This window comes from Mustelus asterias, chromosome 12, assembly GCF_964213995.1.
Source record: "Mustelus asterias chromosome 12, sMusAst1.hap1.1, whole genome shotgun sequence".
In the NCBI taxonomy this organism is placed as follows: Eukaryota; Metazoa; Chordata; class Chondrichthyes; order Carcharhiniformes; family Triakidae; genus Mustelus; species Mustelus asterias.
In genome coordinates this window covers 53060721-53132809 of record NC_135812.1, presented here as the reverse complement: position 1 = coordinate 53132809, position 72089 = coordinate 53060721, and the positions used below count along the sequence as shown (strand labels likewise).

General features: G+C 47.4%; 1 protein-coding gene across 1 annotated transcript; it reads right to left on the bottom strand.

The window, feature by feature from the left end:
- Positions 1 to 33567: 33567 nt before the first annotated feature.
- LOC144501455 (myosin regulatory light chain 2B, cardiac muscle isoform-like) lies at positions 33568 to 61308 on the bottom strand. The gene is made up of 7 exons (XM_078225228.1): positions 61223 to 61308; positions 60959 to 61045; positions 60367 to 60442; positions 59940 to 60041; positions 41603 to 41681; positions 37265 to 37313; positions 33568 to 33922 (listed from the first exon to the last, which is right to left on the bottom strand). The coding sequence occupies exons 1-7, from the start codon at positions 61223 to 61225 to the stop codon at positions 33824 to 33826; spliced, it is 495 nt and encodes a 164-aa protein (XP_078081354.1). The 5' UTR covers positions 61226 to 61308; the 3' UTR covers positions 33568 to 33823.
- Positions 61309 to 72089: the final 10781 nt, after the last annotated feature.

The window sequence follows — 72089 nt, the reverse complement described above, 5'->3', positions numbered from 1 at the left end:
GATCCATTTTGGCAGATCCAATGGGAGGAAGCAGCAGTATAATATGAAGGGTACCATTCTTAGCAGTGTAGAGGATCAGAAGGACCTTGGGGTCCGGGTCCATAGGACTCTTAAATCGGCCTTGCAGGTGGAGGATGCGGTCAAGAAGGCGTACGGCGTACTGGCCTTCATTAATCGAGGGATTGAGTTTAGGAGTCGGGAGATAATGCTGCAGCTTTATAGGACCCTGGTTAGACCCCACTTGGAGTACTGCGCGCAGTTCTGGTCACCTCATTACAGGAAAGATGTTGAAGCCATTGAAAGGGTGCAGAGGAGATTTACAAGGATGTTGCCTGGATTGGGGGGCATGCCTTATGAGGATAGGTTGAGGGAGCTTGGTCTCTTCTCCCTGGAGAGACGAAGGATGAGAGGTGACCTGATAGAGGTTTACAAGATGTTGAGAGGTCTGGATAGGGTAGACTCTCAGAGGCTATTTCCAAGGGCTGAAATGGTTGCTACGAGAGGACACAGGTTTAAGGTGCTGGGGGGTAGGTACAGAGGAGATGTCAGGGGTAAGTTTTTCACTCAGAGGGTGGTGGGTGAGTGGAATCGGCTGACGTCGGTGGTGGTGGAGGCAAACTCGTTGGGGTCTTTTAAGAGACTTCTGGATGAGTACATGGGATTTAATGGGATTGAGGGCTATAGATAGGCCTAGAGGTGGGGATGTGATCGGCGCAACTTGTGGGCCGAAGGGCCTGTTTGTGCTGTGGCTTTCTATGTTCTATGTTCTATGTTCTAAGATGTTGGAATGCTCCTCTTGCAGGATGTGGGAGATCAGGGAGACCTCCGGTATCCCTGACGACAGCACCTGCAAAAGATGCATTCAGCTGCAGCTGCTAGCAAAGCATGTTAGGGAACTGGAGAAGGTGCTTGAAGACCTCCATCTAATTCGGGAGAATAAGAAGTATATAGACAGTAGCTTTAGGGAGATAGTTACACCTAAGCAGCAGAGCACAGGAAATTGGGTTACTGTAAGGAGAGGAAATGGCAGTGTGAAAGGACAGGCAGAGCAGGGTTCATACCCCTCCACAACAGGTATACTGAATTGGATACTGTTGTGGGAGATGCTTTACCTGGGACAAGCTGCAACAGCCGGAGCTCTGATACTGCGTCTGGTTCTACAGCGCAAAAGGGTGGGATGAAGAAGAGGAGAGCAGTAGTGATAGGGGACTCGATGGTCAGAGGTACAGACCGGAGGTTCTGTGGTCGGGACAGAGACTCCCGCATGGTTTGTTGCCTCCCAGGTGCCAAGGTCAGCGATGTCTCTGATCGCGTGCACAGCATTCTAAAGTGGGAAGGTGATCAGCCAGATGTCGTGGTACACATCGGTACCAATGACGTGGGAAGGAAGAGTGAGGAGGTCCTAAAGAGTGAGTACAAAGAGCTTGGAAGGAAGTTAAAAAGCAGGACCCCGAGGGTAATAATCCCAGGATTGCTACCTGAGCCACATGCCAGTGAGGGCAGGAGTAGGATGCTTGGGCGGATAAACACATGGCTGAGGAACTGGTGCAGGGGGCAGGGTTTCCAATTCTTGGATCATTGGGACCTCTTTTGGGGCAGGTGGGACCTGTACAAGAGAGACGGGTTACACCTAAACGACAAGGGGACCAATATACTTGCAGGGAGATTTGCTAGTGTTATTGGGGAGCGTTTAAACTAGATTTGCAGGGGGGTGGGAACCAGAGTGCCAGAGCAGATAGTGGAGCAGGGGTAAAAAGACAGGTTAGTTCAAGCAAAATCACAAATGGAAGGGTAGAGTGTGGTGGAAATAATTTTTTGAGGTGTGTCTATTTCAATGCCAGGAGTATTGTGGGGAAGGCAGATGAGCTGAAGGCGTGGATAGACACGTGGAAATATGACATTATAGCCATTAGTGAAACTTGGCTACAGGAGGGGCAGGACTGGCAGCTCAATGTTCCAGGGTTCCAATGTTTCAGGCGGGATAGAGGCAGAGGGATAAAAGGTGGGGGGGGGGGAGGGGGGGGGGGGGTGGCATTGTTGGTCAGGGAAAATGTTACAGCGGTACTCAGGCAGGATAGATTAGGGAGCTTGTCTACAGAGGCCCTATGGGTGGAGCTGAGAAACAGGAAAGGTATGACCACATTAATGGGCTTGTATTATAGACCACCCAATAGTCAGCGAGAATTGGAGGAGCAAATCAGCGGAGAGATAGCTGACAACTGCAAGAAACACAAAGTTGTGATAGTAGGCGATTTTAATTTTCCACACATAGATTGGGACTCGCATACTGGTATACTCGCATACTCGCATACCTGGCGGCATGGTAGCACAGTAGTTAGCACTGCTGCTTCACAGCTCCAGGGACCTGGGTTCGATTCCCGGCTTGGGTCACTGTCTGTGTGGAGTTTTCACATTCTCCTCGTGTCTGCGTGGGTTTCCTCCGGGTGCTCCGGTTTCCTCCCACAGTCCAAAGATGTATGGGTTAGGTTGATTGGCCATGCTAAAATTGCCCCTTAGTGACCTGGGATGCGTAGGTTAGAGGGATTAGCGGGTAACATATGTAGGGATATGGGGGTAGGGCCTGGGTGGGATTGTGGTCGGTGCAGACTCGATGGGCCCAATGGCCTCTTTCTGTACTGTAGGGTTTCTATGATCTATTTCTATTGTTAAAGGTTTAGACGGGGTAGAGTTTGTAAAATGTGTTCAGGAGAATTTTCTACATCAGTATATAGAGGTGCCAACTAGAGAGGATGCGATATTGGATCTCCTATTGAGAAATGAGTTAGGGCAGGTGATGGACGTGAGTGTGAGGGAACACTTTGGATCCAGTGATCATAATGCCATTAGTTTCAACCTGATCGTGGATAAGGATAGATCTGGTCCTCGGGTTGAAGTTCTGAACTGGAAAAAGGCCAAATTTGATGAAATGAGAAGGGATCTGGGAAGTGTGGATTGGCACAGGCTGTTCTCTGGTAAGGATGTAAATGGAAAGTGGGAGGCCTTCAAAGGAGAAATTTTAAGAGTGCAGAGTTTGTATGTTCCTGTCAGGATTAAAGGCAAAGTAAATAGGAATAAGGAACCTTGGTTCTCGAGGGAGATTGTAACACTGATTAAGAGGAAGAGAGAGTTGTATGAAATGTACAGGCAGCAAGGAAAAAGTTTTGGTCACCTAGTTACAGGAAGGATGTAAATAAGATTGAAAGAGTTGCCGGGACTTGAGAAGCTGAGTTACAGAGAGAGATTGAATAGGTTGGGACTTTATTCCCTGGAGCGTAGAAGAATGAGGGGAGATTTGATAGAGGTGGATAAGATTTTGATGGGTATAGATAGAGAGAATGCAAGCAGGCTTTTTCCGCTGAGGCTAGGGGAGAAAAAAACCAGAGGGCATGGGTTAAGGGTGAAAGGAGAAAAGTTTAAAGGGAATATTAGGAGGGGCTTCTTCACGCAGAGAGTGTTGGGAGTGTGGAATGAGCTGCCGGATAAAGTGGTAAATGCTTTTAACATTTAAGAAAAACTTGGACGGGTTCATGGATGAGAGGGGTGTGGAGGGATATGGTCCAAGTGCAGGTCAGTGGGACTCGGCATAAAATGGTTCGGCACAGACAAGAAGGGCCAAAAGGCCTGTTTCTGAGCTGTAATTTTCTATGGTTCTATGGTTCTAAGATCCTGAGGAACAAGATTTATGAGCATTTAGAGAGGTTTAGTATGCTCAAGAATACTCAGCATGACTTTGTCAAAGGCAGATCGTGGCTTACGAGCCTGGTGGAGTTCTTCGAAAATGTGACTAAACACATTGACAAAGGGAAAACGGTAGATGTGGTTTATATGGACTTCAGCAAGGCGTTCGATAAGGTCCCCCATGCAAGGCTTCTAGAAGAAGTGAGAGTGCATGGGATCCAAGGGGCTGCTGCCCTGTGGATCCAGAACTGGCTTGCCCAAAGGAGGCAGAGTGTGTAGAGATGGGTCTTTTTCTAAATGGAGGTCGGTCACCAGTGGTGTGCCCCCAGGGATCTGTTCTGGGACCCTTGCTGTTTGTCATTTTCATAAATGACCTGGATGAGGAAGTGGAGGGATGGGTTGGTAAGTTTGCCGACGACACAAAGGTTGGTGGGGTTGTGGATAGTCTGGAGGGATGTCAGAAGTTACAGGGGGACATAGATAGGATGCAAGACTGGGCGGAGAAGTGGCAGATGGACTTCAACCCAGATAAATGCGTAGTGGTCCATTTTGGCAGGTCAAATGGGATGAAGGAGTACAATATAATAGGTTTTCGGTGCTGGAGGCTACAGTTGAGGAGGAATCAACTGAGCATAGAGAGCAGATCTCTGGGGGTGAGCCGAGTGAGAAAGCTCAGGTGGTTAGGGGCTGTAAAAGACTGGGCCTTGTGATTGGGGACTCCACAATTAAGGGGACAGATAGGAGGGTCGGAACTAAAGGTAGGGACTCAGGGTTGGTGTGTTGCCTACCAGGGGCTGGGGTCCGGGATGTGTCTGACAGGGTATTCAGGACTCTTAGGGGGGAGGGAGATAAACCACAAGTTATTGTACATGTGGGGACACACGACATAGGGAGGATAGGGGAAGGGGATATTAGGCAGGGATTTATGGAGTTGGGGTGGAAACTAAAGGCCAAGACTGACAGAGTGGTTATCTCTGGACTCTTGCCTGTACCACGGGATAGTTTAGAGAGGAATAGGGAGAGGGAAGGTTTGAATTCATGGCTGAGGGGATGGTGCAGGAGGGAGGGGTTCAGGTACTTAAGCAATTGGGGCTCGTACTGGGGAAGGTGTGACCTCTATGAGAAGGATGGTCTACACCTTAATCAGAAGGGGACCAATATCCTGGGGGGTAAATTTGCTAAGGCCATGCAGGGAGGTTTAAACTGATTCGGTGGGGGGGAGGGATCCTGAGTAGTGGGGCTGTAAGTGAGGGATGCATGGATGGGGACTGCAATGCACGGCATTGCAGAGGTGGGGTGGAGCAGGGTTTGAAATGTGTATACTTCAATGCCAGGAGTATTCGCAATAAAGTGGGTGAACTTGCAGCGTGGATCAGTACCTGGGACTTCGATGTTGTGGCTATTTCAGAGACATGGATAGAGCAGGGGCAGGAATGGATGCTGCAGGTCCCGGGGTTCAAATGTTTTAGTCGAAGTAGGGAAGGAGGTAGAAGAGGGGGAGGGGTAGCATTATTGGTCAGAGATTGTATCACAGTGTCAGAGAGGAGGTTTGATGAGGACTTATCTGTTGAGGTAGTATGGGCGGAGATTAGAAATAGGAGAGGAGAGGTCACCCTGTTGGGAGTCTTTTATAGACCTCCTAAAAGTTCTAGAGAGGTTGAGGAAAGGATTGCGGAGTCAATCCTGCTTAGGAGTGAAAGTAATAGGGCAATTGTTATGGGGGATTTTAACTTGACTAATATTGACTGGAATTGTTATAGCTCTAGCTCGTTAGAGGGGTCAGTTTTTGTTCAAAGCGTGCAGGAAGGTTTTTTGACTCAGTATGTAGACAGGCCAACTAGAGGTGAGGCTATATTGGATCTGGTGCTGGGAAATGAGCCAGACCAGGTGCTAGACTTGGAAGTTGGTGTGCATTTTGGTGATAGTGACCACAATTCGGTTACGTTCACCTTAGTGATGGAAAGGGATAGGCATGAACCTCGGGCCAGTGGTTTTAGCTGGGGGAAGGGTAATTATGAGGCTACTAGGAGAGAATTAGGAAACATAGGTTGGACTAGGAGATTACAGGGACTGGGAACGTCCGACATGTGGAGTTTTTTCAAGGAGCAGCTACTGCGAGTCTGTGATAGGTATGTCCCTGTCAGGCAAGGAGGAATTGGTAGGGCTAGGGAACCGTGGTGCACCAAAAAAGTTTCTTTGTTGGTTAAAAAGAAAAAGGAGGCTTATGTTCGGATGAGACGTGAGCACTCGGGTAGTGCACTAGAAAGCTTTAGATTGGCTAAGAGGGAGTTGAAGAGCGAGCTTAGAAGGGCTAAAAGGGGACATGAGAAGACTTTGGCGGATAGGGTTAAAGAGAATCCTAAGGCGTTCTATAGGTATGTCAAGAACAGAAGGTTGGTTAGGGCAAGTTTAGGGCCAGTTATAGATGGCAGAGGGAAGTTATGTGTGGAACCGGAGGAGATTGGTGAAGCATTGAACCAATATTTCTCTTCGGTGTTCACGCAAGGGGACATGAATATAGCTGAGGAGGACACTGGGTTGCAAGGGAGTAGAATAGACAGTATTACAGTTGATAAGGAGGATGTGCAGGATATTCTGGAGGGTCTGAAAATAGATAAATCCCCTGGTCCGGATGGGATTTATCCAAGGATTCTCTGGGAGGCAAGAGAAGTGATTGCAGAGCCTCTGGCTCTGATCTTCAGGTCGTCGTTGGCCTCTGGTATAGTACCAGAAGATTGGAGGTTAGCGAATGTTGTCCCATTGTTTAAGAAGGGGAACAGAGACTTCCCCGGGAATTATAGACCGGTGAGTCTCACTTCTGTTGTCGGCAAGATGTTGGAAAAAATTATAAGGGATAGGATTTATAGTTATTTGGAGAGTAATGAATTGATAGGTGATAGTCAGCATGGTTTTGTGGCAGGTAGGTCGTGCCTTACTAACCTTATTGAGTTTTTTGAGAAAGTGACCAAGGAGGTGGATGGGGGCAAGGCAGTGGACGTGGTATATATGGATTTTAGTAAGGCGTTTGATAAGGTTCACCATGGTAGGCTTCTGCAGAAAATGCAGATGTATGGGATTGGGGGTGATCTAGGAAATTGGATCAGGAATTGGCTAGCGGATAGGAAACAGAGGGTGGTGGTTGATAGTAAATATTCATCATGGAGTGCGGTTACAAGTGGTGTACCTCAGGGATCTGTTTTGGGGCCACTGCTGTTTGTAATATTTATTAATGATCTGGATGAGGGTATAGTTGGGTGGATTAGCAAATTTGCTGATGACACCAAAGTCGGTGGTGTGGTAGACAGTGAGGAAGGGTGTCGTAGTTTGCAGGAAGACTTAGACAGGTTGCAAAGTTGGGCCGAGAGGTGGCGGATGGAGTTTAATGCGGAGAAGTGTGAGGTAATTCACTTTGGTAGGAATAACAGATGTGTTGGCTAACGGGAGGACTTTGAATAGTGTGGAGGAGCAGAGGGATCTAGGTGTATGTGTGCATAGATCCCTGAAAGTTGGGAATCAAGTAGATAAGGTTGTTAAGAAGGCATATGGTGTCTTGGCGTTTATTGGTAGGGGGATTGAATTTAGGAGTCGTAGCGTTATGTTGCAACTGTACACAACTCTGGTGCGGCCGCACTTGGAGTACTGTGTGCAGTTCTGGTCCCCACATTACAGGAAGGATGTGGAGGCTTTGGAGAGGGTGCAGAGGAGGTTTACCAGGATGTTGCCTGGTATGGAGGGGAGATCCTATGAGGAGAGGCTGAGGGATTTGGGATTGTTTTCGCTGGAAAGGCGGCGGCTAAGAGGGGATCTTATTGAAACATATAAGATGATTAGAGGTTTAGATAGGGTGGATAGTGATAGCCTTTTTCCTCTGATGGAGAAATCCAGCACGAGGGGGCATGGCTTTAAATTGAGGGGGGGTAGTTATAGAACCGATGTCAGGGGTAGGTTCTTTACCCAGAGGGTGGTGAGGGATTGGAATGCCCTGCCAGCATCAGTAGTAAATGCGCCTAGTTTGGGGGCGTTTAAGAGATCCGTAGATAGGTTCATGGACGAAAAGAAATTGGTTTAGGTTGGAGGGTCACAGTTTTTTTTTTTTTAACTGGTCGGTGCAACATCGTGGGCCGAAGGGCCTGTTCTGCGCTGTAATGTTCTATGTTCTATGTTCTATAAAGGGAAAGACTCTTAGTACCGTAGAGGATCAGAAGGACCTTGGTGTCCGGGTCCATAGGACTCTAAAATCGGCCTTGCAGTTGGAGGAGGTGGTTAAGAAGGCGTATGGTGTGCTGGCCTTTATCAATCGAGGGATTGAGTTTCGGAGTCCGGGGATAATGATGCAGCTATATAAGACCCTCGTCAGACCTCACTTGGAGTACTGTGCTCAGTTCTGGTCGCCTCATTACAGGAAGGATGTGCAAAAGATTGAAAGGGTGCAGAGGCGATTTATAAGGATGTTGCCTGGATTGAGTGGCATGCCTTCTGAGGATAAGCTGAGGGAGCTCCTTGGAGAGATGTTGGATGAGAAGAGACCTAATAGAGATATATAAGATGTTGAGAGGCATAGATCGGGTAGACTCTCAGAGGCTTTTTCCCAGGGTGGAAATGGCTGCTATGAGAGGACACAGGTTTAAGGTGCTGGGGGAAGGTACAGGGGAGATGTTAGGGGAAGTTTTTCACACATAGGGTGGTGGGCGAGTGGAATCGGCTGCCGTCAGTGGTGGTGGAGGCAAACTCAATAGGGTCTTTTAAGAGACTCCTGGATGAGTACATGGGACTTAATAGGATGGAGGGTTATAGGTAGGCCTAAAAGGTAGGGATATGTTCGGCACAACTTGTGGGGCCGAAGGGCCTGTTTTGTGCTGTAGATTTCTATGTTTCTATGTTTCTATATGTAACCCCCTGCTGACCACTATATGGGGGCTACTATTTAAATATTCAATCAACAGGATCCCGAATTCCTGACGGTTGATGTTGATTTGGCTAATTCCCTGTTTACCCATAAATGTCAGTACTGTAAGTCGGAATATCAAAAGTAAATTTAATAACACATATCATTAACAGACATAAGACAGTGAGCTCTGATCTTCAACCGTTGGTGCACACATGGGGAAACTCATCCTCCGTAACACATTCGTAGACACTGATCCAGTTGGACTGTATAGTCCCCACCAGTTACTCACGACACCCACTCACAGTCCAGGAGAGACACACGTGTGGAAGATGATGCCGCAGGAGGCAGAGGTGCCGCGAGCTATCCATGCAGCAACGTAGGTCGAGTGCGCTGAATGCTGTCCTCCTCGGCAGTAATGAAAAGAACAGGCAGGGGAACGCCTGGCTGCCTCTCACTCCAAACCGAATTCTCCCTACCTGGAAAATGCTCTCTCTCTGCCTCTCCATTAGATTGCAGCTTCTGGAGGAGCGTGTAAAGGAGATGGAGGGGGAGTTAGAGGAACTCCGCATAATTCGGGAGGCGGAGGTGGAAGTTGATAGGAGTTATAGAGAAATAGTAACTCCTAGAAATGAGGCTTGGGTCAATGCCAGGAGGAGGGGTAAGAAGCAATCGGGAAGACAATCCCCTGGGGCGGTTCCCCTCCATAATAGGTTTTCGGTGCTGGAGGCTACAGTTGAGGAGGAATCAACTGAGCATAGAGAGCAGATCTCTGGGGGTGAGCCGAGTGAGAAAGCTCAGGTGGTTAGGGGCTGTAAAAGACTGGGCCTTGTGATTGGGGACTCCACAATTAAGGGGACAGATAGGAGGGTCGGAACTAAAGGTAGGGACTCAGGGTTGGTGTGTTGCCTACCAGGGGCTGGGGTCCGGGATGTGTCTGACAGGGTATTCAGGACTCTTAGGGGGGAGGGAGATAAACCACAAGTTATTGTACATGTGGGGACACACGACATAGGGAGGATAGGGGAAGGGGATATTAGGCAGGGATTTATGGAGTTGGGGTGGAAACTAAAGGCCAAGACTGACAGAGTGGTTATCTCTGGACTCTTGCCTGTACCACGGGATAGTTTAGTGAGGAATAGGGAGAGGGAAGGTTTGAATTCATGGCTGAGGGGATGGTGCAGGAGGGAGGGGTTCAGGTACTTAAGCAATTGGGGCTCGTACTGGGGAAGGTGTGACCTCTATGAGAAGGATGGTCTACACCTTAATCAGAAGGGGACCAATATCCTGGGGGGTAAATTTGCTAAGGCCATGCAGGGAGGTTTAAACTGATTCGGAGGGGGGGAGGGATCCTGAGTAGTGGGGCTGAAAGTGAGGGATGCATGGATGGGGACTGCAATGCACGGCATTGCAGAGGTGGGGTGGAGCAGGGTTTGAAATGTGTATACTTCAATGCCAGGAGTATTCGCAATAAAGTGGGTGAACTTGCAGCGTGGATCAGTACCTGGGACTTCGATGTTGTGGCTATTTCAGAGACATGGATAGAGCAGGGGCAGGAATGGATGCTGCAGGTCCCGGGGTTCAAATGTTTTAGTCGAAGTAGGGAAGGAGGTAGAAGAGGGGGAGGGGTAGCATTATTGGTCAGAGATTGTATCACAGTGTCAGAGAGGAGGTTTGATGAGGACCTATCTGTTGAGGTAGTATGGGCGGAGATTAGAAATAGGAGAGGAGAGGTCACCCTGTTGGGAGTCTTTTATAGACCTCCTAAAAGTTCTAGAGAGGTTGAGGAAAGGATTGCGGAGTCAATCCTGCTTAGGAGTGAAAGTAATAGGGCAATTGTTATGGGGGATTTTAACTTGACTAATATTGACTGGAATTGTTATAGCTCTAGCTCGTTAGAGGGGTCAGTTTTTGTTCAAAGCGTGCAGGAAGGTTTTTTGACTCAGTATGTAGACAGGCCAACTAGAGGTGAGGCTATATTGGATCTGGTGCTGGGAAATGAGCCAGACCAGGTGCTAGACTTGGAAGTTGGTGTGCATTTTGGTGATAGTGACCACAATTCGGTTACGTTCACCTTAGTGATGGAAAGGGATAGGCATGAACCTCGGGCCAGTGGTTTTAGCTGGGGGAAGGGTAATTATGAGGCTATTAGGAGAGAATTAGGAAACATAGGTTGGACTAGGAGATTACAGGGACTGGGAACGTCCGACATGTGGAGTTTTTTCAAGGAGCAGCTACTGCGAGTCTGTGATAGGTATGTCCCTGTCAGGCAAGGAGGAATTGGTAGGGCTAGGGAACCGTGGTGCACCAAAAAAGTTTCTTTGTTGGTTAAAAAGAAAAAGGAGGCTTATGTTCGGATGAGACGTGAGCACTCGGGTAGTGCACTAGAAAGCTTTAGATTGGCTAAGAGGGAGTTGAAGAGCGAGCTTAGAAGGGCTAAAAGGGGACATGAGAAGACTTTGGCGGATAGGGTTAAAGAGAATCCTAAGGCGTTCTATAGGTATGTCAAGAACAGAAGGTTGGTTAGGGCAAGTTTAGGGCCAGTTATAGATGGCAGAGGGAAGTTATGTGTGGAACCGGAGGAGATTGGTGAAGCATTGAACCAATATTTCTCTTCGGTGTTCACGCAAGGGGACATGAATATAGCTGAGGAGGACACTGGGTTGCAGGGGAGTAGAATAGACAGTATTACAGTTGATAAGGAGGATGTGCAGGATATTCTGGAGGGTCTGAAAATAGATAAATCCCCTGGTCCGGATGGGATTTATCCAAGGATTCTCTGGGAGGCAAGAGAAGTGATTGCAGAGCCTCTGGCTCTGATCTTCAGGTCGTCGTTGGCCTCTGGTATAGTACCAGAAGATTGGAGGTTAGCGAATGTTGTCCCATTGTTTAAGAAGGGGAACAGAGACTTCCCCGGGAATTATAGACCGGTGAGTCTCACTTCTGTTGTCGGCAAGATGTTGGAAAAAATTATAAGGGATAGGATTTATAGTTATTTGGAGAGTAATGAATTGATAGGTGATAGTCAGCATGGTTTTGTGGCAGGTAGGTCGTGCCTTACTAACCTTATTGAGTTTTTTGAGAAAGTGACCAAGGAGGTGGATGGGGGCAAGGCAGTGGACGTGGTATATATGGATTTTAGTAAGGCGTTTGATAAGGTTCACCATGGTAGGCTTCTACAGAAAATGCAGATGTATGGGATTGGGGGTGATCTAGGAAATTGGATCAGGAATTGGCTAGCGGATAGGAAACAGAGGGTGGTGGTTGATAGTAAATATTCATCATGGAGTGCGGTTACAAGTGGTGTACCTCAGGGATCTGTTTTGGGGCCACTGCTGTTTGTAATATTTATTAATGATCTGGATGAGGGTATAGTTGGGTGGATTAGCAAATTTGCTGATGACACCAAAGTCGGTGGTGTGGTAGACAGTGAGGAAGGGTGTCGTAGTTTGCAGGAAGACTTAGACAGGTTGCAAAGTTGGGCCGAGAGGTGGCGGATGGAGTTTAATGCGGAGAAGTGTGAGGTAATTCACTTTGGTAGGAATAACAGATGTGTTGAGTATAGGGCTAACGGGAGGACTTTGAATAGTGTGGAGGAGCAGAGGGATCTAGGTGTATGTGTGCATAGATCCCTGAAAGTTGGGAATCAAGTAGATAAGGTTGTTAAGAAGGCATATGGTGTCTTGGCGTTTATTGGTAGGGGGATTGAATTTAGGAGTCGTAGCGTTATGTTGCAACTGTACACAACTCTGGTGCGGCCGCACTTGGAGTACTGTGTGCAGTTCTGGTCCCCACATTACAGGAAGGATGTGGAGGCTTTGGAGAGGGTGCAGAGGAGGTTTACCAGGATGTTGCCTGGTATGGAGGGGAAATCCTATGAGGAGAGGCTGAGGGATTTGGGATTGTTTTCGCTGGAAAGGCGGCGGCTAAGAGGGGATCTTATTGAAACATATAAGATGATTAGAGGTTTAGATAGGGTGGATAGTGATAGCCTTTTTCCTCTGATGGAGAAATCCAGCACGAGGGGGCATGGCTTTAAATTGAGGGGGGGTAGTTATAGAACCGATGTCAGGGGTAGGTTCTTTACCCAGAGGGTGGTGAGGGATTGGAATGCCCTGCCAGCATCAGTTGTAAATGCGCCTAGTTTGGGGGCGTTTAAGAGATCCGTAGATAGGTTCATGGACGAAAAGAAATTGGTTTAGGTTGGAGGGTCACAGTTTTTTTTTAACTGGTCGGTGCAACATCGTGGGCCGAAGGGCCTGTTCTGCGCTGTAATGTTCTATGTTCTATGTTCCATGTTCCAGCTCTGCACTCTTCACTTCCTGGCGCCCTTTTTTTTCCTCCCGCCCCCAGAGCAATCCCATTGGCCCAGCCCACATCACTCAACCAACAGCATCCTGTTCACAGCACCCACCCGGCAAACAGGACACTGAAGCCCACCAGGGATAAAGAACACTGGTAACTGTCTTCCCCACAAATTTTCCTCAGTCCCTTACATTCTCCCCTCACCAAAAATACAGCATGCCCCCATGCTGAAGTACATGACATAGGACCCAGTTAACCAATTACACCATGTACCTTATAGTGTGACGACTGGTATAATAGTGGGTGAAAAGAGTGGTACCTTATTTAAACATGACGAGCACTTAGCAAAGGAGTTACACCACCATGTATGACAACTATTGCAGTGTTCAGGAAAATGCATAGTGGGTGGCGTAGCTGAGTGAACACTTGTATGTCCTACTGCTACAGACTTTGCACACGGCTCTCCCAGCTTTGTATAATGGAAACGGTCTGCTGGCTTTCTCTCTCTCTGTGATCTCCTTATCTCTGGTTCTGGATTGGCTATGTTAGATGTGTCTGTAGTGTAAGTGCCCTCAACAGAACTGTCTGATTCTACTTCCCTTTGCTCAGTTACTACCTCTTCTATCACAACAGGTAGCCCTTCTGAAGATTCTGAGCTCGCTGCGACTTCTGTCACTTCTGTACCATTTGTGGGGGGATTGGACTCTGTAGGCATGACATCCTGTTCCGGTTGTTCACAGATTCCCTCCGGATTGTCAATGATCAAGTCCTCTGGGTAATGTCCATACTCTGACTCTGAGTCTGAAGAGTTTTGATCTCCCAGGGGCACATCAGCTGCGGTGTCATCTTTGTGAACCTCAGGAGTTTGATTCCTTTCTTTTGCTTTTCTGCGCCTGAGGGCTCTTGGAGAGGGAGTAGGCTTTGAGTCAACCTCAGTGCTCAATTGGACCTCTTGTCCCAGGGGCAAAATATGATTTCGGTGCATGACCTTAATGGGTCCTGAACCATCTGCAGGCTTTAGATGATAAACAGGAAGATCAGACATTTGACTCTCAACCACATAAGGATTTGCACTCCACCGATCAGCAAGCTTCTGTTTCCCTTTCAGGCCAAGGTTTCGAATGAGGACTCTATCCCCAGGCTTCAAGCAATGGTAGCGCACTCTCTGGTCATACCTCTCCTTGTTACTTTGGTTCATTTTAGCAGAAGTGGCTTGGGCCAACTGATAGGCTGCTTGCAGCTCTTTCTTCATCTTAGACACATACTGCAAGTGGGAAGTTGTTGAGGTCCCATCCGCTGACACGCCAAAGCAAATGTCCACAGGAAGTCTGGCTTCCCTCCCGAACATTAAAAAGTAGGGCGAATACCCAGTAGCTTCATTTGGGGTACAGTTGTACGCGTGGACCAGATGTGCAATGTGCTGACTCCATTTGGACTTTTGACTGGGCTCAAGAGTTCCTAGCATGTTCAACAGGGTTCTATTGAACCTCTCTGGTTGAGGGTCACCTTGTGGGTGGTATGGTGAAGTTCTTGATTTCCTCACACCCAACATGGTCAACATCTCTCTCACCAACTGGCTTTCAAAATCCCAACCCTGGTCTGAATGTATGCGAGTTGGTAGGCCGTAGTGAATGAAGTATTTCTCCCATAGAGTTCTGGCAACCGTTATGGCTCTCTGATCCTTGGTTGGGAATGCTTGTGCGTACCGAGTGAAGTGGTCAGTGACTACCAACACATTGCACACATTGCGGGAATCAGGTTCTATGGAGAGAAAGTCAATGCATACAAGATCCATAGGGCCTGAACTTTGGATGTGGGAAAGTGGTGCTGCTCTCTGTGGCAGAGTCTTTCTCTTAATGCAGCGTTCACATGTCTTGCAGTATGTCTCTACGTCTAGCTTCATGCGGGGCCAGAAGAATCTGTCACAGACGAGTGCATAGGTCTTGTCAAATCCCAGATGTCCATTGGTGTCATGCAGTGACTTCAGAATCATACGGTGGAACTGCTTGGGGAGCACAAGCTGTCGCCGTAAGCGTAGGTCAGACTGTTTGACTGTCCTGTAAAGCAGACCCTGCTCGACTGACCACTTCCCCCACTCTCGTTTCAGAAGTGTAAGATCAGGATGGTTTGTCTGTATTTGACTTGCCGGTGCCTTCTGATTGACAGCTAGCCATATTTCTCCTATACACAGGTCGCTTTTCTGAGCAGCTTGAAGCTCTGCTGGACTGAAAGTGGGCAGCTGATCAGCTACTACTGCAACGGTATGACAGAAAGCCTTGGGAACTGCAGACACATGAGCCCCTATTTGTTCGATCACACATGGATAGGAGTGTCCTGCTCGTGTGCTACTCGACACAGTCTGACAGAGAGCCCGCACTCCTGGAACTGGGATTTCTTGCCATTCATCATCTGGTGTCATGCTGTCATGTGGACGTCGAGACAACGAGTCTGCGTCAAGGTTATGCCGGCCTGGTCTATACTTAAGGCTAAAGTTGTAGGTGGACAGTGCTGAGAGCCAATGATGACCAGTGGCATCCAGTTTAGCTGACGTTGTGACATAGGTCAGGGGATTGTTGTCCGTTCTGACTTGTACAGTAGCTCCGTAAAGATAGTCATGTACCTTATCCACAATAGCCCACTTGAGAGCTAAAAACTCCAGTTTGTGTGCTGGATAGTTTTTCTCAGATGGCGAGAGACTTCTGCTGATAAATGCAACTGGGCGTAGACCATCATCATGCTCTTGGTATAAGACACCACCTAGTCCGTCCAGGCTAGCATCCACGTGCAGAATGTAAGGCTTCTGTGGATCTGCGAACGCCAATACAGGGGCTTTGGTGAGCCGGGTCTTGAGTCCTTGGAAAGCATGTTCGCATTGCTCACACCACCGAGAGCCAAAGGGTTCAGAAGGCTTGAAGTAAGTCTTGTCAGGTGAGTTTGCAGTCTGACTCCCCTTGGAGCGGGGACGGGGAGGATATCCTTGAAGGAGTCCGTTGAGGGGACGGCAGAGTTTGGAGAAGTCCTTGACAAAGCGGCAATAGTAGCCACAAAATCCAAGGAAGGATCTGAGCTCTGTCACCGTTTGGGGTCTTGGCCAGGAGACAACAGCCTCTACCTTGGATGGGTCCGTCGCTATTCCGTCCTGCGACACTACATGTCCAACGTAGGTGACAGAAGTCCTGCCAAACTGGCACTTGTCAAGCGACAGCTTCAGACCTTCTTCTTGGAGCCGGTCAAGCACTTTGAGCAACCGCTCCTCGTGTTCTTCGAGGGTTCGTCCAAACACAATGAGATCATCCAGGTACACCAACACCTCCAGAAAGTTCATGTCGCCGACAGTATGTTCCATGACTCTCTGAAAAGTGGCCGGTGCTCCGGAAATTCCCTGAGGCATGCGTTCGAACTGATAAAAACCCAACGGGCAGATAAAAGCGGTCTTCTCCTTGTCAGCCTCACTCATGGGTATTTGATAGTACCCGCTCCTCAGGTCGAGGACTGTGAACCATTTACTCCCAGACAAGCAGTGAAGAGCGTCTTCTATCCTTGGGACAGTGTACTGGTCCGGTATTGTTCGAAGTTTAAGGGTTTGGTAGTCCACGCACATTCGTACCTTCCCTGACTTCTTGCGTACGACTACTATTGGCGATGCGTAGGGACTACGCGATTCAGAGATGATGCCATGGCTTTGTAGTTCCTGTAGGTGCTGACGCACATCCTCAAAGTCAGCAGGCGACAAGCGACGCGACCTCTCTTGGAAGGGCCTTGCATCCTTCAGTCTTATTTCATGTCTGGTGCTTTTAGAACAACCTACATCCCACTCGTGCTGAGAGAAAACCTCTTTCCTCGCCATCATTCTCTCACAGAGACGCCTCCTTGTCTCCTCTGGCATAGGAGAGGCTCCAAAATCAAAAGAGGAAGGGGTCAGTTCACTTGCAGCTTTATCCGCACACTGTGCCCTCGGCGGAGGAACAGGGGCGACTGGAAAAATATGGGCTACTGGAGTCCCACGTTTCAAGGAGATTTCTCTGGATGACAGGTTCTTCACAGTCATAGTAATGCGTCTGCTGGAAACAACTGATGCAAGATGAACCTCAGGCCTCACCCACAACTCTTCAGGGGAAAAAGTGTCAATAGGCTGATCTATCAGTGCTAGCTGGTCTGTGAAATCACCAGGAAACTTTGGGAGGCCAGTGACTTTAAACACTTGTCCTGGTTGCAAGGTGATTGGCTTGTGCTGGGTAAACCACACAGTACCATGCTTGTCTACCCCTTCTGTTGTTTCAGACTGGGTGAGTGTCTCATAAGCTTCTCGGAGGACGGGGTGTATGGTCAAAGTACCCAAGAAGCGTTCTCCCGCCTGTTCTTTACAGGACTCCACCAACTCTCTCACCAGCCGGGTATTTGTCCCCACCAGCACGGCAATGTTGTTAGCTTTCACAGGGTCAGGACATACTAAGGCCAAAGTGTCAACTGTCTGCGGCACTCCGGTTACAGCGGCAGTGAACTTGAGTTGTATGGACAGGTAGCTATCATATGGGTATCAGTGAGAGCTTAAACCCCATATTTCCAGGTCTTCAAGTGGCTGGAGAGGTAAGTGTTTCAGGTAGGTGTCGTAGAAGTTGCGATACAAAATGGTTACTTGGGAGCCACTGTCAAGCAAAGCTCTTGCATAAACTCCTTCTACACCAGAGATGGGCCCCACTAATCCTGCAGGTAACTGTTTTGAGCCTTGCTTCGCTGGGGGTGGACAGTGGGTGGAACGTATTTCACACGGAACCAAGCACCGTTCCTTCACATGGCTCCTGAGAAGTATCCCTGCTGTCTGCTTGCTTTGATCAGCTTCTGATTCACTCTCTTCAGATCCTCGAGTTCTTTGCACTCTCTCCTTGTATGCCCATCTTGCCCACACCTGTAGCAAAAGATTCCTGCTGGCAGTGGTTTGGACATTTTCACTCGGGGCGACGCGTCCCGAACAGCAGCTTCTGGCGCCTGCTGTACGGACCCAGTCCTTGCTGTCGTACTTTCAGATGTGGGGGTAACTGGAACGGCGCTCAACAGTCTGGCCACCTGAGAAGTCAGTTCCCTTACCTCATTTCGTCGGCTGTTCAACTCAGACGCAACTGAGGACTGCGGTACACTGGCGGTGGCTGCGGTGGCAGTAGCTTTCACCCCTTCTCTGGCGCTAATCCAATTTTATTCCTCTCTTACCTCCTGCATCAGCTGGAAGAAGGAAGGGGGTTTGTCCAGGGTGTGGCTCATCCTTACACGCAGAGCAACCATGTCTCGAGTGAGTGCACCCTTGACTAGCTGTTCCATCTGAGCTCGATTCATGTCTGCAGCCATAATTCCTCCCTTAAGAAGAGCACGATGGAGAAGTTTGTCAAGGCGATATAGAAAAGCAGAGAGGTTTTCTCCTTCATCCTGGTATGTGTGTCTGAACTTGGCCAAGATGTCGGCTCCACTCTCTGTGGTGCCATAAGCTGTGTCCGGAGCAGATAAATAATTGGTGGCCGTAGCAGTGGGAGTGCTAACTTCCAAAAATTGAACGATGTCAGCAGCAGGCCCTTTTAAACTCTCCACTATATGCTGTCTCTTGGCGGCGTCAGTGCATTGCCACTCATTGATCATCTGGGTAGCCTGCTCCATCCAGGCATCGTATTCTTCCTCACCTGGGGGTACAGTTTTCAGTCCTGAAAACAGTCCCAGCTTTCTGTAGCTAGGCCCATCGGTAGACACTTGGTTGCACTTGTCCACCAGTTTGCCAATAGCAGTCACTAAATCCATGTTCACATCCACTTTGGGAGCTTGATTTTCTGATACTATGGCCTGAAAATCCTCCATCGACTTGCCTTCCTGTTGTAGTAGTAACAACAGCTTTGTATGGAAAGCGTCCTCTTCAGGAACAGCATCCTGTGTGACAAGGCTTTCTAGCGTATGCACAGCCCATGGCCCAGCTTCTCCTTCAATACCTACATCTGGAGGTACAGTGTCAGGGGTTAAATCAATGCTAGTCTCCACTAGTATGAACAACTGTGTGCCAGTAGAATCCCCACGGCGACCACAAATCTTGGTGCGACCAAAGACTTTCACTGTGTTTAAGACCCCAGCAATGGTCTCCTCACTAGTATCTATTGGCACATTGCTCAGTAATATGCCACGAGAAAGACTGATATTCTTTTGGCGGCTCCAGTCAGCAGCCTGAGAAAAATCAATTGTCTTAAGTGAGCTACTAACACTGTAAAACTTTTCCTGTTGTAATTACTGGGTTAACTGTTACTGACTGACAGAAAAAAATTTATATTTGACCTTATGGGTAAACAGGAATGATCCCAGCGGTGCCTCCAAAAATGTAACCCCCTGCTGACCACTATATGGGGGCTACTATTTAAATATTCAATCAACAGGATCCCAAATTCCTGGCCGTTGATGTTGATTTGGCTAATTCCCTGTTTACCCATAAATGTCAGTACTGTAAGTCGGAATATCAAAAATAAATTTAATAACACATATCATTAACAGACATAAAACAGTGAGTTCTGATCTTCCGTTGGTGCACATATGGGGAAACTCATCCTCCGTAACACATTCGTAGACACTGATCCAGTTGGACTGTATAGTCCCCACCAGTTACTCACGACACCCACACACAGTCCAGGAGAGACACACGTGTGGAAGATGATGCCGCAGGAGGCAGAGGTGCCGCGAGCTATCCGTGCAGCAACGTAGGTCGAGTGCGCTGAAGGCTGTCCTCCTCGGCAGTAATGAAAAGAACAGGCAGGGGAACGCCTGGCTGCCTCTCCCTCCAAACCGAATTCTCCCTGCCTGGAAAAAGCTCTCTCTCTCCAGCTCTCTGCCTCTCCAGCTCTGCCTCTCTCTCTGCGCTCTTCACTTCCTGGCGCCCTTTTTTTTTCCTCCCGCCCCCAGAGCAATCCCATTGGCCCAGCCCACATCACTCAACCAACAGCATCCTGTTCACTGCACCCACCCGGCAAACAGGACACTGAAGCCCACCAGGGACAAAGAACACTGGTAACTGTCTTCCCCACAAATTTTCCTCAGTCCCTTACATATATATTTTTGCAAGTCTGTAAAGTGGTATAAGTGAGGGTTATCAAGGATAGTTTCACCAACAATCCATCTGGAAAAACTGGCAGATCTGTTGTGATCAGAATTCTGTCAGATCAAGAACATCGAGATGTTTTGGTGTTTTATCCTTTTAGAGCCATAGAGTTATACAGCACAGAAACAGGCCCTTCAGTCCAATTCGTCCATGCCGACCAGGTTTCCTAAACTGAACTAGTCCCATTTGCCTGCATTTGGCCCATATCCCTCAAAACCTTTCCTGTCCATGTACCTGTCCAAATGTCTTTTAAATGTTGTAATTGTACCCGCCTCTACCACCTCCTCCGGCAGCTCATTCCATATATGCACCACCCTCTGTGTGAAAAAGTTGCCCCTCTCACCTTAAACCTATGCCCTCTAGTTTTGGACTCCCCTACCCTGGGGAAAAGACGTTGGCTATTCACCTTATCAATGCCCCTCATGATTTTACAAAACTCTGTAAAATCATCCCACATCCTCCTACATTCCAGAGAAAAATGTTCCAACCTCTCCAGCCTCTCCTTATAACTCAAACATTCTAGCCCCGGTAACATCCTTGTAAATCTTTTTTGCACCCTTTCCAGTTTAATAACATCCTTCCTACAGCAGAGTGACCAGAATCGTACGCAGGATTCCAAGTGTGGCCTTACCAACACAGCATCCTAACTCCTGTATTCAATGCTCTGACCAATGAAGGCAAGTGTGCCAAATGCCTTCTTCACTATTCTGTCTACCTGTGATGCCACTTTCAAGGAACTATGTACCTGCACCCCTATGTCTCTCTGTTCGACAACGCTCCCCAGGATTCTACCATTCATTGTTAAAGTCCTACCCTAGTTTGTCTTCCCAAAGTGCAACATTTCACATTTATCCGAATTAAACTCCATCTGTCGTTCCTCGCCCCAGTTGATCAAGATCCCATTGTAGTCTTAGATAACTTTCTTCACTATCCACTATGCTACCAATCCTGGTGTCATCTGCAAACTTACAAACCATGTCTCCTATATTTTCATCCAAATTAGAACATAGAACATTCCAGCGCAGTACAGGCCCTTCGGCCCTCGATGTTGCGCCGACCAGTGGTACCAATCTAAAGCCCCTCTAATCTACACTATTCCAATATCATCCATATGTTTATCCAATAACCACTTGAACGCTCTCAACGTTGACGAGTCCACCACTGCTGCAGGCAGGGCATTCCACGCCCTTACTACTCTCTGAGTAAAGAACCTACCTTTAACATCTGTCCTATATCTCTCACCCCTCAATTTAAAGCTATGTTCCCTCGTGCTAGCCAACACCATCCGAGGAAAAAGGCTCTCACTATCCACCCTATCTAATCCTCTGATCATCTTGTATGCCTCTATTAAGTCACTTCTTAACCACCTTCTCTCTAACGAAAACAACCTCAAGCCCCTCAGCCTTTCCTCATACGATTTTCCCACCATACCAGGCAACATCCTGGTAAATCTCCTCTGCACCCTTTCCAACACTTCCACATCTTTCCTATAATACGGCGACCAGAACTGTACGCAATACTCCAAATGCGGCCGCACCAGAGTTTTGTACAGTGCAGCTCCTGGCTCCGAAACTCAATCCCTCTACCAAGAAAAGCTCACACACCGTACGCCTTCTTAACAACCCTATCAACCTGGGTGCCAACTTTCAGGGATCTATGCACATGGACACCCAGATCCCTCTGTTCATCCACACTACCAAGTATCTTACCATCAGCCCAGTACTCTGTATTCCTGTTACTCCTTCCAAAGTGAATCACCTCACACTTTTCCGCATTAAACTCCATTTGCCACCTCTCAGCCCAGCTCTGCAGCTTATCTATGTCCCCTCTGTAACCTGCCACTTCCCTCCGCACTGTCTACAACTCCACCGACTTTAGTGTCATCCGCAAATTTACTAATCCATCCTTCCACGCCCTCATCCAAGTCATTAATAAAAATGACAAACAGCAGTGGCCCCAAAACAGATCCTTGCGGTACACCACTAGTAACTGAACTCCAGGATGAATATTTCCCATCAACCACCACCCTTTGTTTTCTTACAGCTAGCCAATTCCTGATCCAAACCACTAAATCACCCTCAATCCCATGTGTCCGTATTTTCTGCAAAAGCTTACCATGGGGAACCTTATCAAACGCTTTGCTGAAATCCATATACACCACATCAACCGCTTTACCCTCATCCACCTCTTTGGTCCCCTTCTCAAATTGTTTATATAAATGACAAACAACAGTGGACTCAGCACTGTTCCTGCGGCACACACTGCTCACAGGCTTCCAGTCTGAAAAACAACCCTCTACCACCCTCTGTCTCCTACCAGCAAGCCAATTTTGTATGCAATTGGCTAGTTCTACCTGGATCCCATGTGATCTAACCTTACTGACCACTCCACCATGTGGTACCTCGTGAAGGCCTTGCTAAGCTGCTCTGACATCTGCAATGCAGGTGAACTGGTGTGGCAACAATAATCTCTCCTTCAATGTCAACAAAATGAAGGAGATTGTCATCGACTTCAGGAAATGTAAAGGAGAACATGCTCCTGTCTACATCAATGGGGATGAAGTAGAAAGGGTCGAGAGCTTCAACTTTTTAGGTGTCCAGATCACCTGTCCTTGTCCCCCCCATGCCGACTCTGTAGTTAAGAAAGCCCACCAACGCCTCTACTTTCTCAGAAGACTAAGGAAATTTGGCATGTCAGCTACGACTCTCACCAACTTTTACAGATGCACCATAGAAAGCATTCTTTCTGGTTGTATCACAGCTTGGTATGGCTCCTGCTCTGCCCAAGACCACAAGAAACTACAAAAGGTCATGAATGTAGCCAAATCCATCACGCAAACCAGCCTCCCATCATTGACTCTGTCTACACTTCCCGCTGCCTCCGCAAAGCAGCCAGCATAATTAAGGACCCCACGCACCCCTGACATTCTCTCCTCCATCTTCTTCCTTCGGGAAAAAGATATAAAAGTCTGAGGTCATGTACCAACCGACTCAAGAACAGCTTCTTCCCTGCTGCTGTCAGACTTTTGAATGGACTTACCTTGCATTAAGTTGATCTTTCTCTACATCCTAGTTATGACTGTAATACTACATTCTACCCTCTCTCGTTTCCTTCTCTATGAACAGTATGTTTTGTCCGTATAGCGCTCAAGAAACAATACTTTTCACTGTATGTTAATACATGTGACAATAATAAATCAAATCAAAAATAAAGTCCATGTAACAAAGTCCACCGCACTGCCTTCATTTATTTTCTTGGTCACCCCTTCAAAAAACTCAACCAAATTTTTAAGACATGATTTCCCACACACAAAGCCGTTCTGACTATCTCTAATCAGTCCTTGCCCATCCAAACGCATGCAGATTCTGTCTGTCAGAATTCTCTCCAATAACCTGCCCACCACTGACCTTAGGCTCACCAGTCTGTAGTTCCCTGCCTTCTCCCTGACACCTTTCTTAAATAACGGCAGAACATTTGCCTCTCTCCAACCTTCCAGCAAATCACCCATGGCTGTCGATGATACAAATATCTCCGCTAAAGGCTTTACAATTTCTTCCCGAGCTTCCCACAACATCCTGGGATACACTTGCTTATTCAGAAGGAACTCTTCAAAAGCAGACAATAAAAATATAACAAAACTGACTCCAACTTATAAATCAAAGAAAGGGTTTCATGAAGAAACTTCATTACTCCAAACTTGGGGCCTTGCCCTGGGCCATTCCAAGCTCCCCACAATTCCCAACAGGTTCTTATTTATAGTGAGTCAGCTCACCATCACATCATTCTGTAATTGATTCCACAGTTTACTGGGTCAGCTGACCCTTACAGCTTGTTACCATTGGTCACATTACATCCAATACAAAGTTGTCACATTCTAACAACACTTGATCCGGTCCCAAGGATTCATCTACCTTTATGCATTTTAAGACCTCCAGCACCTCCTGTTCTGGAATGTGGACATTTTTCAAGACATCACTATTTACTTCGCTGTTTCCTAGCTTCTATGTCTTTCTCCACGGTAAATACTGATGAGAAATATTCATTTAGGATCTCACCTATCTCCTAGGACTCCACACAGATGACCTTGTTGATCTTTAAGGGGTCCTATTCTCTTCCTAGTTACTCTTTTGCTCTTCATATACTTGCAGAATCTCTTTGGATTCTTTACCTCATCTGCCAAAGGTATCTCCTGTCCCTTTTTTGCCCTCCTGATCTCCCTTTTAAGTATACCCCTACACCCACTATATGCCTCAAAGGACTCTCCTTGACCTCAGCTGCCTATACCTGACATATGCTTCTTTCTTTTTATTGACCAGAGCCGCAATATCTCTAGTCATCCAATGTTCCTTACTCCTGCTAGCCTTGCCCTTCAGACTAACAGGAACATGCTGGCCCTGAACTCTCCTTATCCCACTTTTGCCAGACGTTGCTTTCCCTGCCAATGGACTCCCCCAATCAACTTTTGAAAGTTCCTGTCTAATACCATCAAAATTGGCCTTGCCTCAATTTAGAATTTTAACTTGTGGATCAGACCTATTCTTTTCCATAACCATTTTAAAACTAATGGAATTATGGTCACTAATTCCAAAGCGCTCCCCCACTAACACTTCAGTCACTGCCCTGCCTTATTTCCCAAGAGAAGATCAGGTTTTGCCCCTTCTCTAGTAAGGCCATCCACATATTGATTGAGAATTCTTTCATAGAACCATAGAACCATAGAAAATTACAGCTCAGAAACAGGCCTTTTGGCCCTTCTTGTCTGTGCCGAACCATTTTATGCCTAGTCCCACTGACCTGCACTTGGACCATATCCCTCCACACCCCTCTCCTCCATGAACACATCCAAGTTTTTCTTAAATGTTAAAGTGACCCCGCATTTACCACTTTATCTGGCAGCTCATTCCACACTCCCAACACTCTCTGCGTGAAGAAGCCCCCCCTAATATTCCCTTTAAACTTTTCTCCTTTCACCCTTAACCCATGCCCTCTGGTTTTTTTCTCCCCGAGCCTCAGCGGAAAAAGCCTGCTTGCATTCACTCTATCTCTCCCCATCAAAATCTTATACACCTCTATCAAATCTCCCCTCAATCTTCTACGCTCCAGGGAATAAAGTCCCAACCTATTCAATCTCTCTCTGTAACTCAGCTTCTCAAGTCCCGGCAACATCCTTGTGAACCTTCTCTGCACTCTTTCAATCTTATTTACATCCTTCCTGTAACTAGGTGACCAAAACTGTACACAATACTCCAAATTCGGCCTCACCAATGCCTTATATAACCTTACCATAACACTCCAACTTTTATACTCGATACTCCGATTTATAAAGGCCAATGTACCAAAGGCACTCTTTACGACCCTATCCACCTGTGACGTCACTTTTAGTGAATTCTGTACCTGTATTCCCAGATCCCTCTGTTCAACTGCACTCTTCAGAGTCCTACCATTTACCCTGTACGTTCTACTTTGATTTGTCCTTCCAAAGTGCAATATCTCACACTTGTCTGCGTTAAATTCCATTTGCCATTTTTCAGCCCATTTTTCTAGTTGGTCCAAATCCCTCTGCAAGCTTTGAAATCCTTCCTCACTGTCCACTACACCTCCAATCTTTGTATCATCAGAAAACTTGCTGATCCAATTGACCATATTATCATCCAGATCATTGATATAGATGACAAACAACAATGGACCCAACACCGATCCCTGCGGCACACCACTAGTCATGATGTGGAGATGCCGGCGTTGGACTGGGGTAAACACAGTAAGAAGTTTAACAACACCAGGTTAAAGTCCAACGGGTTTATTTGGTAGCCACTAGTCACAGGCCTCCACTCAGAGAAGCAATCCTCCACAGCCACTCTCTGGCTTCTTCCATTGAGCCAGTGTCTTATCCAATTTACTACCTCCCCATGTATACCTAGCGACTGAACCTTCCTAACTAACCTCCCATGAGGGACCTTGTCAAAGGCCTTGCTGAAATCCAGGTAGACAACATCCACCGCCTTCCCTTCATCCACTTTCCTGGTAACCTCCTCGAAAAACTCTAATAGATTGGTCAAACATGACCTACCACGCACAAAACCATGTTGACTCTCCCTAATAAGTCCCTGTCTATCCAAATATTTGTAGATCCTATCCCTTATCACACCTTCCAATAACTTGCCCACCACCGACGTCAAACTTACTGGCCGATAATTTCCCGGATTTCTTTTGGAACCTTTTTTAAACAACGGAACAACATGAGCCACCCTCCAATCATCCGGCACCTCCCCCGTGAATACTGACATTTTAAATATGTCTGCCAGGGCCCCTGCAAGTTCAACACTAGCTTCCCTCAAGGTCCGTAGGAATACCCTGTCCGGTCTTGGGGATTTATCCACTCTGATTTGCCTCAAGACAGCGAGCACCTCCTCCCCTTTAATCTGTAAAGGTTCCATGGCCTCCCTACCAGTTTGCCTATTTCCGTAGACTCCATGCCCGTTTCCTCAGTAAATACGGATGCAAAAAAACCATTTAGTATCTCCCCCATCTCTTTTGGTTCCATACACAGTCTACCACTCTGGTCTTCAAAAGGACCAATTTTATCCTTCACTATCCTTTTGCTCCTAACATACCTATAGAAGCTCTTTGGATTTTCCTTCACTCTGTCTGCCAAAGCAACCTCATGTCTTCTTTTAGCCCTCCTGATTTCCCTCTTTAGTAGCTTCTTGCACTTTTTATACTCCTCGGGCATCTGATGTGTTCCTTGCTGCCTGTACATTTCATACAACTCTCTCTTCCTCTTAATCAGTGTTACAATCTCCCTCGAGAACCAAGGTTCCTTATTCCTATTTACTTTGCCTTTAATCCTGACAGGAACATACAAACTCTGCACTCTCAAAATTTCTCCTTTGAAGGCCTCCCACTTTCCATTTACATCCTTACCAGAGAACAGCCTGTGCCAATCCACACTTCCCAGATCCCTTCTCATTTAATCAAATTTGGCCTTTTTCCAGTTCAGAACTTCAACCCGAGGACCAGATCTATCCTTATCCATGATCAGGTTGAAACTAATGGCATTATGATCACTGGATCCAAAGTGTTCCCTCACACTCACATCCATCACCTGCCCTAACTCATTTCCCAATAGGAGATCCAATATCGCATCCTCTCTCGTCGGCACCTCTATATACTGATGTAGAAAATTCTCCTGAACACATTTTACAAACTCTACCCTGTCTAAACCTTTAACAGTATGCGAGTCCCAATCTATATGTGGAAAATTAAAATCCCCTACTATCACAACTTTGTGTTTCTTGCAGTTGTCAGCTATCTCTCCGCTGATTTGCTCCTCCAATTCTCGCTGACTATTGGGTGGTCTATAATACAAGCCCATTAATGTGGTCATACCTTTCCTGTTTCTCAGCTCCACCCATAGGGCCTCTGTAGACAAGCTCCCTAATCTATCCTGCCTGAGTACCGCTGTAACATTTTCCCTGACCAACAATGCCACCCCCCCACCTTTTATCTCTCTGCCTCTATCCCGCCTGAACACATTTAACAAATTCCTCCCCATCCAAGCCCTGAACACTTAGGCAGCCCCAGTCTATGTTTGGAAAGTTAAAATCCCCCACGATAACAATCCTATTATTCTTGCAGTTATCTGCGATCTCCCTACATATTTGCTGTTCAATTTCCCACTGACTATTGAGGGGCTGAAAGTACAATCCCAACAAAGTGATCTCCCCCTTCTTATTTTTCAGTTCCACCCATATAGCTTCACTGGACGATCCCTCAAGAATATCCTAAGTGCTGCCGTAATGTTTTCCCTAATCAAAAACACAACTCCCCCTCCTCTCTTGTCTCCCCTTCTATCCTTCCCATAGCATCTGTACCCCTCCCTGTCTCTCTTTCAAGCATGCTTCTGTAATAACTATGATACCCCAGTCCTCTATACCCACCCATGCCCTGAGTTCATCTGCCTTGCCTGTCAGGCCTCTTGCATTGAAATCAGTCCAGGGCCCTCAGGGCTTCAGGCCATCAGAGAGCGTCTGCCACAGTCATCAGAGCACAGCAGTCAGTGAGCTGCCTTCACTCTGCTGCGGATATAGGGGGCCCCTGGAATAATCTGCAGGCAAAGAAACCGAACACAACAGTGACCTTCAGGGGAACTGGCAGGGGATGTCCTCCCAGCCCCTGAGGCCTTAGATCCTCCCACAGAATGTGGCAGATATATCATCTGGTCAAGCACAGATAAGCGCTGGAGTGTCTCTCGCTCATCTGCAGGAAGGAGAGTCCTCTTCAGTAGATCCTCAGTCAAGTGAGTCATTGTAGAACGGGTCCAACCTCCTCATCCTCTGCTTGTTGTTGGGGTGCCCTGGAGCCTGGACCTTAGTTGGGGCCTCCTCCCAAGCCTGCACCGACAATAACTACCACTAAAGTCATGCTAATCCCATTTTCCAGCATGTCCCATATCCTTGAATATGTATTTCAAGTGCTCATCCAAATATTTTTTAAAGGTTGAATGTTTCCGGCCTCCACTATCTTCTCAAGCAGTGCATTCCAGATTCCCACCATCCTCTGAATGAAAGGTATTTTTATCAAATCCCCTCTGAATCTCCTACCCCCACTCTTAAAACGAGTGGGGGTAGGAAATGATTGAGCCCTTAACCAAGGATTGCTTCCTACTCACCCTGTTGATACCTCTCATAATCAATCATGTCCCCCCTCAGCCTTTTCTGATCCAAAGGAAAGAATCCAAGCCTATCCAGTTTCTCCTTATAACTCAAATGCTCCATCCCAGGCAACACACTGGTTAATCTCCTCTGTACTCCCTCGAGTGCGACCACATTCTTCCTTAAGTGAGGTGACCAGAACTGCACACACTACTTCAAATGTTGCCTAACTAACGTTCTGTACATCTCCAACATTACCTCCTTGCTCTTATACTCTGTGCCATGACTGATAAAAGCAAGTGTCTCATATGTCTTAACCAACATATTCACCTGCTCTGCTGCCTTCAGGGATTTGTGAATAATTACCTTAAGATCCATCTGTTTCTCTGAGCTTCCCAGTGTCCTGCCATTCATTAAATACTCCATTGTTTTTTTCTTCTTCCAAAGTGCATCACCTCGCACTTATCAGGATTAAATACCATCTGACCACCCATCTCAGACTGTTCTCCCCCATCCCATCCTCCCTTCACCCGTCCACCCATCACACTCCCCCCTCACCTGTCACCCCCATGCCCGTTCCCCCCCCCCCCCCCCCTTGCACCCTCCCCCTCTGCCCCAATGCTGGCCAGATGGCGTTAGAGTGTGTCAGAGGGCAGTGTGGCAGAGATGGCTTTGTGTCTTTACTCCTTTCAGGCAGAGTGTGCTGTGTCCCTATGGGGTGTGCCGGGGATTTAATCCATTGGCAGCTGCAATTTGGTGTGAATTTTCCTCAGTTTGATACAATGACCCAGGGTGAAAGGTGCTGCAAACAGGGTGGAGGCGGACAAGGAGGGAAAGTTTACCCTTGTCATCGTCGTCACACATGGTCTCTTCTGCGACTTTAGAATGTGGCAGAGTCAGATAACTGGTTGGAGAGAATCAAATAGAGAGTTTTGGGAAAAATTTAAAAAGTTTATTTATTAGTCACAAGTAGGCTTACATTCACACTGCAATGAAGCTACTGTGAAAATCCCTGAGTTGCCACACTGCGGCACCTGTTTGGATACACTGAGAGAGAATTTAGCATGGCCAATTCACCTAACCAACACGTCTTTCGGACTGTGGGAGAAAACCGGAGCACCCAGGGGAAACCCACGCAGACCGGGGGAGAACAGGCAAACTCCGCACAGATAGTGACCCAAGCCAGGAATTGAACCCCTGGTGCTGTGAGGCAGCAGTGCTAACCGCTGTGCCATCATGGAACAGATTTGGAAGTTCAAGTTCTGTGGACAGGAAAGAGGGATTGTTGATGGGACGGTGCATTACAGAGATGGGGGGGGGGGGGGGGGGGGTGGGGGCGGTGGTGGCTGGGGGCAAAATTATATTTTTGAGTGGGGTGATAATGGCAGATTTAAAAGGAAGGAGAACATACTGTTTATAATATTGGTTAACATGGGGGCTGGGCAGGGGGAAGTTCAGTCACCAGTAGTTTGGTTGGAATGGGTTATAGAGTCATAGAGGTTTACAGCATGGAAATAGGCCCTTCGGCCCAACTTGTCCATGACACCCTTTTTTTTTAAACCCCTAAGCTCATCCCAATTGCTCGCATTTGGCCCATATCCCTCCATACCCATTGTACCCATGTAACTATCTAAATGCTTTTTAAAAGACAAAATTGTACCCACCTCTGCTACTACCTCTGGCAGCTTGTTCCAGACACTCACCACCCTCTGTGAAAAAATTGCCCCTCTGGACTCTTTTGTATCTCTCCCCTCTCACCTTAAACCTATGCTGTCTAGTTTTAGACTCCCCGACCTTTGGGAAAAGATATTGACTATCGAGCTATCTGTCCCCTCATTATTTTATACACCTCTATAAGGTCACCCCTCAGCCTCCTACGCTCCACAGAAAAAAGTCCCAATCTATCCAGCCTCTCCTTATAACTCAAACCATCAAGTCCCGGTAGCATCCTAGTAAATCTTTTCTGCACTCTTTCTAGTTTAATAATATCCTTTCTATAATAGGGTGACCAGAACTGCACACAGTATTCCAAGTGTGGCCTTACCAATGTCTTGTACAACTTCAACAAGACGTCCCAACTCCTGTATTCAATGTTCTGACCGATGAAACTAAGCATGCTGAATGCCTTCTTCACCATTCTGTCCACCTGTGACTCCACTTTCAAAGAGCTATGAACATGTACTCCTAGATCTTCGGTGGTTGGTAAATTGATGGAAAGGGTCCTTAGGGATGGGATTTACGACCATTTAGAAAGATGCGGATTAATCCGAGATAGTCAGCACGGATTCGTGAAGGGCAAGTCGTGCCTCACAAATTTGATAGAATTTTTTGAGGAGGTAACTAAGTGTGTTGATGAAGGTAGGGCAGTTGATGTCATATACATGGATTTTAGTAAGGCGTTTGATAAGGTCCCCCATGGTCGGCTTATGATGAAAGTGAGGAGGTGTGGGATAGAGGGAAAGTTGGCCGATTGGATAGGTAACTGGCTGTCTGACCGAAGACAGAGGGTGGTGGTCGATGGAAAATTTTCGGATTGGAGGCAGGTTGCTAGCGGTGTGCCGCAGGGATCAGTGCTTGGTCCTCTGCTCTTTGTGATTTTTATTAATGACTTAGAGGAGGGGGCTGAAGGGTGGATCAGTAAATTTGCTGATGACACCAAGATTGGTGGAGTAGTGGATGAGGTGGAGGGCTGTTGTAGGCTGCAAAGAGACATAGATAGGATGCAAAGCTGGGCTGAAAAATGGCAAATGGAGTTTAACCCTGATAAATGTGAGGTGATTCATTTTGGTAGGACAAATTTAAATGTGGATTACAGGGTCAAAGGTAGGGTTCTGAAGACTGTGGAGGAACAGAGAGATCTTGGGGTCCATATCCACAGATCTCTAAAGGTTGCCAGTCAAGTGGATAGAGCTGTGAAGAAGGCCTATAGTGTGTTAGCTTTTATTAACAGGGGGTTGGAGTTTAAGAGCCGTGGGGTTATGCTGCAACTGTACAGGACCTTGGTGAGACCACATTTGGAATATTGTGTGCAGTTCTGGTCACCTCACTATAAGAAGGATGTGGAAGCGCTGGAAAGAGTGCAGAGGAGATTTACCAGGATGCTGCCTGGTTTGGAGGGTAGGTCATATGAGGAAAGGTTGAGGGAGCTAGGGCTGTTCTCTCTGGAGCGGAGGAGGCTGAGGGGAGACTTAATAGAGGTGTATAAAATGATGAAGGGGATAGATAGAGTGAACGTTCAAAGACTATTTCCTCGGGTGGATGGAGCTATTACAAGGGGGCATAACAATAGGGTTCGTGGTGGGAGATACAGGACGGATATCAGAGGTAGGTTCTTTACGCAGAGAGTGGTTGGGGTGTGGAATGGACTGCCTGCAGTGATAGTGGAGTCAGACACTTTAGAAACATTTAAGTGGTTATTGGATAGGCACATGGAGCACACCAGGATGATAGGGAGTGGGACAGCTTGATCTTGGTTTCAGATAAAGCTCGGCACAACATCGTGGGCCGAAGGGCCTGTTCTGTGCTGTACTGTTCTATGTTCTATGTTCTATCTCTTTGTTCTGTAATCTCCCCAATGCCCTACCATTAACTGAGTAAGTCCTGCCCTGGTTCAATCTACCAAAATGCATCACCTCACATTGGGAAACAGGAGCTGGGTGCCCTGGACAAGATGAACTTGGAGAGGGTATAAGGAGAAATTTGAGAATGATCTGAGCTCAGGATTAGGGTGACTGGAGATTTAGAGGAGAGGAAGTAAGTGATGCAGCAGAGGCAGCTGATCGCAATCTTTGTGGCAGTCCGTGAGGATGTATTATTGGAGGTAAAGGTGGGAGAGAACAGGGATGAAAGATTTAAATTGTTGGAGGTCAATCATCTCAGTTCCAGGATATCACTGCAGGAGTCCCTCAGGGTCCTACTCTCTCCAGCTGCTTCATCAATGACCTTCCAGGCCAGAAGTGGGGATATTTGCTGATGATTGCACAATGTTCAGCAACATTTGTGACTCCTTGGAAACTGAAGCAGTTCATGTCCAAATGCAGCAAGACCTGGACAATATCCAGGCTTGGGCTGACAAGTGGCAAGTAACATTCATGTCACACAAGTGCCAGCCAATGACAATCACCAACAAGAGAAAATCTAACCATCGCACCTTTCACATTCAATAACATTACCATCACGGAATCACCTATCAACATCCTGAGGGTTACCATTGACCAGAAACTGAACTGGACTAGCCATATAAATACTTTAATTACAAGAGCAGGTCAGAGGCTGGGATTTTTACAGCAAGTAACTCACCTGCTGACTCCCCACAGCCTGTCAATCATTGACAAGGCACAAGTCAGGAGTGTGATGAAATACTCTCCACTTGCCTGGATGAGTGCAGCTCCAACAACACTCAAGAAGCTCAACACCATCTAAGAAAAAACTTAATTGGAATAAAGTCCATCAAGGGCAATTGTCAGAGACCCCAACATCCCATGAACAATTTAAATAAAAAGCTATCAACTTAATTAGAGTGAAGTAAGATAATGTAGCTACCTCCAATTATGGTAATAGGTTGTTTTACTCATTCACAGAATGCGGGTGTCACTGGCTAGGTCAGCATTTATTGCCCATCCCTAATTGCCCTTGAGAGGTTGGTGGTGAGCTGCCTTCTGAACTGCTGCAATCCCTGTGGTGTAGGTACACCCACAGTGCTGTTAGGGAGGGAATTCCAGGATTTTGGCCCAGTGACAGTCAAGGAATGGTGATATGTTTCCAAGTCAGGACGGTAAGTGATTTGGACGGGAACTTGCAGGTGGTGCTGTTCCCATGTATCTACTGCTCTTGTCTTTCTAGAAGTGGTTGTGGATTGGAAGGTGCTGGAAGGAACTTTGGTGAGTTGCTGTAGTGCATAAGTATAATAGTTAACGAGTTCATGATCACAATGATGCTTATGAAGGATATTTATTTACAGCTGAGTGAAAGCCCTGATCATGGTCGAATTCTATCACAACAAATACTTTACATAATCAGAATAGTGTGTTAACTTCAGGATATTGGAAGTTAACATTCAAAGTTTGGTGAGGGTACTGGCAGGGATTCCATGAGTTACATATGAACTGTATCTCTCCCATCGCCAGACAGGAGGAATCTCATCATTCTCAATGGTAATCTTCATTCTGAAGGCGAGTTCCTTCACTCCTAATCCTTTTCTTCACCATGTGTGATAACGTAGCACAGGTTTTTATAGTCGAGATTGCCAGCAACATCAGGAGGGAAGGCAGTAAACATCTGCTGACACTTGATACAAAAGTCAAAAGGAAAGGATGAGATTGACAGTAGTCACACACACAGCCAACAGAACATTCATTAAATGATTGAAATTTAAACTTTCCAAGTTCACTGTGGGTAACAGTTAATTTAGCCAGGTGGAGGATGACAATTGGATCTTGTGTTATGAACTCACTCCATGCGCTTCATTGTCATTCTACGTATCAAATCAGAATTTCTGTCGAGTAATCCAGTCAGGCACGTTCCCTTGCTCTTTCCCAATATCCTTGCAAGTGCTTTCCCGTCAAATGTCCATCCAATTGCCTTTTGAATTAATTTATCATCTCCACTTCCAGCAGCCTCAGGCAGTGAGAGCATGACAACTCATTGATTAGGGAATAGGGCCTGGATGGGATGTGAGCGGTACAGACTCGATTGGCCAAATGGGCTCCTTCTGTACTGTAGGAATTCTATGATTAAAAGTTCCCTCTCACATTCCCTCCTGCATCTCTTATCCAAAACCTTCAATCATGGGAGCCTAGGCCTTGTACATTAGCCAATGGGAAAACCTTTTATTGTCTACTGTATCATGGCAGATGTGATGGGCCGAAGGGCCTTTTCGTGCTGCTCTCTTTGACTCCACATGGAAACCTGTCATAATCTTGGACACCTCTGTCAAAACTCCTTCATTCCAAGGAGAATAACCCATCTTCTCCAACCCTGACCTTGGAGCTAAAACCCCTCATTCCTGGAGCCAGGTAAAGCCACCATTTATTGTGCATCCCCAAAGAGCATTGAGAAGCTTGCTGTGCATTTCCGAGGGCAGTAAAGGGTTTATCACAGAGCTGTGAGTTTTGACCCTCCCTTCGTGAAGTGTGGTGACCAGAATGGGACACAGTATTCCAGATGTGGCCTAACCAGAACTTTATAAATATTCAGCACAACCTCTCTGCTTCTGTACTCATGAAGGCAATCACTGTCTTAATGTTCTGCTGCTTTCAAAGATCGATGTACATCAACCCGCAGGTCCTCAATCCACATGCCAAAGTGGGGCACAGCTGATATTCGCCAGCAGGGTCCCTGCTGAAAGAGACAGTGAACTGAGGGAGGTGGGATTGTCGAAACAGGACTAATTGGGGAAGGAGGGTGATTGGGAGAGGTGGGGTGATTGCGGGTTGAGGTGGTCGGGGCTAATTGTGGGCAGGGTTGGTGGTGGAAGGGCTGGTCATGAGCAGGGCCAGTGAGGGCAGGTCATGGGTGGGGTAGGTGATTGGGCAGGGTTGGGGAGGGGAGAGTGGTTTAGTCATGGCTGGGACAGTCTGCAGTTTAAAGGTGGGGTCAGATGGGAAACTGCCTTCCTGCCAGCCCCATATTCAGCTCAGGTTTTTAAATGACATTTTGCTGGCAACCTGCTCCACTGGCGAGGCCAAATGGAAAGCCAATTTTCCTGAATGCAGCTTCCTGATGCCTGTTCTACTCAGAGCTAACCCCCACTTCAGGCTTGGACCTTGTCTAGCCTTTTTCGGTCAACACCAAAATGGCGAGACACAAATTTTCAACTTGCAGTGTCTACGGGGGCGACATGGTGGCACAGTGGTTAGCACTGCTGCCTCACAGTACCAGGGTCCCCGGTTCGATTCTCAGCTTGGGTCACTGTCTGTGTGAAGTCACTCTCGGTGTGGAGTTTGTACATTCTCCCCCTGCCTGCGTGGGTTTCCTCCCACAGTCCAAAGATGTGCGGGTTAGGTGGATTGGCCATGCGAAATTAAATGCCCCTTAGTGTCAGGGGGACTTGCTCGGGTAAATGCATGGGGTTATGGGGATAGGGCCTGGCTGGGATTGTGTTTGGTGCAGACTCAATGGGCTGAATGGCCTCCTTCTGCACTGTAGGGTTCAATGATTCTATGAAACATGTCTGCCATCTTGGAGGCTTTGACACTCAAACCAGAGTGAAGAGCCATCACTTTCCAAACCATTAACCTTCAGCTCAGCAAGTCCAGAGGAGCACAAACTGACCCCAATTCTCCAATCTGACTCTTTTTCTGCATCAGGGGAGTGTGTCAAACAAAGAACAAAGAACAATACAGTACAGGAACAGGCCCTTCAGCCCTCCAAGCCCCCGCCGCTTCCTGGTCCAAACTAGACCATTCTTTTGTATCCCTCCATTCCCACTCCGTTCATGTGGCTATCCAGATAAGTCTTAAACGTTCCCAGTGTGTCCGCCTCCACCACCTTGCCCGGCAGCGCATTCCAGGCCCCCACCACCCTCTGTGTAAAATACGTCCTTCTGATATCCGTGTTAAACCTCCCCCCGCCCCCTCACCTTGAACCTATGACCCCTCGTGAACGTCACCACCGATCTGGGAAAAAGCTTCCCACCGTTCACCCTATCTATGCCTTTCATAATTTTATACACCACTATTAGGTCACCCCTCATCCTCCGTCTTTCCAGTGAGAACAACCCCAGTTTACCCAATCTCTCCTCATAACTAAGCCATTCCATACCAGGCAACATCCTGGTAAACCTCCTCTGCATTCTCTCTAAAGCCTCCACGTCCTTCTGGTAGTGTGGCGACCAGAACTGGGTGCAGTATTCCAAATGCGGCCGAACCAAGGTTCTATACAACTGCAACATCAGACCCCAACTTTTATACTCTATGCCCCGTCCTATAAAGGCAAGCATGCTATATGCCTTATTCACTACCTTCTCCACCTGTGACGTCACCTTCAAGGATCTGTGGACTTGCACACCCAGGTCCCTCTGCGTATCTACACCCTTTATGGTTCTGCCATTTATCGTATAGCTCCCCCTACGTTAGTTCTACCAAAATGCATCAGGGACTCCATGTACAAACAGCTGTCTTCTTTGAGCTATACAAGTTCCTGCATTATCAAACTGAGCGAAGGTTACCTGATTGCCACTCAAAGAGTTGATTGCTGCCAGTTTGGGCTCAGTAATGTTGAACTGTGAGTGGTTTTGTTTGGGAATGGAGCTGTAACTGAATTATCTCATTTCATGTCAAGCCCCCTTCAAGAATCAGGTCCCGAGAGGTGAAATGATTGAGGATTGACTCAAAATCTGGTATAGTTCCTGCCCAGTGATTCTCCGAGGAGGTGTTGACTTCAGGAGACAATACAGTTGTGTTGATCAATCCTGCCATTCCAACGTCACTTCTCCATCACTCAGAGTCACTCAGCAAGAATCGATTCACAGAAACTTTCCTCCTTTATACCTGCGACTGAATAGCAGCAGGGCAAGTGGCTACCCTCAGTGTAAGGTGAAACCTGGAGAGGAGGTGTCTGATTGTCAACATTGCTGTGTGTGGAAAATGCTGGTACTTTGTCCAAGTTCAACTTGAGTAATATCCTTACCTCTTCCTCATTAAACCTGTCAGCTTGGGTGGTCAACATTTCCTTGATACTGAAACAGAAAGGAGATAGTTTAGAATAGATGGTCAAATGGACAGACAGACAGATGGACGGACGGTTAGGTGTTGAATGACAGTCCATATGCCATAGTTACAGAGATGTTACACAACTATAAAGAAATGAGGTATCTGGAATGTTTTAGAGTGTACCAGATCACCAAAACTGTGCTTGAAGGGATTTAGAAAGCGATTTTAGAATCATACAATCCCTACAGTGCAGAAGGATGCCATTTGGCCAATCGAGTGTGCATCAATTCTCCGACAGAGCAGCTTACCCAAGCCCTAACCCCGTAACCCATGTATTTACCACACTAACAAAGAACAATACAGTACAGGAACAGGCCCTTTGGCCCTCCAAGCCCCCGCCGCTTCCTGGTCCAAACTAGACCATTCTTTTGTATCCCTCCATTCCCACTCCGTTCATGTGGCTATCTAGATAAGTCTTAAACGTTCCCAGTGTGTCCGCCTCCACCACCTTGCCCGGCAGCGCATTCCAGGCCCCCACCACCCTCTGTGTAAAATACGTCCTTCTGATATCCGTGTTAAACCTCCCCCACCTCACCTTGAACCTATGACCCCTCATGAATGTCAGCACTGACCTGGGAAAAAGCTTCCCACCGTTCACCCTATCTATGCCTTTCATAATTTTATACACCTCTATTAGGTCACCCCTCATCCTCAGTCTTTCCAGTGAGAACAACCCCAGTTTACCCAATCTCTCCTCATAACTAAGCCCTTCCATACCAGGCAACATCCTGGTAAACCTCCTCTGCACTCTCTCTAAAGCCTCCACGTCCTTCTGGTAGTGTGGCGACCAGAACTGGGCGCAGTATTCCAAATGTGGCCGAACCAAGGTTCTATACAACTGCAACATCAGACCCCAACTTTTATACTCTATGCCCCGTCCTATAAAGGTAAGTATGCCATATGCCTTATTCACTACCTTCTCCACCTGTGACGTCACCTTCAAGGATCTGTGGACTTGCACACCCAGGTCCCTCTGCGTATCTACATCCTTTATGGTTCTGCCATTTATCGTATAGCTCCCCACTACATTAGTTCTACCAAAATGCATCACTTCGCATTCATCTGGATTGAACTCCATCTGCCATTTCTTTGCCCAAATTTCCAGCCTATCTATATCCTTCTGTAGCCTCTGACAATGTTCCTCACTATCTGCAAGTCCAGCCATTTTCGTGTCGTCCGCAAACTTACTGATCACCCCAGTTACACCTTCTTCCAGATCGTTTATATAAATCACAAACAGCAGAGGTCCCAAAATAGAGCCCTGCGGAACACCACTAGTCACAGGCATCCAGCTGGAAAAAGACCCTTCCACTACCACCCTCTGTCTTCTGTGACCAAGCCAGTTCTCCACCCATCTAGCCACCTCCCCGTTTATCCCATGAGATCCAACCTTTTGCACCAACCTACCATGAGGGACTTTGTCAAACGCTTTACCAAAGTCCATATAGACGACATCCACCTAATCCCCCTAACCTACATATCTTTAGGACACTAAGGGGCAATTTAGCATGGCCAATGTCCCTAACCTGCACATCTTTGGACTGTGGGAGGAAACCGAAGAACCCAGAGGAAACCCACTTGGACATGGGGAGAAGATGCAAAATCCATACAGACAATCACCCAAGGCCGGACTTGAACCCAGGTCCCCAGAATTGAACCTGGGTCCCTGGCACTGTGAGGCAACAGTGCTAACCACTTTGCCACCAAGGTGTTTAGTTTATTTATGAGTGTCAGAAGTTGAATGATTGTTGAATGATGTAAGCCAAGGGACTTGTGCAATCGTGAATGTGAAATGAATGATACTGTTTCACTGAAGTTAAGCCAGACTGTGATCCCTCACGCGCATGGCACATAGGGTTTCATCCTCCTCTTCCTCTCCCTCCTCTCTGATTGGGCATTGGATCCTGGGAGGTAGTTACTGAGTCCCCATAACACTGAGCTTGTTATCCTCACAAACAGAGAGACCTCTTGGGTATGCCCTGTAGAGATTCCCCCAAGTGATTTAAGCAGCAGAGACCTGCTGACTTACTCCACAGTGTTTCGTTTCGACTCTTGTTGAAGGCCCTCTGTCCTCATGTGGAGGTTCAGCAGTGGATTGGGGTCATAAACTTTGTGAGGACATCTCCCAGCAGACATTCTTTTGTCCCAGTTGGAGGCTCAAACATTATGGATATTGCAGGCTGTTGAAGGATGAAACATCAGAGTGCCCACAGGATAGCAGGCTTTAATTCAGGAGAATTTCCTGGTGTGATTACACCCAAACTGCACACTGACTGAATAGCAACCTATGTGGCTGCCCTATCACTTCCCTGTTGATGTGTGGGACTTACAGAACCATTTGTGTACAGCTAACCCAGGGACAAGACGATACAATCCCTCTCTTGTGGAGAACCTTTAGAATCTTCTGTATATTCCAATGGATGGCGCACTGTGACATAAGAACATAAGAACATAAGAACATACGAAATAGGAGCAGGAGTAGGCCATCTAGCCCCTCGAGCCTGCCCCGCCATTCAATAAGATCATGGCTGATCTGACGTGGATCAGTACCACTTACCCGCCTGATCCCCATAACCCTTAATTCCCTTACCGTTCAGGAATCCATCCATCCGCGCTTTAAACATATTCAGCGAGGTAGCCTCCACCACCTCAGTGGGCAGAGAATTCCAGAGATTCACCACCCTCTGGGAGAAGAAGTTCCTCCTCAACTCTGTCTTAAACCGACCCCCCTTTATTTTGAGGCTGTGTCCTCTAGTTTTAACTTCCTTACTAAGTGGAAAGAATCTCTCCGCCTCCACCCTATCCAGCCCCCGCATTATCTTATAAGTCTCCATAAGATCCCCCCTCATCCTTCTAAACTCCAACGAGTACAAACCCAATCTCCTCAGCCTCTCCTCATAATCCAAACCCCTCATCTCCGGTATCAACCTGGTGAACCTTCTCTGCACTCCCTCCAATGCCAATATATCCTTCCTCATATAAGGGGACCAATACTGCACACAGTATTCCAGCTGCGGCCTCACCAATGCCCTGTACAGGTGCATCAAGACATCCCTGCTTTTATATTCTATCCCCCTCGCGATATAGGCCAACATCCCATTTGCCTTCTTGATCACCTGTTGTACCTGCAGACTGGGCTTTTGCGTCTCATGCACAAGGACCCCCAAGTCCCTTTGCACGGTAGCATGTTTTAATTTGTTTCCATTGAGATAGTAATCCCATTTGTTATTATTTCCTCCAAAGTGTATAACCTCGCATTTATCAACGTTATACTCCATTTGCCATATCCTCGCCCACTCACTCAGCCTGTCCAAATCTCTCTGCAGATCTTCTCCGTCCTCCACACGATTCACTTTTCCACTTATCTTTGTGTCGTCTGCAAACTTCGTTACCCTACACTCCGTCCCCTCCTCCAGATCATCTATATAAATGGTAAATAGTTGCGGCCCGAGTACCGATCCCATGTCATGAATATCACCTGTTGCCCCCTCAAAAAGTCAGTTGTGAAGAGGAATGGATGATGGTAATCTTCACAGGCACAGGGATAGCCATCTTCACCCTGGTAAGAGGTTCCAGGTCTTCCTGATGCAACTCCATCACTACCTCCTTTGAAAAAAAGAGGAGCTTTCCAAGACACTGCTCCTGGCTTATGTAGGAATGGCATTACCTCTTGAGATGGAGCCTTCTGAGATGAGCCATCCTTCTCCCTCCTCCTTAGAGGTTCCACCTCTTCCTCTGAACATCCTGCTGATGTTACAGACCTAATGGCACTGAGCTTCTGTCCTGTGGGTAATGCAACTGTCTCAGTGTTTCTTCAGTAAGCAGATTACTTCAAACTCCTCCAGCAAATCACCACAGAGCTTCCAGCAACTTGAGCTGTGCAAGGCACCAGAATGGGGTCCTTTTTATAGCTAAGGCTTGTTGGTTCAGGAGCAAATAAGTAAGGTATCGCCTGCACACTTATTGGCTATTTTTAATAATTGTACAGTGCACCAGTCCCACAATCTTGCTTGTTGGAGATGAAATATCTTTAAGCACCTCACAGGGCCTGATAAAGGAACACAAGACTCCATAGAAAAATAGAGGAATAAAGATATTCATGTGGAACATTGGATCTCAAGGGGACTGTCTGACCTGTAGAACTGTAAAAGTGAATGTTTCCAACCAAAGAGAATGTCTTCTCTTTTGGAGACTTGGTGTGGATGATACAAATCTACAAAAAGCAAAAAGAACAGAAAGTTTGTTTGATACTTACTAATCTGCTTTGATATGTCCCTTAGCTTCTGGGTCAAAAATCTTGAAAGCATTTAGAATTGTTTCTTCAGGGTCAGCACCTGAGGGAAACCACAGAACCGTTCAGTTTTACATTGGGGGTTCAGGGTACTCAGTGGAATGCTGTGCTCATTATTCACTTTTGGCTCAAAGTTGAATATTCTTTTCACATTCCCCTCTACATCATTAGTGGGGGGGAATCATAGAATCATAGAAACCCTACAGTACAGAAAGAGGCCATTCGGCCCATCGAGTCTGCACCGACCACAATCCCACCCAGGCCCTACCCCCATATCCCTACATATTTTACCCACTAATCCCTCTAACCTACGCATCTCAGGACACTAAGGGGCAATTTTAGCATGGCCAATCAACCTAACCCGCACATCTTTGGACTGTGGGAGGAAACCGGAGCACCCAGAGGAAACCCACGCAGACACGAGGAGAATGTGCAAACTCCACACAGACAGTGACCCAAGCCGGGAATCAAACCCAGGTCCCTGGAGCTGTAAAGCAGCAGTGCTAACCACTGTGCTACCGTGCCGCCCGATCAGATAATGAACCCCAAATCGAGAGTGTTAGGGAAGGTACGGCATGGATGAATTGCCTATTTTGAAAATGCATTTGGAAATGAAAAGAAATGTAACAAAGTGATGACCCTCACGAAAGTAAAGTGGGAATTACTTTTGAAGCATGGCCCTCAGTGTAACCATCATTGCTTTTCAATCGGAAGGCATCACACTGTGACTGGGCCAATGAATCCAAAGGTACCATAGAATCATAAAATCCTATAGTACAGAAGGAGGCCATCCAGCCATCGAGTCTACACCGACCACAATCCCACCCAAGGCCTATACTCTCAACCCAATGCATTTACCCTAGCTCGTCCCCCTGACACTAAGGGGCAATTTAGCATGGCCAATCCACGTAACCTGCACATCTTTGGACTGTGGGAGGTAACCAGAGGCACAGGGAGAACGTGCAAACTCCACACAGATAGTGACCCAAGCCGGGAATCAAGCCCGGGTCCCTGGTGCTGTGAGGCTAACCACTGTGCCGTCCATCGATCTCTCTGCCAATACAGAAATGCTTTGATTCTATGCAGAGGTAGAGAGGAGCTGGTCAAAATATAATTCCCCAATAGAATCCATGTTCAGATATTCACCCATTAGGAGTTAGTTTCTCCTCAGCTTGTGCTCCGTTACAGAATTTTACAGAATTCACCCAGAAAACACTTTACTTTAGAAATTGGGCTCTGAGAAAACAGGTTGAACCTAACTCTGCTGACTGACTCTCCAGAGAGGCAATGATAGAACATGGATTTGAACAAGGCTTTTGACAAGATCCAGCATGGCAGACTGATTAAGAAAGTGAGATCCAAAAGCAAATGGCAATTTGGATCCAAAATATGCTCTGGTTGTTTTTGTGGAACAGAGGCAGCCGATGGAAGATTACATTGAGGCATCTAAACTGATGAGGGGTCGAAATAGATGGATAGGAAGAATCTATTTCCCTTGGCAGAGAGATCTATTGACAGGGGAGGTAGAATTAAAGCAATTGCTCGATGGATTTGAGTGGGGAGGAAATTGAGAAGCATCTTTTTTCACCCAGAGAGTGGTGGGAGTCTGGACCTTACTGCCTGAGAAGCTGTTACAGCAGAAACCCTGACTGCTTCTAAAAACATTTAGACATGCTGTTGAAGTGCTGTAATAGACAGAGCAAGCGCTGGAGTGAGATGATTCATTCTTTTTCAGCTCATTTGGAACTTGGTGAGCCAAATGGCCTCCTCTGTTTTGTAAATTTTTTTTATTCATTTGTGGGACATGGGTGTCACTGCTGGCCCGCATTTATTGCTGTGATTTTTGAGTCACATGTTGGCCAGACCGGATAAGGACGGCAGATTTCCTTCCCTAAAGGACATTAGTGAACCAGATAGGGTTTTTCCGACAATGGTTTCATGGTCATCAGTAGATACGTAATTCCAGATTATTTTTTACAGAATTCAAATTCCACCATCTGCCGTTGCGGGATTCGAACACGGGTCCCCAGAACATTAACTGAGTTTCTGGATTAATAGTTTAGCGATAATACCACCAGGCCATCGCCTCGAATATCTATGAATTAATGGCCCCTCGACAGGTATTGCCAGATAGATTGTTTATTCCTTGAGCACCTATCTCAGAGATATTGATCCCAAAAGCCTCTCGGATTCGAACACTGCTATTGAAATAGAAAAGAGTTGCTAAGAACCACCTGTCTGCTTAAGATCAGATTGTGTTGGAGGCAGTTCAGAGGTGGTTTACTAGAGTGATACCCGGAAAGAGGAAAGGTTAGAAGATTGGGCTTGTATTCACTGGAGTTCAGAAGAGTGAAGGGTGACTTGATTGAAGTATTTTACTGCAATGTTAACCCAGAGGATTGGAGAATAGCCCATGTTGTTCCTTTGTTTAAGAATAATCCAGGTAATTACAGGCTGGTGAGCCTTACATCAGTGGTAGGGAAATTATTGGAGAGGATTATTTGAGACAGGATTTATTCCCACTTGGAAATAAGTGGACATATTCGCGAGAGACGGCATAGTTTTGTGAAGGGGGAAGTAGTGTCTCACTAATTTGATCGCGTTTTTCGAGGATGTTATGAAGATGATTGATGAGGGTAAGGCAGTGGATGTTGTCTACATGGACTTCAGTAAGGCCTTTGACAAGGTCCCTCATGGCAGACTGATGCAGAAGGTGAAGTCGTATGGGATCAGAGGTCAGCTGGCAAGGTGGATACAGAACTGGCTCAATCAAAGAACAGTAAGAGTTTTAACAACACCAGGTTAAAGTCCAACAGGTTATTTGGTAGCAAATGCCATTAGCTTTCAGAGCACTGCTCCTTCGTCAGATGGAGTGGATATCTGCTCTCAAACAGGGCATTTGGTTCGGCCGCATTTGGAATATAAAAGTGTTCAATTCTGGTCGCCACACTACCAGAAAGGTTTGGAGGCTTTGGAGAGGGTACAGAAAAGATTTACCAGGACATTGCCTGGTATGGAGGGCAGTAGCTATGAGGAGAGGTTGGAGAAACTTGGTTTGTTCTCACTGGAACAATGGAGGTTGAGGGGCGACCTGATAGAAGTCTACAAGATTATGAGGGGCATGAACAGAGTGGATAGTCAGAAGCTTTTTCCCAGGGTAGAAGAGCCAATTACTAGGGGGCATAGGTTTAAGATGCAAGGGGCAAGATTTAAAGGAGATGTACGAGGCAAGTTTTTTTTACACAGAGGTTGGTGACTTTTAAGGGATATCTGGACAAATACATGAATAGGATGGGAATGGAGGGATATGGTCCCCAGAAAGGTAGGGGGTTTTAGTTCAGTCAGGCAGCATGGTCGGTGCAGACTTGGAGGGCCGAAGGGCCTGTTTCTGTGCTGTAATTTTCTTTGTTCTTTGTTCTAAAGTTAAGATGGAAGCTTTCACACCTTGTAATTCCAAAATGAAGACCTGGGGACAAACTGTCTGTGAGACAAGACCAGGTTAGTTGATCAGGGCTGTTTGGGTTCTAATTAAACTCTATATAGTGAAGGCATTAACAGCGACTTGGAAAATAATCAGCCACGAAATAATTCCTTATTCATAGCTTTGTGGCTGATTTGATTTCAGAGGCTAGAATTGGGCTAGCATTAGCAAATTGTCAGCTGGTATTATTATGTAATATCAGCAAATGATCAATTTTTGTTCCAGTAAGAAATCTGAACTCTGTGAATGAACTGTGATTTGCAGCATCTACAGCAAAATGCCATCTCAAACTAATCTCTAAACTGCTACATCCTTGCTGCTTATTCCAAATCTCTTGTGGACTGGTTCCAGTGTTAGTTTTTCGAATCGTTTTCTCCAGAGGTCTCCCAATCGGCTTTGACAGAAGATGAAGATAATCCAGATTCAATGACTGAACAAAATTTCTGCTAATTTTACACCAAAATGCCAATTCTTGAAGAGAAAGGTGATGGTGTTAATTATCATTTGATAACTAAATCTGACCATGTAATTTCAGTCATCGATGGAGACGTTCTAACTTTTTTGTGGGATGGCTGCTCATTCTAGTCCCATGTCCTAAGAAGCTGTTGGCAACGATAATAACTCCAGGAGGGCAAAAAGGGGACACAAAATTGTTTTGTCAGATAAGGCAAAGGAGAATCCAAAGAGCTTCTAAAAATACATAAAGGACAAAAGAATAACAAGGGAGAGAGTCGGGCCCCTTAAGGATCAACAAGGTCATTTATGTGTGGGTCCACAAGGGATGGGTGAGATCCTAAATGAATCTTTCTCATCAGTATTTACTGCTGAGAAAAGCATGGATGTTAGGGAACTTGGGGAAATAAATAGTGATGTCTTGAAGAGTGTACATATTACAGAGAAAGAGGTGCTGGAAGTCTTAAAGCGCATCAAGGTTGATAAATCCCCAGGACCTGATGAAGTGTATCCCAGGACATTGTGGGAGGCTAGGGAGGAAATTGTGGGTCCCATAGCAGAGATATTTGAATCATCGATAGTCACGGGTGAGGTACCTGAAGATTAGAGGGTGGCAAATGTTGTGCCTTTGTTTAAAAAGGGCTGCAGGGAACTACAGGCCAGTGAGCCTCACATCTGTGGTGCGTAAGTTGAACAAAAAACATAAAACAAAGAAAATTACAGCACAGGAACAGGCCCTTCGGCCCTCCAAGCCTGCACCGACCATGCTGCCCAACTGAACTAAAATCCCCTACCATTCTGGGGACCATATCCCTCTATTCCCATCCTATTCATGTATTTGTCAAGACGCCCCTTAAAAGTCACCAACGTATCTGCTTCCACTACCTCCCATGGCAACGGGTTCCAGGCACCCATTACTCTCTGTGCAAAAAATCTGCCTCGTACATCTCCTTTAACCTTGCCCCTCGCACCTTAAACCTATGCCCCCTAGTAATTGACTCTTCCACCCTGGGAAAAAGCTTCTGACTATCCACTCTGTCCATGCCTCTCATTATCTTGTAGACTTCTATCGCCCCTCAACCTTCGTCGTTCCAGTGAGAACAAACCAAGTTTCTCCAACCTCTCCTCATAGCTAATGCCCTCCATACCAGGCAACATACTGGTAAATCTTCTCTGTACCCTCTCCAAAGCCTCCACATTCTTGTGGTAGTGTGGCGACCAGAACTGAACACTATATTCCAAGTGTGGCCTAACTAACGTTCTATAAAGCTGCAACATGACTTGCCAATTTTTAAACTCAATGCCCCAGCCGACGAAGACTACCGTCTCCACCTGCATTGCCACTTTCAGTGACCTGTGTACCTGTACACCCAGATCCCTCTGCCTATCAATACTTCTAAGGGTTCTGCCATTTACTGTATATTTCCTATCTGTATTTCATGTTCCAAAATGCATTACCTCACATTTGTCCAGATTAAAGGCCATCTGCCATCTCTCCGCCCAAGTCTCTCACTGATCTATTTCCTGCTGTATCCTCTGATGGTCCTCATCGCTGTCCACAAATCCACCAACCTTTATGTCGTCCGCAAACTTACGAATCAAACCAGTTACATTTTCCTCCAAATCATTTATATATATTACAAACAGCAAAGGTCCCAGCACTGATCCCTGAGGAATGCCACTTGTCACAGCCCTCCATTCAGAAACACACCCTGCCATTGCTACCCTCTGTCTTCTTTGACCGAGCCAGTTTTGTATCCACGTAGCCAGCTCACCTCTGATCCCATGCAACTCCACCTTCTGCACCAGTCTGCCATGAGGGACCTTGTCAAAGGCCTTACTGAAGTCCATGTAGACAACATCCACTGCCCTACCCTCATCAACCATCCTCATCACTTCCTGTTGTTGGAAGGTATTTTGAGAGACAGGATCTACAAGCATTAAGAGATGCAAGGACTGATTAGGAACAGTCAGCATGGCTTTGTGAATGGAAAATCATGTCTCACAAATTTGATTGAGTTTTTTGAAGAGGTAACCAAGAAGGTAGATGAGGGCAGTGCAGTTGATGTTGTCTACATGGACATTAGCAAGGCCTTTGACAAGGTACCGCATGGTAGGTTATTGCATAAGGTTAAATCTCACGGGATCCAGGGTGAGGTATCTAAATGGATACAAAATTGGCTTCTTGACAAAGCCAGAGGGTGGTTGTAGAAAGTTGTTTTTCAAACTGGAGGCCTGCGACCAGGGCGTGCCTCAGGGATCAGTGCTGGGTCCACTGTTATTTGTCATTTATATTAATGATTCGGATGAGAATATAGGAGGCATGGTTAGTAAGTTTGCTGATGACACTAAGATTGGTGGCATAATGGTTAGTGAAGAAAGTTATCTCCGATCGCAATGGGATCTTGATCATTTGAGCCAGTGGGCTGACGAATGGCAGATGGAGTTTCATTTAGATAAGTGCGAGGTGATGCATTTTGGTAGATTAAATGAGGGCAGGACTTACTCAGCTAATGGTAGGGCATTGGGGAGAGTCACAGAACAAAGAGATCTAGGGGTACATGTTCATAGGTCCTTGAAAGTGGATTTACAGGTGACAGAGTGGTGAAGAAGGCATTCGGCATGCTTGGTTTCATCGGTCAGAACGTTGAATACAGGAGTTGGAATGTCTTGTTGAAGTTGTACAAGACATTGGTAAGGCCACACTTGGAATACTGTGTACAGTTCTGGTCACCCTATTATAGAAAGGATATTATTAAACTAGAAAAAGTGCAGAAAAGACTCGGATGCCAACGGGACTTGATGGTTTAAGTTATAAGGAGAGGCAGGATAGACTGGGACCTTTTTCTGTGGAGCGTAGAAGGCTGAGGGGTGATCTTATAGAGGTCTATAAAATAGTGAGGGGCTGAGATCAGCTAGATAGTCAATATCTTTTCCCAAAGGTAGGGGAGTCTAAAACTAGAGGGCATTGGTTAAGGTGAGAAGGGGGAGATATAAAAAAGTGTCCAGAGGGGCAATTTCTTCACAGAGGGTGGTGAGTGTCTGGAACAAGCTGCTAGAGGTAGTAGTAGAGGCGGGTACAATTTTGTCTTTTAAAATGCATTTAGACAGTTACATGAGTAAGATGGGAATAGGGGGATATGGGCCAAATGCGTGCAATTGGGATTAGCTTAGGGGTTTAAAAAATAAAAGGGCGGCATGGACAAGTTGGGCCGAAGGACCTGTATCCATGCTGTAAACCTCTATGACTCTGTGAGTCGGCTATAAAGGAACCGTGCTTTATTGCACAAAATAAAGTCAAGCAAAACCACAAACTTGTGGTGAACACAAACAGGTCCCAACTGGGACAATATAACAATGGTGCCTGCTTTATAAAGGGCTTGGTATACGAACTCCACCTGGTAATGTAGAACAAAGAACAGAGAAAAGTACAACTCAGGAACATGCCCTTTGGGCCTCCAAGCCTGTGCCAATCATGATACCCTAACTAAATCAAAAAAACCTTCTGTCCTTACTCAGTCCGTATCCCTCTATTCCCTCCCTACTCATGCACCCATCCAGATGCCTCTTAAATGTTGCTAATGTGCCGGCTTCCATCATCTCCTCTGGTAGCGGGAAGTGTCAGAGATGGACCGGATGAAGATGAGAGAAGGATGGAAATTGGAAACCAGGTCAGTGAAATTTTCCAGTTCATGGTGAGAGCGAGAGGCAGCAGTAATATAGTCATCCATTGAAAAGAAAAAAGTGTGAAGGAGGGGCCTGATCAAAACTGGAATAATAAGAACATAAGAACATAAGAAATAGGAACAGGAGTAGGCCATCTAGCCCCTCAAGCCTGCCCCGCCATTCAGTAAGATCATGGCTGATCTGAAGTGGATCAGTTCCACTTACCCGCCTGATCCCCATAACCCCTAATTCCCTTACCGATCAGGAATCCATCTATCCGTGATTTAAACATATTCAACGAGGTAGCCTCCACCACTTCAGTGGGCAGAGAATTCCAGAGATTCACCACCCTCTCAGAGAAGAAGTTCCTCCTCAACTCTGTCCGAAACTGACCCCCCTTTATTTTGAGGCCGTGCCCTCTAGTTCTAGTTTACTTTCTAAGTGGAAAGAATCTCTCCACCTCTATCCTATCCAGCCCCTTCATTATCTTATAGGTCTCTATAAGATGCCCCCTCAGCCTTCTAAATTCCAATGAGTACAAACCCAATCTGCTCAGTCTCTCCTCATAATCAACACCCCTCTGGTATCAACCTGGTGAACCTTCTCTGCACTCCCTCCAAGGCCAGTATATCCTTCCGCAAATAAGGGGACCAATACTGCACACAGTATTCCAGCTGCGGCCTCACCAATGCCCTGTACAGATGCAGCAAGACATCTCTGCTTTTATATTCTATCCCCCTTGCGATATAGGCCAACATCCCATTTGCCTTCTTGATCACCTGTTGCACCTGCAGACTGGGTTTTTGCGTCTCATGCACAAGGACCCCCAGGTCCCTCTGCACAGCAGCATAATGAATGCTCTACATGTCCCACGTAGCTGGGACCCATGGGCCTTTACACTTTTCAATTGGAGGCTATGTCAAATTAAAGGAGAAATTGTTCAGTGAGAATAAGTTTAGCCAGGTGGTCGATGGGGATTGTTTGGGCCTCTGTTCAAAGTGAGACCCCTCAGAGCATCCTGATAGGGCTGGAGATGCAGCGAGATGGATGTCCATTGGGAAAAGGAGATGGTCTGTTAACGTGACAGAGGGTGTCAGACATGCCATTGATGTTGATAGGAAGACACGGCAAAGTGAGAGAAAATGGAGTCGAGGTAAGAGGAAATCTGTTCAGTGGGACTAGAATGGCTGAATTGAAGGGTCTACCAGGGTTTGGAGATCATGAGGTTGAAGGACATAGAACATAGAACATAGAACATTACAGCGCAGAACAGGCCCTTCGGCCCACGATGTTGCACCGACCAGTTTAAAAAAAAAAAACTGTGACCCTCCAACCTAAACCAATTTCTTTTCGTCCATGAACCTATCTACGGATCTCTTAAACGCCCCCAAACTAGGCGCATTTACTACTGATGCTGGCAGGGCATTCCAATCCCTCACCACCCTCTGGGTAAAGAACCTACCCCTGACATCGGTTCTATAACTACCCCCCCTCAATTTAAAGCCATGCCCCCTCGTGCTGGATTTCTCCATCAGAGGAAAAAGGCTATCACTATCCACCCTATCTAAACCTCTAATCATCTTATATGTTTCAATAAGATCCCCTCTTAGCCGCCGCCTTTCCAGCGAAAACAATCCCAAATCCCTCAGCCTCTCCTCATAGGATCTCCCCTCCATACCAGGCAACATCCTGGTAAACCTCCTCTGCACCCTCTCCAAAGCCTCCACATCCTTCCTGTAATGTGGGGACCAGAACTGCACACAGTACTCCAAGTGCGGCCGCACCAGAGTTGTGTACAGTTGCAACATAACGCTACGACTCCTAAATTCAATCCCCCTACCAATAAACGCCAAGACACCATATGCCTTCTTAACAACCTTATCTACTTGATTCCCAACTTTCAGGGATCTATGCACACATACACCTAGATCCCTCTGCTCCTCCACACTATTCAAAGTCCTCCCGTTAGCCCTATACTCAACACATCTGTTATTCCTACCAAAGTGAATTAAACTCCATCCGCCACCTCTCGGCCCAACTTTGCAACCTGTCTAAGTCTTCCTGCAAACTACGACACCCTTCCTCACTGTCTACCACACCACCGACTTTGGTGTCATCAGCAAATTTGCTAATCCACCCAACTATACCCTCATCCAGATCATTAATAAATATTACAAACAGCAGTGGCCCCAAAACAGATCCCTGAGGTACACCACTTGTAACCGCACTCCATGATGAATATTTACTATCAACCACCACCCTCTGTTTCCTATCCGCTAGCCAATTCCTGATCCAATTTCCTAGATCACCCCCAATCCCATACATCTGCATTTTCTGCAGAAGCCTACCATGGTGAACCTTATCAAACGCCTTACTAAAATCCATATATACCACGTCCACTGCCTTGCCCCCATCCACCTCCTTGGTCACTTTCTCAAAAAACTCAATAAGGTTAGTAAGGCACGACCTACCTGCCACAAAACCATGCTGACTATCACCTATCAATTCATTACTCTCCAAATAACTATAAATCCTATCCCTTATAATTTTTTCCAACATCTTGCCGACAACAGAAGTGAGACTCACCGGTCTATAATTCCCGGGGAAGTCTCTGTTCCCCTTCTTAAACAATGGGACAACATTCGCTAACCTCCAATCTTCTGGTACTATACCAGAGGCCAACGACGACCTGAAGATCAGAGCCAGAGGCTCTGCAATCACTTCTCTTGCCTCCCAGAGAATCCTTGGATAAATCCCATCCGGACCAGGGGATTTATCTATTTTCAGACCCTCCAGAATATCCTGCACATCCTCCTTATCAACTGTAATACTGTCTATTCTACTCCCTTGCAACCCAGTGTCCTCCTCAGCTATATTCATGTCCCCTTGCGTGAACACCGAAGAGAAATATTGGTTCAATGCTTCACCAATCTCGACATGGAGGGAAGATCTCTGAAGGAGATGGAGTGAGTGATCGTCATGGGAATGATTGGGTGGGGCGGCGGTGGGGAAGTAAAAGAAAATGTGGGAGAGTGGATGATCAGCCCCTGTCAGGAGAAATTAGAGAATTATTGGAGCAGGAGTGATGCAGCCTCAGGAGCTGTTGATGCAGCAGCCACTGCAAATGAAAATTAAATAAATATTTGAGATAAAGAGACAGTGAGACACACCCATTAGCCTCTTTCTGTAACCTTCAATGCTACAGTTTCAGCTCATTTTATACTGAACACCAAAGGATTCACAACAATTTAATATTGTTGTCTCCACATGACTCATGGTGGTATTAATGGCTCAATCCTTAATGTGTTTGCAATAACATTCTACTCTGGAACAAAAGAATTGGCCCTGTTTAAAATGAACATATCAACACCTCCTGTACAAGAATAAGCAAAGGAAGATCACATTAATCAATCACTCACTCATATGACCAACATTTCTCTAACTGAATTAAAGCAATACTGAGGATGCTGGATATCTGACATAAATCAGAAAATGCTGGATAAACTCAGTAGATCTGGTAGTATCTGTGGAAAGAAACAGAGGGGGAGATTTTGAGCCTACACGCACTCTCTGTCCGTGGGATTAGTGGCACTTGCACAAAAATTGGAAAGACTCGGAAAATGCAATTTGTGCCGATGAGTTTCTGAGTTTGGATCTTCCCAACCCCTCACTGGCGTAAATTGATTGAAACACACTGAGTGACATAGGAAGTTCATGTTAATACAATAACACGTCACATTAGTGAGTACACTCTCCGGGACATCCCCCCTCACCGGATATTCAGCGGGCTCCAGTGTGACAACAACTCTACATAAACTTGAAGCTGGCACCTTCAGCTCGGAGGCAGATTTCCAAGGTGAGCACTCAGGCAGCCAGTACACTCTGTAGCGTGCACTGCCCAGGGGGCACCCTCCGCGGCGTGCACTGCCCAGGGGGTATCCTCCGTGGCGTGCACTGCCCAGGGGGCACCCTCCGCGGCGTGCACTGCCCAGGGGGCACCCTCCGCGGCATGCACTGCCCAGGGGGCTTGTTGTAGTTGAGTTTGTCATACACAGATGGGAAAAGTGTAGGTGGGAGTTGTGAGGTTGAAGATGGTGATGAGGTGTGGCAGGTGTGGGGTTTCATGGCAGCTGGAGTGTGTGGAGCATGGCAGTGAGTGGTGGGGGAAACATGGTGATTGGGGAAGGGAGGAGGAGGGCCTCGTTTCTGGTGTTGGAAATGCTCTTGTGGCTGGGTGAGAGATGGAGTTGGGGGTGGGAGGGGTGTGCGAGGGGTTCCAGTGGGAGAGTGGGGGTGGTTCAGCAAATAAGACAATTTATCATCTTCCAACATTGCTATCCTGTCCTCTTCTCGAGTGTGCTTGCACTGACCAGGACTGCATAAACATTTTTATTAATGAGACATAAGATTCGGTCCAAAATCACGCTGATGCCATCGGCAGGAAACACTTGGGGCGCCATCTTACCGGCTGTTCACACCCCGCTGCCGCTGCTGCTGCTTTCATGCCAGACCAACACTCAGCCAATATTTGGTAAGATTCTGCCCAGAGTTTAGATTTCAAGTCCATGTGACTTCTTCAGAGCGGAGGATGGGTAGAGAGTGATGGATTATATAGTTGGAGGGTGGATGGAGAAAGTGAAGTAGAATAGAAAGTCAGGGACAGGTGGAAGCTAAGGAGAGATTGACAAAGATGTCGTGGAGACAAAACAACAGGAGTATTAATGGTTGTGTTAAAGACTAAAGAAGGTGCTAATAGTGATACAAAGGTAAGACGTGTTAATAAGTCTGTTAATACCAGAACAAAGCTCAGCACTCTCTGAAAGCAAAACAAGTTATAGATGGCCCTGTGGGGGAGGGGGGAGAGGGGAAATTTAAAAATGGAGAAGAGGGTTTATGGTCTGAAGTTGTTGAACTCAACAGTGGGTTCAAAAGGAATGTAAACTGCCTAATCGGAGGATGAGTTCTTCCGCCAGTTTGCGTCCCTGATCTTCTATTCTGCTTTACCTTCTCTAAACCCCTCTCCAACTATATAATCCATTCCATTTCAAAAATGCACAGTCAACAGCAAATATTCCCACTTCTGACCTTATGATGGAAGGAAGGTCATTGATGAAGCAGCTGAAGGTGGTTAGGCCGAGGACACTACCCTGAGGAACTCCTGCAGTGATGACCTGAAGCTGAGATGATTGACCTCCAATCAGCAGAACCATCTTCCTTTGTGCCAGGTATGACCCCAACCAGCAGATTCCCATTGACTCCAGTTTTGCTAGGGCTCCTTGATTCCCGTTGACTCCTCGATTCCCATTGACTCCAGTTTTGCTAGGGCTCCTTGATTCCCATTGGCTCCTCAATTCCCATTGACTCCAGTTTTGCTCGGGCTCCTTGATGCCATTCTTTGGTCAAATGCGGCTTTGATGTAGTCACTCTCACCCCACCTCTGGAATTCAGCTCTTTTGCCCAGGTTTAAACCAAGGCTGCAATGAGGTCAGGAATTGAGTGATCCTGGTGGAACCTCAACTGGGCGTCACTGAGCAGGTGCTGCTTGATAGCACTGTTGATGAACCCTTAAATCACTTTACTGATGATCGAGAGTAGACTGATTGGCCGGAATTGGCCTGGTTGGATTTGTCCTGCTTTTTGTGTACAGGACATTATTATTATTATTTTCATTATTGCAATGGAGAGGGATAGGGCCTTACGGCAGGGCAAGGTTTATAATTGGGGGAGGGGTAATTATGATGCGATTAGGCAAGAATTAGGGAGCATAAGATGGGAACAGAAACTGTCAGGGAAAGGCACAAATGAAAAGTGGAGTTTGTTCAAGGAACAAATACTGCGTGTCCTTGATAGGCATGTCCCTGTCAGGCAGGGAGGAAATGGCCGAGTGAGGGAACCATGGTTCACAAAAGAGGTTGAATGTCTTGTCAAGAGAAAAAAGGAAGCATATCGAAGGATGAGAAAACGAGGTTCAGTTGGGTCGCTTGAGGGTTTCAAGGTAGCAAGGAATGAGCTAAAAAAAGGGCTTAGGAGAGCTAGGAGGGGGCATGAGAAGTCCTTGGCGGGTCGGATCAAGTAAAACCCCAAGACTTTTTACTCTGATGTGAGAAATAAAAGAATGACCAGGGTGAGGTTAGGGCCGGTCAAGGATAGTAGAACATAGAAAAAATACAGCACAACAGGCCCTTCGGCCCACAAGTTGCACCGGTCATATCCCTACCTACCTAGGCTTATATATATTGGCTTACCTATAACCCTCAATCCTATTAAGTTCCATGTACTCATCCAGAAGTCTCTTAAAAGATCCTATCGAGTTTGCTTCCACCACCACCGACGGCAGTGATAGTAGTGGGAACTGATAGTAGTGGGAACTTGTGCATGGAGTCAGATGAGATAGGAGATGCGATGAATGAATACTTTTCTTCAGTGTTCACCAAGGAGAGGGGCCATGTTTTTGAGGATGAGAGTGTGATACAGACTGATAGGCTGGAGGAGGTAGATGTTCTGAAGGAAGATGTATTAGCAATTTTGAAAAACCTGAGGGTCGATAAGTCCCCTGGGCCAGATGGGATATATCCTAGGATTCTTTGGGAGGCAAGGGATGAGATTGCAGAGCCTTTGACTTTGATCTTTGGGTCCTCACTGTCCACGGGGATAGTGCCAGAGGACTGGAGAGTGGCGAATGTTGTTCCTCTGTTCAAGAAAGGAAATAGGAATGACCCTGGTAATTATAGGCCAGTTAGTCTTACTTCGGTGGTCGGTAAGTTAATGGAAAAGGTCCTGAGGGATAGGATTTATGACCATTTGGAAAGATGCAGCTTAATCCGGGATCGTCACACAGATTCGTGAAGGGTAAGTCTTGCCTCCCAAATTTGATTGAATTCTTTGAGGAGGTAACTAAGTGTGTAGATGAAGGTAGAGCAGTTGATGTCATATACATCGATTTTAGTAAGGCATTTGATAAGTTTCCCCATGGTCGGCTCATGAAGAAAGTAAGGAGGTGTGGGATAGAGGGAAATTTGGCCAATTGGATAAGTAACTGGCTCTCTCATAGAAACAGTTTTAACTTGTCTGTGTCGATATGCGCGATCTTGTTGGAGATCCTCTCCACTTGGAGCCGGCAGTTTGCGGTGTCAATGGTAGTCATGATGTGGAGATGCCGGCGTTGGACTGGGGTAAACACAGTAACAGTTTTAACAGTTAAAACTGTTATTGTGTTTACCCCAGTCCAACGCCGGCCTCTCCACATCATATCTCATAGCAGACAAAGGGTGATGGTGGATGGAAAATTTTCAGACTGGAGACCAGTTACCACAGGGATCAGTGCTGGGTCCTCTGCTATTTGTGATTTTTATCAATGACTTGGAGGAGGGGACTGAAGGGTGGGTCAGTAAATTTGCTGATGACACCAAGATTGGTGGAGTAGTGGATGAGGTGGAGGGCTGTTGTAGGCTGCAAAGAGACATAGATAGGATGCAGAGCTGGGCCGAAAAATGGCAGGTGGAGTTTAACACTGATAAGTGCGAGGTGATTCATTTTGGTAGGACAAATTTGAATGCGGATTACAGGGTCAAAGGGTTCTGAGGAATGTGGAGGAACAGAGAGATCTTGGGGTTCATATCCACAGATCTCTGAAGGTTGCCACGCAAGTGGATAGAGCCGTGAAGAAGGCCTATAGTGTGTTAGCGTTTATTAACAGGGGGTTTGAGTTTAAGAGCCGTTGGGTTATGCTGCAACTGTACAGGACCTTGGTGAGACCACATTTGGAATATTGTGTGCAGTTCTGGTCACCTCACTATAAGGAGGATGTGGAAGCACTGGAAAGAGTGCAGAGGAGATTTACCAGGATGCTGCCTGGTTTGGAGGGTAGGTCTAATGAGGTACGGTTGAGGGAGCTAGGGCTTTTCTCTTTAGAGCGGAGGAGGATGAGGGGCGACTTAATAGAGGTTTATAAGATGATAAGGGGGATAGATAGAGTGGACGTTCAGAGACTATTTCCTCGGGTGAATGTAGCTGTTACTAGGGGGCATAACTATAAGGTTCATGGTGGGGGATATAGAAGGGATGTCCGAGGTAGGTTCTTTACTCAGAGAGTGGTTGGGGTCTGGAATGGACTGCCTGATGTGATAGTGGAGATAGGTACATGGAGCACACCAGAATGATAGAGAGTGGGATAGCTTGATCTTGGTTTCGAACAAAGCTCGGGACAACATCAAGGGCCAAAGGGCCTGTACTGTGCTGTACTGTTCTATGTTCTATGACATACCTGGGCAATTTTCCACATTGTTGGATAGATGCCACTGTTGTAACTGTACTGGAAGAGCTTGACACGGGGCACGGCAAGTTCTGGAGCACACGTCTTCAGGACTATTGCCGCAACGTTGTCAGGGCCCATTGCCTTTGCAGTATCCAGTGCCTCCAACCGTTTCTTAATTTCAAGTGGCGTGAATCGAATTGGCTGAAGACTGGCATCTGTGATGCTGAGGACCACTGGAGGAGGCCAAGATGAATCATCCACTCGGCCCTTCTGGCTGAAGATTGTTGCAAATGCTTCAGCCTTATCTTTTGCACTGATGTGCTGGGCTTCTCCATCATTGAGGATGGGGGCATTTGCAGAGCCTCCTCCTCCAGTGAGTTGTTTAATTGTCCACCTCCATTCACAGCTGGGTGTGACAGGATCGCTTAGCTCTGCCTATCGCTTGCTGCTTATGTTGTTTGGCATGCAAATCGTCCTCTGATGTAGCTTCACCAGGTTGACACCCCATGTTTAGGTAACCTGGTGTTGCTCCTGAAATGCCCTCCAGTCCACTGACAATACCATTAAACCATCTCCTCCCCAAAACCTGTTGAGTCTTTCCATCACTTTATTTTGATTTGTTATAGTTATTTTACTGATAGCATCAGTTGGTAAGGATGCCCAAGTCCGCCTGAAATTGTGATGCTCTTTCCAACAATAGAGTATCATTGAGCTCGAAAAAGGTTTGTTTACTTCACATTAAATTAGACTGACTGTTATGTGAAAATGTGAAAAATGCTACACCGCACTTTGAGCAAGTTCCAAATAAACAACGACTGAAATGGAGACGAGAAGGTCATCAGTCTGAAACATTAACAGAATTCATGAACAGAGGAGTAAATTTTTCCAGACTCGCCCGCCCGGAGAGTGGAACTTTCCAGACTCGCCCGCCCGGAGAGTGGAACTTTCCAGTCTCGCCCGCCCGGAGAGTTGAACTTTCCAGGCTCGCCCGCCCAGAGAGTGGAACTTTCCTGGCTCGCCCGCCCAGAGAGTGGAACTTTCCAGGCTCGCCCGCCCAGAGAGTGGAACTTTCCAGGCTCGCCCGCCCAGAGAGTGGAACTTTCCAGGCTCGCCCGCCCAGAGAGTGGAACTTTCCAGGCTCGCCCGCCCAGAGAGAGGAACTTTCCAGGCTCGCCCGCCCAGAGAGTGGAACTTTCCAGGCTCGCCCGCCCAGAGAGTGGAACTTTCCAGGCTCGCCCACCCAGAGAGTGGAACTTTGCAGGCTCGCCCGCCCAGAGAGCGGAACTTTGCAGGCTCGCCCGCCCAGAGCGCAGAACTTTCCAGGCTCGCCCGCCCAGAGATGGGAACTTTCCAGGCTCGCCCGCCCAGAGAGTAGAACTTTCCAGGCTCGCCCGCCCAGAGAGTGGAACTTTCCAAGCTCGCCCGCCCAGAGAGCGGAACTTTCCAAGCTCGCCCGCCCAGAGATGGGAACTTTCCAGGCTCGCCCGCCCAGAGAGTGGAACCTTCCAGGCTCGCCCGCCCCGAGAGTGGAACCTTTCAGGCTCGCCCGCCCAGAGAGTGGAACTTTCCAGGCTTGCCCGCCCTGAGAGTGGAACTTTCCAGGCTCGCCCGCCCAGAGAGTGGAACTTTCCAGGCTCACCCGCCCAGAGAGTGGAACTTTCCAGACACTCCCGCCCAGAGAGTGGAACTTTCCAGGCTCGCCCGCCCAGAGAGTGGAACTTTCCAGGCTCGCCCGCCCAGAGAGTGGAACGTTCCAGGCTCGCCCGCCCAGAGAGTGGAACTTTCCAGGCTCGTCCGCCCAGAGAGTGGAACTTTCCAGGCTCGCCCGCCCAGAGAGTGGAACTTTCCAGGCTCGCCCGCCCAGAGAGTGGAACTTTCCAGGCTCGCCCGCCCAGAGAGTGGAACTTTCCAGGCTCGCCCACCCAGAGAGTGGAACTTTCCAGGCTCGCCCACCCAGAGAGTGGAACGTTTCAGGCTCGCCCGCCCAGAGAGTGGAACTTTCCAGGCTCGCCCGCCCAGAGAGTGGAACCTTCCAGGCTCGCCCGCCCAGAGAGTGGAATTTTCCAGACTCGCCCGCCCAGAGAGTGGAAATTTCCAGGCTCGCCTGCCCAGAGAGTGGAACTTTCCAGGCTCGCCCGCCCAGAGAGTGGAATTTTCCCACCCAGCTTCAAAGGACTTTTCGAAGGGCCGTCCAAATTTTCTGTCCTGCCCATGATGATTCCTGCAGTGTGAGACCCGATATATTTACTCCCCTGTTTCTCTCTACAGATACTGCCTGATCTGCTGAATATTTCCAGTGTTTTTCTGAGTACAAGTATAGACATTTCTCCTCAATAAACAGAATAGTAACAAATATACTTATCAGCACTTTATTAAACCTTTATGCTGTTCTTTGTCACGTCCTGTAACTTACCCCAAGGCCTCCAATCATTTCTTGTTCCTCTTACCTTTCAGTTTCTCTCCAAACATGGTTAGGAAGACGGTGAAGTTTATTGCTCCAGGTGCCTCGCTCAACATGGCATCCAAATCTTCACTTTTGGTGGTGAGACCTGGTGATAAACCAGTTGTGAAGCACAAGTTATTCTAAACTGCAGTCGACACACATGCATCTCCCAAAACCCTCGGTGAATTATCCCTCTCTCCACTCACACTGTCTGTACCTGTAAAGACTTGATCACCTGTAAAGACTCGCATTCCAACCATTATCTTGCAACTGTGTTTTTGTCCATATATGCCGTGTTTGTGAACCCACCTCTCCACTCACCTGATGAAGGAGCAGGGCTCCGAAAGCTCGTGATTCCAAATAAACCTGTTGGACTTTAACCTGGTGTTGTGAGACTTCTTAGTGTGAATTTTAGGGATATGGATCCTTACCCAGAGCAGCAAAGGTGTCTCTCAGATCATCCTTATTAATGAAACCGTCTCTGTTCTGATCCATGATAGTGAAAGCCTGCGGGGAAATGGATGAGATTGGAGTGCGGGCCAACAAATAACAGACAAAGATAGCTGACAGCGACACTGCGTGTTAGAGATCGACACTGTATTTACTTCACACGGCCAGTATCCTGTATCCCCTTCCCTCACCATCTCATAAATTGAAATTGAAGATGAGATGCTCTTCGCAGAACTGAAGGAAAGCACAGAGACCAGAGGTGTGGGGAAAGAGGTCACCATCACAGTGTTGTTAAAGCAGAGCACCACTCACATTTTTAGCCTGTTTTGTACAAAGTGGAATTCGCTGCGCTTCTTTTCAGGACTGACCTTTCACGTGAAAACTCTGTCTCACGTTCTGGTCAGATAGAGTTTGATGTTAACTGACTGAGGAAGCTGGTTCAGCACAGGGGGGGGAACCCCCACTCACAGGGGGAGGGAGGAGGGTATCACACACTCACAGGGGGTGGGGAAAGGGAGGGTATACCTCACACTCACTAAGGGAGGGTGGAGGGAAGATATCTCTCTCACTCACCTCCTTGAACTCCTGGATCTGGGTCTGGTCGAACATGGAGAAGACATTGGAACTTCCCTCCAACTTCTTCTTGGCTTTTTTGGGCGACTGGAAAACAGATGAAAAATGGACAACTTCAAACTCAGATCAACAAGAGGAGCAGGAATGTTCAGCTCGAAAAGTAAAGAGCAGAAAACGAGAGACAAAAGAAAGTTGATGTGACAGTCGCAAACAGCAGCTACACTCGAGAGGTGACAATGAAGTAGAGAGACCCTGGCTGCCTACCATCTCACTCCCCTCAACACCAGACAATCCCACCCAATGAAGGTGGGACTATTCTATTTTATAGAGAGTCTCCGGGAGTAAAAATACACACGCTCCAAGTTTAGATACTGGAGCTAACCATGGCAAATGTTCAGATGGGTAATCTAATAGGCTGACTATCTGAAACATGCATGACCTTCAGATCACAAAGGGAGAGATGGATGGAGCCTCTCTGGGAATTCGCCAGCTGGAGTGGTCCCAGGACATCAGCTCACATTATCACCCTTTAAACCTCTGGACTGAACAGGCCAATCGGGGACTGAGAGGAGAGGTTGAAAGTTGGGTTAGACGGCAGCACAACACCACCACCTCCCCCCCACCCTTAACAAAGAAAAATGTGTGTTTGTTGCTGGACTGGGAAAAAATAACAAGGTGGAACTTAAAATAGTGCAGCTGGTATGGAATGAGCCACGTGCTGGATGTGTAATGTAATGCCGAACAGGGATTCCAGTCTATTGTTCCTGAAAGGATGAAAAGGTCTTTGTTACTAAGCCCTTGACCTGATCCCAAGGGAACAGAGCCAGGAGCCCAATATCCAGTGCCTAATATAGTCAGAATAGGGATAGTGAGTGTGTTTGTAAACCAGCTGTGTCTGGAAAATGTCATTGATATAGAATGTAGACAGACTGGGAAAATCATGCATCGGTGTTGTGCCAAGTACTGAATTAGACAATAGGTACCAGGCCTATTTATCTGTTGGCATTTCCGAAACAATCCCCATATATTTCTGTCAGTTATTACACCCAATGCTTGTATTCTGCAATGATGACATCTCAACACCCCAGTCATCTGTCTAAAATGGTTGTAAGCAATGAGTCAGCCTTTCCTGCTGTTGAGATTTTGACAAAATGTCATCTCTCTTCAGGATTTTGATGATATCCCACAACCTTGTGATTTCATAGATTTGATTTGATTTGATTTATTATTGTCACATGTATTAACATAGTGAAAGGTATTGTTTCTTGCACGCTATACAGTCAAAGCATGCCGTTCATAGAGAAGGAAGCGAGAGAGTGCAGGATGTGGTGTTACAGTCATAGCTAGGGTGCAGAGAAAGATCAACTTAATGCAGGGCAAGTCCATTCAAAAGTCTGACAGCAGCAGGGAAGAAGCTGCTCTGGAGTTGGTTGGTATGTGACCTCAAACTTTTGTATCTTTTTCTCGAAGGAAGAAGATGGGAGGGAGAATGTCCGGGCTGCGTGGGGTCCTTAATTATGCTGGCTGCTTTGCCGAGGCAACGGGAAGTGTAGATAGAGTCAATGGATGGGAGGCTGGTTTGTGTGATGGATTGGGCTACATTCACGACCTTTTGTAGTTCCTTGCGGTCTTGGGCAGAGCAGGAACCGTACCAAACTGTGATACGACCAAAAAGAATGCTTTCTATGGTGCATCTGTAAAAGTTGGCGAGAGTCATAGCTGACACTCCAAATTTCCTTAGTCTTCTGAGAAAGTAGAGGCGTTGGTGGGCTTTCTTAACTATAGTGTCGGCATGGGGGGACCAGGACAGGGTGTTGGTGATCTGGACACCTAAAAACCTGAAGCTCTCGACCCTTTCGACTTCATCCCCATTGATGTAGACAGGGGCATGTTCTTCTTTACGCTTCCTGAAGTCGATGACAATCTGCTTTGTTCTGTTGACATTGAGGGAGAGATTATTGTTGTTGCACCAGTTCACCAGATTCTCTGTCTCATTCCTGTACTCCGTCTCATCATTGTTTGAGATCCGACCCACTATGGTGGTGTCGTCAGCAAACTTCAAAATCGAATTGGAGGGGAATTTGGCCACACAGTCAAAGGTGTATAAGGAGTACAGCGGAGTGCTGAGAACACAGCCTTGTGGGGCACCGGTGTTGAGGATGATCGCGGAGGACGTGTTGTTGCCTATCCTCACTGATTGTGGTCTGTGAGTTAGGAAGTTCAGGATCCAGTCGCAGAGGGAGATGCCGAGGACCAGGCTATGGAGTTTGGAGATGAGTTGCGTGGGAATAATGGTGTTGATGGCTGAGCTGTAGTCAATAAATAGGAGTCTGACATTGGTCTCCTTGTTATCTAGGTGTTTGATGCGCGATATAACTCACGAGGCTAGAGATGCTCGAGGAAATAAAGGCTTTTATTGACTACTACAATAGAGCTACCATATATAATACACGATCCCAGACTGAAGGGTCCCAGACAGAGCAGTGACCTTTATACCTCTCCCAGGAGGCGGAGCCCGACTGGGATGTACCATAATAACTATATTACAGGTAGAACAGCCCTACCCTAACCCCAACAGTAACATGTAGAACAGCCCAACCCTAACCCCAACAGTAACATATATACAGACTCATAGAACTGGCCAGACCCTGGCTCCTTTGAAGACAAAGGCCGGCGCGGTACAAAAAAAACACAGAACAATTGGTCATCAGTCTATAAGTTCAGACGGTCAGGGGGACCGCACCGTCGTTGTGACCTCCTCAACACCGGTGATGACACCGGAGTAGGCACTCGCGGTGGCGTTCTCCCCAAGGCGGTGTCCAACGGCTCCTCCAATGTCTCACGGGCCGGTTGACCCCGAGGTGGTGACAATCCACTGAACTCGGACACGCCTTGGAGTGGCGACCATCTCCTGGACTCAGGCAAGCTGTACACGGGAGTAAAAGGGTTAAGTGATGGTCCCGATGCTGCCCGCGCCGTGTCAGGAGGGGAAACAATAGTTGGGGGGTCTCTAACAGGAGGTATGGGAGTGACAGGGGTTTCCAAGCCCCCTGCTGGCGCCAGGTCTCGAATCGAGACCGTGTCCTCTCGCCCATCAGGGTATGCCACATAGGCATACTGAGGGTTGGCGTGGAGGAGATGGACCTGTTCAACCAAAGGGTCGGACTTGCGGGCCCTAACATGTCGCCGCAGGAGGACAGGTCCTGAGTACGTCAACCAAGACGGTAATGAGGTCCCAGAGGAAGACTTCCGAGGGAATGAAAACAGTCTCTCATGGGGGGTAGCGTTGGTTGCCGTACACAGGAGTGAGCGTATGGAGTGGAGCGCATCAGGGAGCACCTCTTGCCAACGGGAGACTGGAAGGCTTTTTGACTTCAACGCCAGTAAGACAGCCTTCCAGACTGTAGCATTCTCACGTTCCACCTGTCCGTTACCCCTAGGGTTGTAGCTCGTGGTTCTACTAGAGGCAATCCCGTATGAGAGCAGGTATTGCCTCAAGTCATCGCTCATGAACGACGAGCCCCTATCGCTGTGGATGTAACAGGGGTACCCGAACAGGGTGAAAAGATCACGAAATGCCTTGATAACCGTGGCAGCGGACGTATCAGAACAGGGAATGACAAAAGGGAATCGTGAGTACTCATCAATGATATTGAGGAAGTACACATTCCGATCTGTCGAGGGAAGGGGGCCCTTAAAGTCCACACTCAGTCTTTCGAAGGGGCGAGTGGCCTTAACGAGTTGTGCCCTGTCAGGTCGGTAAAAGTGCGGTTTGCATTCCGCGCATACCCAGCAGCTTCTAGTTATGGACCTGACATCCTCCACCAAGTAGGGTAGATTCCGGGCTTTTACGAAGTGGTAGAGCCGAGTGACCCCGGGATGGCGGAGGTCATTGTGGAGAGCCTGCAAACGATTCTCCTGCATACTGGCGCATGTTCCACGTGACAGGACATCCGAGGGCTCGTTGAGTTTCCCTGGACGATACATGATGTCGTAATTATAGGTGGAGAGTTCGATTCTCCACCTCAAGATCTTATCGTTCTTGATCTTGCCCCGTAACGTGTTATTGAACATGAACGCCACGGACCGCTGGTCCGTGATCAGGGTGAACCGTTTTCCCGCCAAGTAATGGCGCCAATGCCGGACGGCCTCCACAATGGCCTGGGCCTCCTTTTCCACCGCTGAATGTCGAATTTTGGGGCCTTGGAGGGTGCGAGAAAAAAAGGCGACGGGCCTGCCCGCCTGGTTAAGTGTGGCGGCCAGGGCGAAATCAGATGCATCGCTCTCCACCTGGAAGGGGATGGACTCATCGATAGTGTGCATCGTGGCTTTCGCGATATCGGCTTTTAGTTTTTCAAAGGCCACACGAGCCTCTGGTGCCAGGGGAAAAGAGGTAGACTTGATGAGCGGACGGGCTTTGTCCGCGTAATTGGGAACCCACTGTGCATAGTAAGAGAAGAAGCCTAAGCATCTTCTCAGTGCTTTTGCGCTAGTGGGCAGGGGAAGTTCGAGGAGGGGACGCAGACGGTCTGGATCAGGGCCAATGACCCCGTTTTCCACCACATATCCGAGGATAGCTAGGCGGCACGTGTGAAATACACACTTCTCCCTGTTATAGGTCAGATTCAGGCGAGATGCAGTGCGTAGGAATCTAAGAAGGTTGGTATCGTGGTCCTGCTGGTCATGGCCGCAGATGGTGACGTTATCCAGGTACGGGAAGGTAGCCCGCAGTCCGTTATGGTCCACCATTCGGTCCATAGCACGCTGAAAGACCGAGACCCCATTGGTGACACCAAAAGGAACCCTTAAAAAATGGTACAAGCGACCATCCGCCTCAAAAGCCATGTATTGTCGGTCCTCTGGGCGAATGGGGGGCTGGTGGTAGGCAGACTTTAGGTCGATGGTGGAGAACACCCGGTACTGCGCAATCTGGTTGACCATGTCAGAAATGCACGGGAGGGGATACGCATCCAGCTGCGTGTATCTGTTAATGGTCTGACTATAGTCAATGACCATCCGGGGTTTGTTCCCACTCTTGACCACCACGACCTGCGCTCTCCAAGGACTAGCGCTAGGTTGTATGATCCCTTCCTTGAGGAGCCGCTGAACCTCAGATCGAATGAAGATCCGATCCTCAGCGCTGTAACGCCTACTCTTAGTCGCGATGGGCTTGCAGCCTGGCATGAGATTCTGGAATAGGGAGGGTGTGGTAATCTTAAGCGTCGAGAGGCTACAGGTGGAGGCTGCTGTTCTCCCACTGAAAGCGGAGGGAGTGGCCCACCGTACTGTAGGGTTACACTCTTCAAGTGGACCATGAAATCTAGTCCGAGGAGTATTGGCGCGCAAAGGTGCGGTAACACCAGGAGCGTGAAGCTCTCGTAAACCGTGCCCTGCACCGTTAGATTTACCACGCAACTCCCTAGCACAGTGACAGACCGGGACCTTGATGCCATCGAGATTGTCTGCTTGACAGGCTGGATCTGGAGGCCACACCGCTTCACGGCGTCTGGGTGAATAAAGCTCTCCGTGCTCCCGCTGTCAAACAGACAATAAATCGTGCGTTTGTTTACCTGTATGTCCATCATGGACTTGTCGAGTCTGTGAGGCTTTGCCTGGTCCAGGATAATCGACGCCACCGTTGGTTCGTGAGCGCCACTGCAGGCAGCTGAGATGGATGATGATGACCCCTGCTGGTCATTCGCAGTCGGTGCCGACCAAAATGGCTGCTCCCATAGGTCGCACGTGGGCGATGGCGCCAAAATCAGCGACCCCTGGTGGTCGCGCGTCTCTTGCGACTCCGTCGTCAGGAATGGCGACGTCCTGGCCTCGCACGTGGAAGAAACCCTTGACGATGCCGACGACGAGGAACCCGGCTCCGGGGAGTCACATGCCGCACTGCTGTTCCTGGATGTAAGTTTGGATCGACATACCTTCGAATAATGCCCCTTCTTGCCGCAGGCGGAGCACAACATCGCTTTAGCGGGACATCGCTGCCGAGTGTGCTTCACTCCCCCACAGAAGTAACACCGCAGGCCACCTGGAGCTGCTGCCGTCGTCAGGCCCGAGGGTGGGCACGCCATCACGCAGCTTTTCGGACCCGCTGGACGAAGTGGGGTCTGTGACTGCTCCTGCCACGCTGTCTCCACGTGGTCTTCGGGATACATCGCCAGGCTTTTGGAGGCCGTTTCTAGTGTATCCGCTAGCTCTATAGACTTAGTGAGATCGAGATTACCTTGCTCCAACAGTCGAAGTCGGATATAAGACGATCCGATTCCCGCCACAAACGCATCTCGAGCGAGGTCGTTCATGTTCTGGTCTGCCGACACTGCTTTGCAGTTACAGCCCCTGGCTAGCTGTAGGAGCTCGCACGCATACTGTTCCGTCGTTTCACCGGGCTGCCGTCGTCGAGTGGCTAAGAGATATCGAGCATGCATCTCGTTTGGCGGTTTAATGTAGCGCTTCTTAAGAAGCTCGAGGGCCCCTTTGTAGTCAGTGGCCGCATGGATCGCTAAATATACAGCGTCGCTTACCCTCGCGTGGAGGACCCGGAGTCTGTCGTCGTCTGTGGTGACCGCTGCGGAGGCTTCGAGGTAATCCTGAAAACATTTCAACCAGTGGTCGAAGGTGTTGGAGGCGCCCGCCGCACGTGGGTCCAGCGTAAGACGTTCGGGTTTTAACATTTGCTCCATGCTCTCTGTACTGTTTTCTTTTTTTTTCAACGACGAGAGTTCAGTTAGTGGTCAATAAAATTGATGCGCGATATAACTCACGAGGCTAGAGATGCTCGAGGAAATAAAGGCTTTTATTAACTACTACAATAGAGCTACCATATATAATACACGATCCCAGACTAAAGGGTCCCAGACAGAGCAGTGACCTTTATACCTCTCCCAGGAGGCGGAGCCCGACTGGGATGTACCATAATAACTATATTACAGGTAGAACAGCCCAACCCTAACCCCAACAGTAACATGTAGAACAGCCCAACCCTAACCCCAACAGTAACATATATACAGACTCATAGTACTGGCCAGACCCTGGCTCAGTACTACCTGGTGGGAACCAACGATGGTTCACCACAGTGTTCCAGGGTTGAGTGCAGGGCCAGGGAGATGGCGTCTGCTGTGGACCTGTTGCGGCAGTAGGCGAACTGTAGTGGATCCAGGTCGTCCGGGAGGCTGGAATTGATTCGTGCCATGACTAGTCTTTCAAAGCACTTCATAATGATTGATGTCAGAGCCATCGGCCGATAGTCATTAAGGCACACTGCTTGGCTTTTCTTGGGTACCGGAATGATGGTCATCTTCCTGAAGCAGATATGGACCTCAGATTGTTGTAAAGAGGGGTTGAAGATGTCGGTGAATACCCCCACCAGCTGATCCGCACAGGATCTGAGTGCTCGCCCAGGTACCCCATCCGGGCCAGTCGTTTTCCGTCGGTTGACCTTTGAGAAAGCTGCTCTGACATCTGCGATGGCGACCCCAGATACAGGTTCATCCAGGGCTTTCATGGTGGAAGGCATGCTCTCACTGACCTCTTGCTCAAAACGGGCTTAGAATGCATTGAGCTCATCAGGGAGGGGTGCATTGGAGCTGGCGATTTGACATGCCTTCATCTTGTAGCCTGTTATGTCTTGCAGACCTTGCCATAGTCGGCGGGGGTCGATGTGGCTAGCCTGGGACTCTAGCTTGGTCCGTTAGTGTCTTTTGGCATCTTTGATGCATCTCCTTAGATCGTATCTGGCTTTCTTGTATAAGTCAGTGTCTCCTGACTTGAAGACCTGGATTTCAGCAAGCAGTGGATATCCCTGTTCATCCATGGTTTCCGATTGGGGAACACACGGATTTGCTTCTTTAGCACACAGTCTTCCACACATTTACTAATGAAGTCAGTTATTGTAGTGGTGTACTCATTTAGGCTGGTCGCAGAGTTTTTAAATACTGACCAGTCCACTGACTCCAAGCAGCCCCGTAGGAGATCAGCCAATTCCTCAGACCAACATTGCACAACTTTCTTTGATGGATTCTCCCACTTCAGATTTTTGAGGAGTTGTGTAGATGAAGGGAGTGCAGTCGATGTAGTTTATATAGATTACAGCAAAGCCTTTGACAATATCCCACATGGGAGACTTATACAACACACTACTTAAACCTTAGCTGGAATATTGTGCAAAGTTCTGGGTGTCAGACTATTGGAAGGATGTGAAGGCATTGGAGAGAGTGCAGAAGAGATTTACAAGAATGGTTCCAGAGATGAGAAACTTCAGTTATGAGGATAGATGGGAGAGGTTGGGCAGCACGGTGGCAGAGTGGTTAGCACGGCTGCCTCACAGGGCCAGGGACATGGTTTCTACTCCAGCCTCATTTGACTGTCTATGTGGAGTCTGCATGTTCTCCCCATGATGCGCGGATTTCCTCCAGGTGCTCCGGTTTCCTCCCACAGTCCGAAAGACGTGCTGGTTAGGTGCATTGGCCATGCTAAATTTTCCCTCAGTGTACCCGAACAGGCGCCAGAGTGGATTTTCACAGTAATTTCATTGCAGTGTTAATCTAAGTCTACTTGTGACACGAATAAACTTGAACTTAAAACCCTTAGTGTCCAAAGATGTGTAGGTTAGTTGGATTTGAGGGGTTACGGGATACGGCGGGAGAGGGGGCCTGGGTAAGATACTCTGTCAGTGTGCAGACTCGATGGGCCTAATGGCCTCTTCTGCACTGTAGAAATTCTATGATTCTAAGGTTGGGACTGTTTTCCTTGAAGGGAAGAAGGCTAAGAGGAGATTTGATAGAGGTGTTCAAAATCATGAGGGGGCTGGGCAGAGTAGATAGGGAGAAACTGTTCCCACTTGCAAAGGGATCAAGAACGAGAGGGCACAGATTGAAAGTGATTTGAAAAAGAAGCAAATGTGATGTGAGAAAAAACTTTTTCACACAGCAAGCAGTTGGGGTCTGGAATGCACTGCCTGGGAGTGTGTTGGAGGCAGGTTCACTCGAGGCATTCAGACAAACAGTGTGAAGGTGCAGATTGCCAACATGATCAATGTGAACAGCAGATCTCGGAGGATCCGAATGAAGTGCAATAACTTCACCCGAGTGCTTACGGTCAGTCCTTCAATTTTCATGACTTACAAAATGAACGACATGCCTCACATACTCCACCTCTCACCTCACACCAAACTCCACAGCACACAAACCCTCACCCTCACATGCTGCTCTCTCACAACTCACCTCACATCAAACTTCACATCACAAAAAACCAGGGAGACAGAGAAACACTTCTTTTCAGCTTGGTGTCCCTTCTAAACTAACACTGCAGCAAGCCAAACAGAAAATGAAACCTTAAATTCACCAGGAAAAAAACTGTCCAAAACACATGGACCTTCCTCCTAACACTGCAGGGCTATAAAACATCCCAGAATAAAAATAAACAAACCCCATTTAAACCAGTTTTTGCTTGCCAGTTTTTTTGTCTGCTCTCAGCTGGGAGCAGGAGCACAGCCTTGTGGTCTGGTATGCCAAAGCGTGGGCAGGCGATAGAGCGGTAGGCATGCTTGACATTTGTGTGGCAGTGGTCTAGCATGTTTGGGCCTCTGGTGGAACAGGAGACAGGTTGGTGGTTTTGTTTGATTGGAACATTTTAGATCGATTTATTAATGTTTATACTACATCATGATTGTTTTTATTTCTTGTTTGTAATTGGTAACAATTATTGCTAATTTTCTTCTATACATGTTAACTGTATTCTTAAATAAACTTTGTTTGACAAAAACTCCCTCATGGGTCATTTGAATCATACCTGAAGTGAAACATCTCATGCTTATTCTAGCCAAATTCAAAGTGCAAAACTTATGGTCCAGGCAGGAATCATAAAACACTGAGGAGTTTCTGACCTGAATTATAACAAACAGTACGTGGATAGTCTGATGAGGGAGGGGTCCATACTCGACCTGGTATTGGGGAATGAGCCTGGCCAGGTGATCAAAATATCAGTGGGGAAGTATTTTGGGAATAGTGACCATGATTCTATAAGTTTTTGGATACTTATGGATAAAGACAAGAGTGGACCTTGGGTAAAGGTGTCAAATTGGGGGTAGGCCAACTACAACCAAATTAGGCAAGAATTAGAGAATGTGGATCGGGAGCAGTTGTTTGGGGCTAAATCCACATCTGACATGTGGGAGTCTTTTAAAGACCAATAGAACATAGAACAGTACAGCACAGTACAGGCCCTTCAGCCCACGATGTTGTGCCGAACCTTTTCCGAAATCAAGATCAAGCTATCCCACTCCCTATCATTCTAGTGTGCTTGTCCAATAACCGCTTGAAAGTTCCTAAAGTGTCCGACTCCACTCTCACAGCAGGCAGTCCATTCCACACCCCAACCACTCTCTGAGTAGAGAACCTACCTCGGACATCCTTCCTATATCTCCCACCATGAACCCTATAGTTATGCCCCCTAGTAACAGCTACATCCACCCGAGGAAATAGTCTCTGAACGTCCACTCTATCTATCCCCCTCATCATCTTATAAACCTCTATTAAGTTGCCTATCAACCTCCTCCGCTCTAAAGAGAAAAGCCCTAGCTCCCTCAACCTTTCCTCATAAGACCTACCCTCCAAACCAGGCAGCATCCTGGTAAATCTCCTTTGCACCAGTTGACTAAAACGCGGGACAGGCAGGTTCCTGTGAATATGAATGGCAAGATTTGGGAACCTTGGATGATAGGGGAAATTGTCAAAAGAAAGGAAGCATACGCAAGATCTAGGCAACCAAAAGCAGACGAAGCCCTTGAAGACATCACTCCTACATCACTGTTCTCACTTTCCAAGGGCCATGTGTCCATAAAACCTGCCGACTTAACAAGTACAAAGTTAAAGGAGAGGATAGAAGTGCAGATTAATGATGAGGACTTTCAACTAGTTAAAGGAGCCGAGGGCTCAGGAGAGGTTAGTAAAGTTTCCAGACTACATAATAGAACAGAAAGTATAGAAGGTGGCAGAAATCTAACCTCAGGCAGAGCAAAAAAGGTGACAAGCATGAGAAGGGAGGTGGTCAATGCAGGACTGAGGGTGTTGTATCTAAATGTGTGCAGTATACCGAACAAGGTAAATGAGCTTGTTGCACACATCGA

What these genes read in the sequence shown, in the direction of transcription:
- LOC144501455 (XM_078225228.1), bottom strand. An exon ending in AGATCCAGGAGTTCAAGGAG is followed by an intron (nt 60,443 to 60,958) that starts GTGAGTGAGAGA and finishes ATTTCCCCGCAG; the next exon opens with GCTTTCACTATCATGGATCA. An exon ending in ACAGGTTTAATGAGGAAGAG is followed by an intron (nt 33,923 to 37,264) that starts GTAAGGATATTA and finishes TTTTGTATCAAG; the next exon opens with TGTCAGCAGATGTTTACTGC.